This window comes from Sinohyriopsis cumingii, chromosome 3, assembly GCF_028554795.1.
Source record: "Sinohyriopsis cumingii isolate HCF-2022 chromosome 3, ASM2855479v2, whole genome shotgun sequence".
NCBI lineage: Eukaryota > Metazoa > Mollusca > Bivalvia > Unionida > Unionidae > Sinohyriopsis > Sinohyriopsis cumingii.
In genome coordinates this window covers 3,261,406-3,333,494 of record NC_142963.1, presented here as the reverse complement: position 1 = coordinate 3,333,494, position 72,089 = coordinate 3,261,406, and the positions used below count along the sequence as shown (strand labels likewise).

General features: G+C 36.3%; 3 protein-coding genes across 3 annotated transcripts; 2 read left to right on the top strand and 1 right to left on the bottom strand.

Annotated features, from left to right (window-relative positions):
- The first annotated feature begins 15,515 nt into the window (after positions 1-15,515).
- Positions 15,516-18,586, top strand: LOC149802359 (kelch-like protein 24). The gene is made up of 2 exons (XM_089951593.1): positions 15,516-15,650; positions 16,829-18,586. The coding sequence occupies exon 2, from the start codon at positions 16,840-16,842 to the stop codon at positions 18,565-18,567; it is 1,728 nt and encodes a 575-aa protein (XP_089807719.1). The 5' UTR covers positions 15,516-15,650; positions 16,829-16,839; the 3' UTR covers positions 18,568-18,586.
- A 12,435-nt stretch (positions 18,587-31,021) lies between these two features.
- Positions 31,022-55,359, bottom strand: LOC149802358 (U7 snRNA-associated Sm-like protein LSm11). The gene is made up of 4 exons (XM_089951592.1): positions 54,991-55,359; positions 47,201-47,346; positions 42,735-42,797; positions 31,022-33,430 (listed from the first exon to the last, which is right to left on the bottom strand). Exons 1-4 carry the CDS (start codon positions 55,352-55,354, stop codon positions 32,972-32,974), a joined length of 1,032 nt encoding a protein of 343 aa, XP_089807718.1. The 5' UTR covers positions 55,355-55,359; the 3' UTR covers positions 31,022-32,971.
- Positions 55,360-55,561: 202 nt separating this feature from the next.
- LOC149802357 (coiled-coil domain-containing protein 166-like) lies at positions 55,562-71,819 on the top strand. The gene is made up of 7 exons (XM_089951590.1): positions 55,562-55,741; positions 60,777-60,830; positions 62,087-62,141; positions 63,847-63,991; positions 66,438-66,517; positions 69,370-69,546; positions 70,853-71,819. Exons 1-7 carry the CDS (start codon positions 55,596-55,598, stop codon positions 71,129-71,131), a joined length of 936 nt encoding a protein of 311 aa, XP_089807716.1. The 5' UTR covers positions 55,562-55,595; the 3' UTR covers positions 71,132-71,819.
- Positions 71,820-72,089: the final 270 nt, after the last annotated feature.

Below are 72,089 nucleotides of genomic sequence, written 5' to 3'. Positions count from 1 at the left end.
CATTAAACCTAGAGGCTATGGTGCTGACCAAATGTTGACCACTAAAATAATAGCCTGGAGGAATGAACAAGTGATAGGTGGTGTACTTTTGTGTACGGGTTTTCTTGTCATATTTGACATTGCTATACATCCACTGTTGCATTTGCTCGTCATGAACTTCCACATCAAAAAAATTTTGATTGGGAAGGACATTGAGGACTTGGGTCGGGTGAATGATTTCTACTAAAGCCACTTCCCAATGGGCTTCGTGATCTAACTGGATGGCTTGAGGTAATTTGGCCGTGTAACAGCACAACGTGTTCTTGGGAAACACCTCCATGGAACTGTCACTGGGTAAAGTTAAGTAAAATTGGTTATGGTGACTCATAATTCCAGAGTTCTGTGGCTGTCCGAGGGGTTAGTGGACGTCAGAGGCGTGTCTCCGCCCAAAATGGGGTTCTGGTTGTGGTTGGAGTGGTGACTGGCACTGGCACTGGACACAAGGTTCCCGTGGTTCCCGTTCGAGGAGAATTTCAGGGAGGGATTAGGAAGCAGGTAACCGATGCAACTGCTCAATAAAATGGTCCACAATTGTTTATCTCCTTGTTGCAAACTCAAATTGGCGATGGCTGCCCCGATGACACAATACACCACGAAGATTTGGCAGAAAAAGACGATTTGCGTTTTAGGCACACGTTCTCCACACCACACCCACAAGGGTTGTTTTTGTAAATCTTGCACAGAAGAACTAGGTGAAGGAGGAGTGGTCGACGTAGCTGCGTCTGTGTGAAAAGGCATGATGGTCACTTCTTTTTATAGTCGATGACTTGCGAAGCGTCGATCCAAGAATCAAAACTGGGTGGATATCCTTTCCAACGTACTTTGACTTCTTTGACACGTCGTTTGCCCACTTTACGGGTTCTGCGTTCGAGAATGCTTTCGATGTCGTACACGTCGTCTTCTTTTTTGGTCACACGTCGTAACTCGGGCAAATAAAACGTTCCTTTCAGCACTTCTCCGTTCATGTCTTCCAATTTATAGACGGCAGGATGACGGCCATGCACTCGTCCAGTGACGCGAAACAATTCGGTCGTCCAGTTAGGTAAGTAACCTTTGTCGAAAGTGCGTTTGGTTTTGCCAATGCGCACCCAATCTCCTACGGTCAACTCTCCACTTTTCTTGGGGACAGCCCTCGTCGGGGACGTACCAAACAGACGCTCGAACACCAACACCTCGTTGTCGGGAGTCACGTCTTGCGGGGCACGTCCGATGCTTCGATGGTAAGATTGGTTGTACGCTTGCACCAGGTGCGGTAAGATGTCGATGTACTTCAGAGTGTGGTGATGCGTAAAATACTTCCAAATGCGTTCTTTCAAAGTGCGTTGAAAACGTTCCACGATGCTGGCTATGGTTTCGGGATTCTCGGTGGTAAAAAAATGAATGTCACGTTTCTTTAATTGTTTTTGGAAAGCTTGGTTCAGAAATTCGGTACCTTTGTCCGTTTGCCATCGAAGAGGGTGACGACCGCTTTGTTTCAACACCCGTTGCAGGGCTCGCACTAACTCGCTGCTGGATTTGGAAGTCAAGGGCACGACCCAGGCAAATTTGGAAAAGACGTCGATGACACAAAACAAATATTTGTAGCCACGATTGTAAACTGGCCAAATGAGAGACATCGGCTAAATCGGCTTGCCATTGATGATCGATGCCTTCCACTCGGGTGCGACTTCTGGCAAACTTGCGTCGAATGGGTTTGTGTAAAGTGTAGGTAGCTTGTTCTTGTAACCATCGTTGCACTTGAGGTAAACGGAGACTTTTCAGTCGCGTTTTGGCAGCACGATACAATTTTTGAACTCCTGCGTAACCTGCAGGATGCGAGGGATCGTAGTAAATGCTGGCTAGGACTTTTTCCACTTTTTTGTGTTGGTTGGTGTGTTAATAAGGCACCCACTCTTGGTAGAGGCTACTCTTTTTCTCTTGGGGTATTTTTTGGGATTGCAATGCTTTGCGTGTGCGACCGGCAATAGGTGTTGAAGAGGAGGAGGATGTCTAAGCGGGGGATATCGGTTCTTGTTTCACTTCTGTCTTCACTCCTGTCTTCACTTTCTTTTTCTCTTGTGAGGAAGAAGGGGTGGCCATCATCTTTTTAATCCATCCAATTCTGGAGGTAGGTGGTGTTGTTAACTTGCGTACTTTTTTGGGTGGAGTTTGAAACCCTTCTTCTTCTTCTCCTTTTTCTGTCTGGTCACTGGTACTGGTGGTACTGGTACTGGTGATGGTGCTGGACTTTTCATCAAGGTCTTAAAATCTTTCAGAGTGGGTAGAGCTGTTTCGTCTAAAGCTTTCTGGTGAAAGAGTTGCAGTCGTTGCAAGAGTTGACCGTACTTTTGCGATTTCTCTGTTTCGGACAAATCTTGGCAATCCATCAAGGACTGCAATTCGTGTTGTAACTGGGACATCTCGCTCAAATGGGGATTGGGAGGTAAATGCGGGGTGCGTTGTTCTTGCCAACGATGGTATTCCATCCATCGTTTGTAAGGCACTAAAGCTAGTTTTCGTCCTTCCATGGGGTTGTCAGGGGTCGATTCTGAGATCTTGGGACTTCCGAAGGCCTTTTTATCTTGCTCCCACCAGTCCTCCCAACATGGTTCCCAAGACTCCTTTCAATAAGGGGCCGAACAAGAGAGGCAAAATGCCTCCACGTTGGACCAACATCTTCTTCTTTTGACGAATGGGAATTTTCTTTTGAACCATTTGGCGAAGAACGTGACGATGTTTGCCTAAGCATTGTTTCTGGTGTTTGGACAAAGGGATCGTGCCTTTCAAAACGTTCAAACAACATTCGCACACGGTATCGATGACCTCTTTGGAAGCCGTTTGAATGAGTTTTTTTCGTAGGGGTGGAGAAGCTTTGGACAGGACAGATAACATGTCCCCATGTTTGACTAAACGAGGAGGCAGTCCTTTCCTTTTCTTTCCTTGGGGTTTTCTGGAGGGTGACATCTTCAGGAGCACCAAAACACTGATACCCCGACTTGGTCACAGGCCTTTTTTATACTGGAACGCGTCGCCACTGATTGTCTTTACGTCGTATCAACTTCATGACAGGCATGACACGTCGTGCAGGGGTACGTAACGGACTAAATCGAGTCAGTTCTTGCTTGGACAAATCCAGTAAACTTTGTAACATGCCCGATGTTTCTTGGACTTTGATTTTGGGAGAAGGTACTTTGTGAGCAGCAGCCACTGCCACTAAATTGGAGGGTCCTGCCACTGGGGAAGTTCTTTTGGGGGTCATCAACGGAGATGTTCTTGGTGTAATCAACGTCTCCAAGTACTCTTCAGTTCTGGGTGTCATTAACGGAGAAGTGGATGAACGTGAGGATGCCGGAGACGCAGTCACTGCCGTGGCAGATCGTGGTTTGCGAGTGTAAGGTTGCGTCCTGGCCGAAGTGCCTCTCTTGCGACTAGTTTTCTTCTGTGGACTTTTCTTTTTCTGGGGACTTTATCTCTGTTTCTTTTTCTGGGGGCTTCTTTTCTTTTTCCGGGGTGGTGGTGTCTGGTCAGAGGAGGGTCCTGCCACTGGAGAAGTTCTTCTCTTTGGGGACCTGGTCTTTTTCTTCTTCTTGGGACTTCGTTGGACTTTTTTCTTGGGGATAACTTTGGGGGCATTAGGATCCCATCTTAAGAGTGAGCGAATGATGACCCCTCCTAGAGTACCGCTCCCTCCAGGTTTCAAAATGATTTGTTTTTTGGTTTGAGTGTCGATGCGGGGATCGGCCAGTTGGACCAAAGCGACTTTGTTTCGATCGAAAAAGCGTTTGGTTTGATGAGGAATCTGAATGATTCCTTGGAGTAATTGACGTGCCGTCACCGTGAACCATCGTAAGACTTCTTTGAGACTAGCTTCTAAGACACGAGCTCGTGTTTGTGGATTTTTTTCTCGACTGATGCCATACAAGGCACGAATCAATTTGACGGAAAGATGCGACTGAAGGGACGTCATGTTCAAAATGTGTGTGAGACAGACGAAAAGGGTCTGAGGTTTTTATAGATTTTTTATGGGGAGTGAAATGAAGTCGAGGACGGAGACGTGTACAGGACAGGCCCTCCGTCTTGGCACCAGTGGTGAAACAAGTGGGTACGAAATCGCAAATCCTCGGGGGTCGTAGGTTTCAAACCGACGAGTAAATAGGCGTGTGGTGTTTGAGTGGCATCGTCGTACGCCTGAGTCAGCCAAGGCGTTCCTAACTGTTTGGCTAAGACTTGCACTTGCGATTTATCTCGAGGGCTTTTAAACAAGACCACGTACTGAGCATTGAGACTGATGGTGCGATGGGCTTTACTTTGTTGAAACAAATTTTGGGTGATGTAAACGACACTGGCATTACGGTGATGCCCTTTGCGCGTGAACCACAGTTTAATTTCTTCTTCGTCTTCTCCTAACATGTCGTCGAAAATGACCAAATGGGTTTGACGGGAGTCAGAGACGATACCGTCGTCTTCTTTAGGAATGCCTTCCACAAACACGATGGAATCGCCTTGACTTTCTCGCAAGAGGCTGTACGCCGATTGCCACTCTTTGTAACACCACTTTATCCGCTGAGGTGGCCGATCGATCAAATGATGTTTATGTTCGATCAAACGTTTGACGAATTCGGTTTTGCCTGAACCGCTAGGTCCAGCAATGAGCATGTTAAAGGGATGGCGAAGATACAAAGCCTCCCAACTGGCACGATCTAAGTGTTCGTCGATGACTTTGACAGTAGAGGAAGAGGGAGCAGAGACAGTAGAGGTAGCCATTGTGTGAGAAATGTCACTTGTGACACGAAAAACAAACAAGACAAGAGTTTATATACTTTTTCAGAACACGTTTATTGAATGTTTCAAATGTGAACACGAAAAACAAAAATACATAAAACCCAAATAGTGATGTACAGGAATAAAAAACACATCAAAACGATCAAAGTGGAATATAAACAAGTCTCTGTACAACATGTTTTAGGTAACCAAGATGTCTTAGGGACAGTGTGTAATGTTCTTACAGTCTCTACATGAGGTATTGTCACACAAGCGTCCTCCCGGAATGACCTTTCAGGCATGTCCATGACAGTCCTGTCCTGAAGCGAGTGGTTGTTCTCGGTGACGGGTTCTTCTGGCACCGTCACTAACACAGGTTGAAAAGTAACTTTTTTCCTTGAACAACTCTTGTACATACTGGGCCACTTCTTGGGTCCAAGCCTCAAAACCCCCCTTTTTCCAATCACGAACATCTGTCCAATGGGGGTGTAAGTCACAAGCTACACACACATCGTCATACACGTCTTGGGTAGCTAAAAGTTGACGAATCTTTTTTTCCTGTTGAGGTCGAGAAGTATCCAGATGAAAACGCAAGGCTTTGAGCAAAAGGAGTTTTTCGTGACCATTTAAGGCCATTGAGGTGGTAAGTACTGATCGTAAAGAGTCCACAAAGAATCGGCTGGTAAACGAAATCCCAGAAAACAAGTCACTAAGACACACACCACTTGTTGTCCCAAATTGAATGGATACAGTTCTTGTAATAATCGATGGTAATGATCCACGGTTTGAATATTGTCGTTCAGTTCCTTCCACGGAATCTGTTCAATCACTTGTGACATAAGCCGTGGCATGGAAGTCTAATTTTATAGTCTCTTTGATTCGGAAGCAATACAGCTCTCGGTAAATCCTTTCTCTCAACTCCTCAGGCAAGCCCAAAATGTTCTCTTGTAACGTATCCATAAGTATATACACTGTTTTTGGAATCGTTGGGTGGTGGCCAATAGCCTCGTTTAACTTTGTGCCTAATGTAATATCCACTCATAATCAGTCTTCTTGTACTTTGGAACAGAGCATAATTTAAAAACGGATGAATCACTTTGAGTTTGCGTTTCACTTGTATTTTGATCAGTTCTCGGTAAATGCGTTCTCTCAACTCCACAGGCAAAGCACGAATGTTCTCAAACAAAGTATCCATGAATAGGTCATACTAAATCCTCTTTGGTCTGACACAAGAAATGTACTGTTTGCACAAACATGGTTCTACTTCAGTGTCGAATTTAAATCGTTCAGTCACTAATCTACACATTACAATTCGTTCAGAAGTTTCCTCTTTCACCAAGTTGACATTGTGTTCAAGATGTTGGTAATTCGTTAACTCTTCCTCTGGAATTCGATGCAGTACATTTACAATGATGTAGGTAGAATCGTCCATACCAAACCAATCCTTTTTAAAACTAGAGGATCGTTGATCAATGTCTGTCCGATGGAACACTTTCAATTGAATCAGTCCTTGTATAGCCTTCAGGTACCAGTGGTTCAAACACCGGTGACGTAAGGGATGCAATTGTTCTTTACGTTTCACTTGTATTTTGACCAGCTCTCGGTAAATCCTTTCTCTCAACTCCACAGGCAAAGCACGAATGTTCTCTTGTAAAGTATTCATGAATAGGTCAGTCCGTACAATTCACAAAAGTAATCCACATAGTGAGTAATTTCTGACCACTGCCATTCAGGGTAACGTCCAAGAACGTCACTGAACTCTTTTGATGTAAACGGTCTAAAGCGATATAATAGGATGAATGCACCCTTGACCCAAAGAAATCTAACACACTGGTTGACTTTTTTCACTTTCCTCTTATGAATTTCTCGACACAAAAGTTCTACAGTGACCCATTGAGATTTCACTCTGGCAAACCCCTGCCAAACTTCCTTGTAAATCTTCTCTTGCAGTTCTTTAGGTAATGATTCAATATCGTTTTTGAAATGAAGTTTAAATACTGGTCTCGGTGATGTCCAACATTTGACTCCTAGCCAATCTGGTTTCTTCTTCGTCAACGACATGGTAAGTTACTTCAATGTTTCGGTCCCACTAAGGGTAAGTAATGACAATTCGGTGACCATCGAGCATGTTCAACGTAGGCCGAATCTTGCGGTTCCCAGTGGTGAAGTGACACACCGCAACTGAAGCACTTGACTTTATCTCCTTCGCCCAAGTAGAAAAATCCGGCTCTGGCTAATTCTTCGGGGGTCGGTCCTCCCAGATACTTAGGCCATTTTCCTTTGAACGATTGAAGACGATTTTCAAAGTCGCAGTATTCCGACAAACGCACAGGAAACGAATATTCGTCTTTCACAGGTTCGTTTCGATGAGGGCTGGGTGACATGAACAGGAGTTTGCTCAGGGCTGGATGACATCCGTAAGGGGGTAGACGTGAAGGTGAACATTGCCCTTTAAAACGAAACTCAGTAAAATGTCCAAGAGGACGAGCGGCATCACTTTCGCATCCCACAGGTTTGACACGCACAGCATCACTTTCCATGATAGGGGTAGGGACACTAAAGTTCCCATGATGCTTTACGCCATCGCTCAGGTCACAAGGTACAGCATCGTACCCATCGCAAGGCTCACAATCGCATTCCACTTCCGAAGTCTCACACTTGAATTGTGCCTTTCTAAACAACTTGTTTCGTGTTTCTCTGAAAGTATTCATCTTGTTCGCTCGGTCTTGGTAGTCACAATGAACTATCGATCTTGCCTAGGGTTCCTTTTTATATACAGACCAATACCGACGTGTCCATACGGTAAGGTGAAATGATTGGGAAGTCGCACTCGCTTCTGGTACACGATTTGATAGACTTTTTCCAAGGGCCGACTGACGATGTGGTGAGTGGGTAAACGTACATTCTTGTTCGGTTGATAGGTGGTCACTTTAAAGTTTCCATCCTCTTCCGATTGCAAGGCTTCTTTCAATACCCCAAAGTTGACCACTCGACTGGTACGATGATTCAGAGTCAGTCCTTTCACTTTGCACGTCGTGTGCACTTCTCCTTGTTTGTCACGGTATTCGTAGCCGTAATTTTTGGGACCGCCACTGACGAAACTTAGAATCTTGTCGTCGGGATGCTCGTCTGTCCAGGCTCCTAAACGGTCTCCTTCGATGTCAGGGTGATGTTGAATCGGGTGATGGATGTAAATGCAACTGTCCGTGTCAAAGTACAGGACGCGTTCCCCTAACAGTTCTAAAGCTTCGTACAATTTTAAGCGAGCATGGGCTGTCACGTAAGCCGCAATGATGACATTTCCAAAAGGGTCGTCTTGTACAAAGTCCAGATCTTCTTCGTAATTGAACAAGATCAAATCCTCTCGAGCGACGTCCACGTGTTTCATGTATTTGGTTTAGTCGTGAATCATCTGGAAGTAGCGGGAAGGTTCTGTCAAATATTCCGTCTTGGGTAAACACGGTCGTTGTGCCATTTTACCCCACAAGCAATTTAACATCACTTTGGCAAACGATCGCCTGCCTTCGTTTTTCTTGATGTGGTCTAAAGAGATGCCTTCTTGTTCATAGTATTTCTCTTTGAATTGTATTTGGTCTTCGGGAGTGTGACACCAGGAAGGATAGCCGCTGGCTTCTTGTTTCAGTTTCAAAAAGGCATCCACGTAGTCGGCGAAAATGCCTTTCTGAGTAGGGTCACCCTTGTGGTACTGTTGTGTCTTGGGAAAGTGGCAAATTTCGTACACTTCTAACAGTTGGTATCCCATGTCCAGAGCTTTGAACAATTCTACGCTGACCCAGGTTCCCGTCAAGGCACGTTCTTCCTGGGTGTGTTGGCAAGGCTGGTCCTGGTTGCACGTTTCGGCACAAGTACCGCACAAGGGAAACATCAGTTTGCCTTGACAATGGTGAGGTAAGACGGGATGGTACAAGTCCGTGGGAGGCAAAACTTTGCACTTGATCAAGCCTTCGTATTGTCGAATGTTTTTCAGGTCGATGTGTTCCGTTAACAATTGCGGGTGCCCTACAGGAAAGCGACAATATTTGCACACGTAGGGATACAGCGAACACACGTCCAAGTATTTGATTTCTTCTTCTCTCTCTTCGTCGGCTTGGTACAGCAAACAGGTGGCATTGGTCCTTCCTCCGTACAAACTATCCCTCGGGTTCAGCGGGTCCATGAACTGGTAACTTTCCACGAGGCGTTTAAACTCGGGATCGGTTTTCATACGGTGATCGTACTCGTGTTCCCACATTTCCACCACTTGGTATCCTTGCTGTTCCAACTTTAGGCGCCGCTGACAAGTGTCCTGGTACAAGTCTTCCATGGTCCGTTGCAAAAACTGATTTTTAGTGCCACGGTCAGGGTAACAGACGGGACATCCGTGAAATAAGCAACCGTTAAACTCGTACACGATCTTGGGGTTTTCTAAGTCCCAGCCATCGACCGAATACGTTCCGATGGTCTTTTCGCCCCCTCCGTTGCGGGCATGCTGAATCCATTTATCTTCCTTGTCGCACAAGTAATGTAACCAACGTAGGGCTTTGACCGAGTATTGACGCTTGACAAAGTGGGTCGTTTGAGGGCTAATGACAGCCACGGTGTTTTCAGGCATGAATCGTTGTCGGTACACTAAGGAACACGCTTTGGCAATGGTGCAAGCTTCTTTCAAAGGATCGACCCCTCCGTGTTCCATGAACAGTTCTCGAAATTTTCCACAGCAACGCCGTAAAATGTCCACGTCGGAACGACAATACTTTAGCATTTCTTCCTGAAAGTCGAAAGGGTCCGAGGCGTGAGCCTGGTACCAAGCGTAGAAAGCTTCTCGTTGTTCGGTACGCATGTTGTCAGGGTCGTAATAGTGAGCCTCAGGTAAATGGGGTAGAACGGCATGTTGATTGGCTTCCGTATTGAAAAAGTGAGGAAAGTACCCTTTAGCCATTTCTGTCATTCCAAACGTTTTAGACATTCGACTCAAAGGCATGGCCAAGTAACTCATCGAATCTTTAAACTGCACTTGTCCCACTTGCATGAAAATGATTTTGGCTCCGTTCAAAGTGACTTTAGGACGTTCGGTTCCATGTTCTGTATAGTACCTCAAAAGAAACTGTCCATCGTATCCGGAGAAATTGTGAGCCATCACCGTGGCATGACGATGACAATCTCCGTAATGTTCGATGTCCTCTTGGCTCCACGTCTTGTCGATGGGGTCTAAGACCCATCGAGCGAAATCGGCTAGCGTGTTCGGTCCCCGAAAGATTTTTTCACGCCCTCCAGGAATTTTGCTGCAGTGAGGGCAATAACTGAAGATAGGTTCTTGAATGCACTTCTCGCACGCTCGATGAGCCACGCAGAAATTAGGAATGTGAATGCCGGTCCCTTGCATGCATTCGAAATCGAAAAAGATGAAATTGCCTTTCTTCTTGTGACCATCCTCTTTCTCTGGTGGGGGTTGGTATTTTTGCACGTAGCATTGGTGTTCCAAGTCCACGATGTGGTGACAAATGTGACATTTTTTCTTTCCTGAACATACGTGTGCCTTGGCATTATTGGTAAGTATGCCTTGTCCACACGTAGGGCACAATCTCAGCAGTTGACAAGCACATTTCTTCTGTGAACCTTGTGTTTTCAAATGTTGTTGGTAACAGGTAGGGCTGACAAACGTGCGCAGACAAGTTGAACAAGGCACTGGTTCTTCGCTCAGACAGGGTTGAGAGGCCAAACATCCTGAGCATTTCGATCCACAATGTTTGTGTTGCTCTCGATTATTATAACCATAGTCACATTTCTCACAGTAATATCTGTATCCCAGGAATCCGGTGATACTGGTAATGGTATCGAAATGTTCATCGTGATGATAGACATGAATGTATTTTCCGTCCTTAAAATGTTGGCCTCGAAACAACAGAGGCCCGCGCATTTCTTGAGGGTGCACTTTCAAGGTGTAGCGTGGAGCTAGGGCATCTTGCAATTTTTGCATCTCAGGAATGCCACAGGGTGTTCCTTTGGACAGGCCAGCTTGTTGCAACAGGAGTTCTGCTTCGTTTCGTTGTTTGGTTCGGTTCGATTTTCGAATGTTCTCCCAGGTTCTTTTCCATTCTACCGTGTCGTTCTTGTTGGCATAGGTTCGTCCCACCACGATGGCTCGGACTAAACACATCTGGTCATGAGGGTTGTTAATTCGGACGAGACTTGTTTTGGTGTTGCGAAGGTCGTCCACCATTAACATCTTTTTGCGTCCTGTCCCTTGATGAAGAGAGACGTGGGCCATTTTCAGTGTGGCTTTATCATCGGTGATGTCAAACTGGTCATTAGATTGTTGTACGTGTTGAATCTTGTCCATGATTTTGGAAGGGGTTAGTTCTGCGGGTCTGCTAAACTCGATCCAAACAGGGGATTTCAAACCATCGTGATCTATGGATAGTGTCAAGCGATCGTCTTCTTTGGGTTGACATTGTCGCTTGAGTGCGGTGAGCAAAGAATCCCACATCTCGGTGATAAACCCTTCTGCTTTCTCCAATGGTACGTCGGCCTTGAAATCTTTAAACTTCACCGTGTAGGTGTAAGCCGTGGTTCTAAATTTTCTAGAGGAGCGCTTTTCCGTCTCTCGAATGGAATAGTATTTTTCAGGGTTGACTAAGGGTGACGAACTTGGTTTAGAGGTTTCAAATTCTGGTTCACTCATGTCCTCTTCAAAATCACTGGCATGAATTTGTGCCAAGATTTCAGCCCTGGTACGAGGCGATAGATCACATTTCTGCCTCTTACTTTCTTCTTCTTTCTTCTCGAATGAATGGGATCGTTTCATCTTGAGTGCAAAACGTCAAATGACTCAAGTGTAAACACCATAAACTAATTTATAGTCATGGCAAACCAGCGTATATAAAAGGGTGCGTGTCTTGTCCTTTCACTATTCATTTCACTCTCAAGCCGAGCACAACGATGGAAGAGACTAACCAAATCGAACGTTTCGTCAGAGCTTTGCGAGGGGTCATTAGAAAATTCTCTTCAGACCAGCCGACGGACTACTCTCCTTCCTTTCGAGATAAAAGTCAAGATACTTGCTATATCTGTCAGAAGAAAGGGCATTGGTCTTCAGAGTGTCCAGACCGTCAAAAAAGAAAAAAAACAGGGGCTAAAAAAGACAAAAGTAAAGATACCTGTTATTATTGTAAAGAAAAAGGACATTGGTCTCCAGATTGCCCAAAAAAGAAACAAGAGGAATCAGAAAAAAAGAGGAATTCTTCAGAAGAAGAGAGGGATTCTTCAGAGGAAGAGAGGGATTCTTCAGAGGAAGAAGAGGAAGAAAGAAGACAATTCTATTTACAAGAGGCAAAGAAACAGGAAAAGAAAAGAAGAAGGGAAGAAAATGAGGAGAAAGAAGAGGAAAAGACGGTGAAGAAATTCAAAAAACAGAGAGACTAAACAAGGAGAAAGAAGAAGTCAATGAACTTTTTATTAAAGTGTTGTGTTGTGAATTGTGAATTGGATTGTAAAAAATGGATAAAAGAATAAATTAATGATATAAGGTAAGTGTCTTTGAGTTTTGATTTTAAAATAAGAACGTAAACTCACGCACTCATACACAGAAACGTACTATAAGGGTAAAATGGGTGGGGTTTTTTTTTTTTAGTTATTGGCAAATTGAAGTTGTATTTCTTTTCGAGAAATGTGGGTGGCCCTGAAAAGGGCCTTTTTCTCTTTATGGTGTAGGGGTGAGTTTAAGCAATCAACTTTAACTGCCTTAAGCCTTTGCCACGGCCAAGGCCTACTTCTGGACTGCGTAATGATGATGATTGGGTTGAAATCACTAAGGGTGGTACGGTAGGCTTAGTCACAGGGTTGACGTGTTTAGCTCGGGAAGGTCGTATTCTCTTCGGTCGTGATAAAGAAGTCTGATACATTTGTTTCAGACTTCTTAACTCCGCTAAAATGTCCAACAGTACCGTGACCGTTTGATTTTCACCCTCTTGTTTCTTTGCTGCTACTTCTTCTTGCTGTTGTTGCTGTTGTTTTTTTCTTACCTCTTCTTCTTGCTGCTGTTGTTGTAGGAGAAAAGCTTGTTCCGCTTCCTTTTGTCGTTGTATAAATTTCTCCAATTCTTCTTTCTGTCTCTGTCTAAAATTCTCCACTTGCGGTAATGAAGAAGGTAACGCAGGTTCCGGAACAAATTCTTGCGAGGAGAGAAAATCCACAAAATCCCAATTCACCTCTTCTGAAAGTAAGTCCGGGTTCCCTTGGGCAGTCTCCCCTGTTGGTGCACCCCAATGGATCGTTTTTTGAATTTCCGTCATGTTGAATCACTGTCGCATAGATTGACTGCACACAAGCGCTAGCGAATCTATATAGACTACGTGACGTCACAGACTGCTCTCTTCGGATTGGATGCGGGCTGACTGAATTTTGTAACGCGTGTTCGGATTGGTGAATGAACTCAATCCGTTTCAATCCTACCTCTACCTATAAATAAGCGCAGTTCACTGCATTGATTCACCTGTATTCGTCGCTTCAAGATGTGGACCGATGTGCAATCTTCTACGCTTGTGTCTTCCATGATGTTTAGGACGGACATGCTCATGTATGTCCGATCCAAGTGGACCGTTGTCCACAGGACAAACACCAGCCTGTGGATACGTAGGATCTACGTTGAAAGACAAGGATGCCTCAAAAGAGTGCTAATTTACGGGCCAACAGTGAGACGCAGCCTACGGACAAGAAGAAGACCAATGCGGTGCCATTTATGTTAATGAATACATTAACATAAACCCAAAGGCCCTTTTCAGGGCCCCCATATTTCTCGAAAAGAGATAGCCTTTCAATTGCCTACCCCTTTTTTAAAAATTTTTTTTTTTTAAATTTTTTTTAAAAAAATTTAAAAAAAAAAAATCCCATATTCAATTCCCCTTGTCCCTAGACAAGCCCAAACTCTATTCCCATGTTAATTTCCCTTGTCCCTAGACAGACCCAAACTCTATGTTAAATTCCCATTGTCCCGAGAGTGGCCCAGGGTTTTTTTTAATGCTAAGTCCCATTGCCCTAGGTTGGCCCACTTTACTACTTACGTTGGATACGCATTTCTTTTACGATTTTTGTGTTTTCGCAGGAAGGCTTAATTCGCGAAAATATAAGTGAACCAATTAGAGGTTATTCGGCCTCTCTGCTGCTTCTCCAGTTGTAGAGCTGCCTTATGCCATACCTTGTATATGGTTTGATGTGGAGTCACCAGCTGTAGAGCTGCTTTATACATGCCTGCCATGCCTTATACATCGTATGATGTGGAGTCACAGAACTCTGTGGTTTCGTGTGACGTATACGTTGTGTTATGGTGATGTTGGATCCGAAGAGTGTACTGGTTTTCTCGATGCGAGGGACCAGGGCTTCGCGACCATCGGGTCTGTGATTGACGTGAGGGCTCTCGAGGGATCCTTCAACAGACTGAGAGGGGCGGACCATGCGTCGGTGCCTCTCTGGCCGTTGACTAGAGCGAGTGGAACCGGAGTTACATCTTGGACGTCAAATGGGCACCACGATAGTTATATATAGTGTTCCATGTTATTTCCACTATTGCTATCTCAGCAAATTTTCATTCTTATTGCAATATCGTTATGTGAACGATCGATAGGTTCATAATTTCATTAATTCCTATTGCAATATCGTTATATGAACGATCGATAGGTTCAAATTTTCATTCATTCCTATTGCAGTATCGTTATGTGAACGATCGATAGGTTCATAATTTCATTCATTCCTATTTCAATATCGGTTTACGATCGATAGGTTCAAAATTTCAACCATTCCTTTTTCAATATCGTTTTATGAACGATACATTCATAATTACACGGATTTCAATATCATTATATGAACGATACATTCAAATTTACATGCATTTAAATATCGTTGTATGAACGATACCTTCAAGATTTTGTTTTAATTGGGGTGTAGATCAAATAACTTTTATTTTGCTGATCGATGATAGGACTTAATTCACGTTTGTTTAAAATTCCATTTGTTAAATTCATGTTTGAGTTTTTTTTTTCTCGTCGAGTTAATTGTTGTTGATAGTTCCATGTTAGGAACTTTATAATTTTCCTATCTTTTTGTTTATAATGGTGTCAGATTTGTTAATATTTAAATTGCGTTTATAAATAAACCGCTTGTAAACGCAGTTGCTTTTGGTGTCTTCCCTAATCCAGTCCCAACCCGGCTTCATCTTGTGACAATCCCTACAAAGAAACTATATAGCATACAAACAGAATAGCATCACACACATATAGCACACATGGAATATAGGAGACCTCTAGCCAAGGTCAACTTGAACACCAGGGATGAGATTTCGAATACGGTGATAGAAACCGACTCGGAAGAACTACCCTATAGAAAACACTAGGGCTTGAAATAAATACCACGACAAAATTTATTTTAAATAAATTTTTGATCCGAATCCTTTTTCAAAAATACAAACAACATATCAGGAGGTAAACATATGCACATAAAACGCCTTTAATTTTTTGGTTTCATGGGGTGGGGGGCATCTGACTGGTCCCCCCCCCCCCCCATGAGATAGATGAAAGAGTGATAAAGTCAGAGGGATAGTGATTCATGTGGTTTGGAATGTAAAATTGTAAAGAACAATTGTGATGGAACAAAAATAATAAATTTCTGCATATAAATGTTTTAAAACTAGTTCCAGTAATTTACTCCATTCCTGTAATTTCTCTTACATTATAACATTATCGTGTCCATTACAGCCCATTACTCTCCATTACTGTCCATTACGGTACATTACTGTGTTTAGGGAGACCGTTTCGATGGACCCAGCAGCGTAGCAACAGAGAAACATAAGCTAAGCGACCATTTAAAGAAAAATCAGTCAGGTACGTATGTTATACATGTGGAAAGGTTTGGAATGTCTCATTTAAAGTGGTATTAGTTATTAGTGGACTGAATGCACATACAATAAAATTAGCACGGAATGATCAAGGGTCAGACTACGATCAGCATGAGTTAATTGTGTTACGGTATAGTTTAGACCAACAAGTAGTTATGCGCCTTTTTTCCCCGGACATAACTGATTGCGCATGCAGTAATGTCAGAAAAAAACAAGAGAGCTACTTGTTGGTCTAGAGTAGATATAGATGGTACCATTAAAGTTTGCCTCGTTTTATTGATAGAAAGATGTTGAAACATGTTTCTGGGACGCAGCATATTTTGATAGGGTTCTTTGTGCTTCGTTCGAGTGTCGAATTCATACAGACTAGATAAGGGTCTTTTTACGAAAATCTACACTTATTAGATTGACTACCACACGCTCAGATGTCGAAACCAGTGACTAATCACGGAGGCTCGTATCGTTAATTACAATTAAGCTGTCATACATGTACTATATAATACAGGTAAATTAAGCAACGATACGAGCCCCCGTGTGTCTAAATCACCGTACAAAATGTATTCAGCAGTGCGACACGTAATTGTATGCCAGTGATTGTCAAAAAATCCGCTGAACCAGTACAAAATTTGAATGTATATTGCCTTCTAGAAATGAAATATCATTTCAGTTGTAACTTTTTTTTGCAGTGTCATTTTTTATCTTAAAAATAAATAAGTATTTAATGAAACGTCATTTATACATTTCATGATTCTCACATTTACAGCACTAAAATGCCTTGCCAGTCTCAGTTCTCTTCTCCATTTTGTTTTTTCGTCCTTGCCATACATAATTAATCAAAACATTATTCCTTTCCAACAGAATTGTTCTGTTCTTAAAACATGTCAAATACACAGCAGTTATCTTTCATCAGTTTCAGTTTTCTTTGCCTTTTTTTTATGCAGACACAGACCCACCTCTCTTTTTGTCTCTCTCTCTCTCTCTCTCTCTCTCTCTTTGCGTCTGTTTTCAAAATTGGGGAAAATCCCTGATGCAGCAAATTTATGACGCTGAAGCATGATATATACATAATATAAGTATGTATATAAATGTTGAATGTAATGGACTAATTTTAAGGGATCAACATGAAAAAAATTTACTTTGAATTTTTTTCTTTTTATATGACAGAAATTATTACAATGGATGCAAGCTTCCAGATAAAGTACCTTGAAAGCCTGTCTCAGGGCATTGCTGAAGAACACCACAACAAGCGCTATGTTGATGTAATCATCTCTGTGGATGGGACAAAATTTGAGTGTCACAAACTCATTCTTGGTGCAATGTCACACTATTTTAGTGCTATGTTTTCAACACAAAGGCATGAAAGTAGGGATGAAGTTATTACCATTCAGAATGTCGACAAGGACACTTTTAAGACACTTCTAAAGTACATATATACTGGAAATGACCTTATTACAATGGAAAATGTTCAAAACATGATGCAAGCTGCTAATATGCTACAAGTTAAATGCTTACAGGAACACTGCGAGAACTTTTTAAACAAGAGTCTTTCATCAGAAAATTGCCTCAAGATATGGAAAATGACTTCAACCTTAGGGAGTTCAAAACTTGTCAGAAAAAGTTGGAACTTCATCCTGGAGAATTTTTCCATTATTATGGAGTTGGATCAGTTTGATTCTTTAGATGTCAGTGATATCATCTCCTTGATCAAGGATAATGATTTGAACACATCATCTGAAGAGCTTGTTTGTGATGCTGTCATCAGATGGATCCAAGCTAATTCCGAGGAAAGGAAAAGTCAGATTGATAATCTTCTTACTCATATAAGATTTCCATTCATCAACACAAAATACATTAATAAACTTAAAGGCATTGACATCTTGACCGACTCAAGGTATTTCCAAGAACTTGTGAAAGAGTTTCCTATCAGTATGAATGAAAAGGCCAGCAATTTGATAAATTCCAGAATCCTTCTGCCTCATCAATATCAGCATCGTCAAGAGCAAGTCCTATGCATTGTGGGGACACGGAGCCGTCATCCCAACCCTCAGCAGACGGAGCTGAAATGCTTTAGTTGCAGGAGGGATTCGGAATATGTTATGGCCAAACTGCCAGTTGAACCAGGTGCATGTTTTGCAGTATGTTGTACAAAGGAAGATGTGTACCTCTCTGGTGGATACCATGGACAGACCTTGTTTCTCCATTATAATGGCATAACCAATACATGGCAACAGTGTGAAGGTCTCAAGGAAGGGCGTTGGGGACATGACATGGTTCTGTTGAATGGAAATATATATAGTATAGGTGGCAGCTCCAGGTCCTCACAGACTTTATCGAGCATTGAATGCTACACACCACAAAACAATCATAATGAAATAGTTGGGAACCTTCTACTCCCTGTCTCATTCATGGCCTCGGCTGCGATCAAAAACAAGATTTTCATCTTTGGTGGGATGTTACAGGACAGAACATTTTCTCAAAATATCCAATGCTTTGACATTGAAAATGGAACCTGTAAAATTGTTGGTAGCATGCCAGAAATGACAACCTCAGCCAGTAGGGTGGTGGTTATTGACAACGCTGTGTATATCTTCTACCGTGGATCTAATATAATGATGTATACAGAAGAATCTGGGCTGATCAAAGTTGGAACCATGCCAGAGTTTGACCATTATGGTGTAGTGCATCATAAAAGTCTGATCTTAATTGTGGGTTGTCGGAATAACCAGTATTCATCACTTGCCTTTAATCCTGCATCTAGAGAGATAACTGAGTATACACAGACTTTCAAAGCGGCCATGTGTGGTTACCACTGTATGAACTTGGTTGTCAGTAAACAGCATATGAAGTCTGCAGAGTCAGATGACATATCGGACCAGGCAGAAGCAGGGATATTACAAGGCTGATTACATTTAAAAAAGCTTACTTGATTTTGTTCTGTTTACACCACCTTTTCTAGACAATGGTTGTTGATCCACTTTGTTTCACGTGGATGAAACAAAGTGGATCAGTGACCATTGACTAGTGAAGATCTTTCAACCCATGTATGACACATCCAACTGAAAGGTATTGGCTAAGATCTGATGTTGCTTACTGAGCTGGCAGATTAGTTTCTGTGGTGTTTACTTGTTTGCTTAAGAAAGCTTCATTTTGTAAAATCAACCTTTTCTGCACTGCTTGAAATTACTTGGGTACTTGATTAGGATGCCAGTGATATGACATCACCGTTTACCTTGGTGTATTATAGCACCTGAAACTCGTGGAGAGAATGGATTTGAAATGACATGGTGAATTTACTGTTCAGTGAAAGAAAACTATGAAGTTAGTTTAAAGTACGTTAACCTCTGGAAACACTTTTTATATGATGAGATTACTCTTTCATCTTTAACATGTACAAATTTAATGAAGTTTTAAATACTTAATTTAACTATAATTTACAGTTAGTGATAGGGCATTTTTTTAGGGCATTTTTCCATGATAATAAGAATGCATTATTATAGAGGGTAACTCAGTTAATACAAAACTATTCTCTCCGAGACCTTCTTTACAGTGTGTATACAATATATCCAGTATTTAACACCAGTTGAAGATAAATAATAGTTATTGTTTACTTGTGGTTGAAACATTTATTTTAAAAAGTAGAGGTATCATTTTAAATTCAGTGCCAAGCTATTCTAGACAAGAACCCTGACAATGTAAAACTCTTCTTAAACTGTTGCAATTTAAGCTTCGTTAGCAAGAGATTTCTAGCTTCCATGGAACATAGTGTATAGCTAGATTGTATCTGGCTAAACATATCTTGTAGATATTGTGCTACATTGTATCTGGCTAAACATGTCTTGTAGATATTGTGCTACTTGTATCTGGCTAAACATGTCTTGTAGATATTGAACTACATTGTATCTGGCTTAACATGTCTTGTAGATATTGAACTACATTGTATCTGGCTAAACATGTCTTGTAGGTATTGTGCTATATTGTATCTGGCTAAACATGTCTTGTAGGTATTGTGCTATATTGTATCTGGCTAAACATGTCTTGTAGATATTGAACTACATTGTATCTGGCTAAACATGTCTTGTAGATATTGAACTACATTGTATCTGGCTAAACATGTCTTGTTGATATTGTGCTGTATTGTATCTGGTTAAGCATGTCATGTAGGTATTGTGCTACAGTTCTGTTTAGAGTTTTATTGTGATCAGTTCTTATGTCTGTTTCCCTGCAACTGAAATGTTTAAACAGAGGTTCAGAAGGTTAATCATAAGATTTATCAACAAGTATACATGCTGCTCTTTTCTTATGTGTAAAATTCTGTCTAGGTCTTGTCTAGAACAGTCCCCTGATGTATTTAGACATTAATCTTAAGTTGTTGACTGTATACATTAAAATGTAGAATTCTGACAACATAATTAAGTTTTGATGAACTTTGCTATTGTAAAAGAAAATAATTTATACAAATCATTGATCTGAAACAAGAAATGCACCCCCACCCCACCAAAAACTGGCAGCAGCACGAATAACAAGAAGTTTATAACATTTTCAGTGGTTGTGTTCTTGAAATGAAGTCGATGATTCAGGTCTGTGTGAGCCAGTTTCTGAGCAGTGGCTATTAACATGCACTTGGTCTTATTCTGATTTAGAAGCATTTTGCTGCTTTGAAATTATAATAAAGAATTCATACACTCTTCATTTAACTTGGTTTGGATGGTATTTTAGGATGGAGTAGAAGAATGCAATGTAGAGTTGCCACATGTCCTCTATTTACACGACATATCCCCCTGCTCATTTTTTATCGAACAAATTTAGTTATGTTTATACAGAACCCTGTAGCAGTTATATCATTTTTATTTTGCTTCTGCATTTTTACTGTTACTAATTGTATATGCTCATGATGGATTAATATGTATATTCTACATATAACACATTAATACAATGTATACTACATATAACACACTAATACCATGTATACTATATATAACACATTAATAAAATGTTTACTATATATAACACACTAATACCATGTATACTATATATAACACACTAATACCATGTATACTATATATAACACATTAATACAATGTATACTATATATAACACATTAATACAATGTATACTATATATAACACATTAATACAATGTATACTATATATAACACATTAATACAATGTATACTATATATAACACATTAATACAATGTATACTATATATAACACATTAATACAATGTATACTATATATAACACATTAATACAATGTATACTATATATAACACATTAATACAATGTATACTATATATAACACACTAATACCATGTATACTATATATAACACATTAATACATGGTATACTATCTATAACACATTAATACAATGTATACTATATATAACACATTAATACAATGTATACTATATATAACACATTAATACAATGTATACTATATATAACACATTAATACAATGTATACTATATATAACACATTAATACAATGTATACTATATATAACACACTAATACCATGTATACTATATATAACACATTAATACATGGTATACTATCTATAACATTAATACATGGTATACTATCTATAACACATTAATACAATGTATACTATATATAACACATTAATACAATGTATACTATCTATAACACATTAATACAATGTATACTATATATAACACACTAATACCATGTATACTATATATAACACATTAATACAATGTATACTATATATAACACATTAATACAATGTATACTATATATAACACATTAATACATTGTATACTATCTATAACACATTAATACATGGTATAATATCTATAACACATTAATACATTGTATACTATCTATAACATTAATACATGGTATACTATCTATAACACATTAATACATGGTATACTATCTATAACACATTAATACATTGTATACTATCTATAACACATTAATACATGGTATACTATCTATAACACATTAATACATGGTATACTATCTATAACACATTAATACATTGTATACTATATATAACACATTAATACAATGTGAGTTGGTAATACTGATACAGATAGACCCACTCTCCAGTGTCCTAATTTTTGGAACATTTAAATATAGTAACCATAAGTAATGTGTTACCTGCAAATAGTTCTGAATTGGAGTTCTTAATTGTAAGTGGGAGGTCAATAATAATGGTTTCAAAACATAGTAATGAAGTCAGTAATGACCTTTTGTGGTACACCGGCCTTAGCAACAGCAGATTTAGTGCTTCCTGTACACACATGATGACTTCTGTGTTGAAGATGAGGTGACCTCAAATTTAAAGGATTGTAATTTTGAGATTGTCATATTATTATCTACTAAATAACATGCCTTTTTAATGTCAACATAAATGTGTCATATTTATTTTATTCATTTTATTTAAAGGACTGACCATTTAATTGGGGGAGGTGGAGGGATGGGATATGTTTGAATTTTCAGAATTCTATCAGTCATATTTGTTGAAGAAAAAATGTCATAAGATGGATAGATAAAAGGATCCTGGTTGGAAAAGAGAACCCCCTTTATCCCTCCATCTTCCCTCATCATAGTAAATGGTTGGAAAAGAAAAACCTTTATCCCTCCATCTTCCCTCATCATGGTAAATAGTTGGAAACGAAAAAAACCTTTATCACTTTATCTTCCCTCATCGTAGTAAATAGTTGGAAACAAAAAACCCTATTATCCCTCCATCTTCCCTCATCATAGTAAATGGTTGGAAAAGAAAACCTCCTTTATCCCTCCAGCTTCCCTCATCATAGTAAATTGTTGGCTTCTAGCCTTGTGTCAGTGACTTGTGGGGGAGCTAAGAACAGGAATGAAAATTCTTCAAATTGGATTGCTTATTGTGGAAAAGAATAATATCATTCAGGGATGAGTAAATAAGGTTAGCAACAAATATTTCAAAGACTTTAGACAGTGTTTAATAAGATTGAGATTAACCATAGTTTACTCCACAATGAGTTTTAATTTTTGCACATTTAAAAATGTCAGTAGTTTATTCATTGGTCTTAGTACATGTACTTAGTTAATTACTGGTGTAAGACGTGTTACAGACTTGACTTGGCAATGACTGGTGCCGAAAGTTTCAACAAGTTTATTTGATATGTTTCTGTTTATTATTTAAATATAAGTGATAAAAGAGCTGCCAGATAGCTTGATATTAAAGTGTTTCCGCAAAATTAAAATGTTCTTATTCTTCACAAAGCTTTTTTTGAAAGTTTACTATGGTAGCCATGTCAAAATGAGATTTGTCAAGGAAAATGGGCATTAATTGCAGGCATTTCATTTCCATCGTGTTCTGTTGTCCATATTTTAACATTTGTATTAGATGCCTTGTCATTTGTGAAATTATTGGTATGTAAAGGTTCCATAAATACATGTACAAATAAAAGGGAAATGAACACAAGATGACAGTACATAAAACAAGAACATAATGTACATAAATTGAGTAGACAGTAGTATAACTTATGGGGCAATGGTAGGTAATGTACTGTACAAAGATAAATACAACATGCAACACTAAGATACTTTATATGTAAAACATACTTATGACAAGATACAAACAGACAAGAAGATTTCAAAACCTTATTCCATGTGAAGCATATCACATAAAACATTTATTCAGAACAGCAAAATGGGGTAAGAATATGACCCTTCAGTACACCATCATCTCCTGCAATATTTATCAAAATTTCTACACATGTACAGAGCTTACAAAAATTTCAACAACTGCATTTAATTGAGATTAGAAACTCTACCTTTCTCCATATCTATCCATTAGGTTTACTAAACGGTTGACAGCTACTGTACCTCACTCATATTGCAACTCTTTTTATTTGCTACTCAAATTGATGTTCCCTTGTTTGTATGACATCTCTTTCTTGGATATGTATGATAATTTCAGTAAAAGATCCCGGGGATCATCCCGAAATTGTTTGCAAACCCTATGTATAGCTACTTGATGAAAACGTGATAATGCAACTGTACGACTTCTCTAGACATAATGCATGGGATGCTTTTGTATATCTACAATGACTGGGAAAGTATGTAATAGCTTACAAGCTTGAAATGGTGTTTCTTTAAAATGTTACTAATGAAAGGTTCTGTAAAAATGCATGTTGTTCATTGTGAAAACAGTTTAAAGTAATTTTGTCAGGTTAGCAATAACTTCATTTCTTCCTTTCATGTCTAAGTCATTGATGAAAGTTGCTGAAGAATATAACTGAAGACAAACTCAATTTATGACAGAAATAGATTTCAGGTTTCTGTCAGTGACCTTGACCTGTTTAAGCCAAAAGGCATTAGATCCTTTTTTAACACAAGAGCAAACTATTTATAAGTTTTTGAAAAAAGAATGTAGAACATAGGTTATCACGTAGAAACCATAGTTTGTCATTTCTGGGTTGCTATTTGCTAGACTTTGACCTTTTGACCCCCCCCCCCAACATAAGTACTTCCTTGATATAAAGTAAACCATCCACCATCTTTTCTTCAGGATTAAAGTCTGTAATTCAGGTCATCTTTGTTTCTGACATGGTGACTTTAATCACCCTCAAGTCTTACCTTTCTTTCCCAAGTGAAATCCTCTCATTCAGTTTGGTTAGTGAATACACTGCTTACAACTAGAATTATCTTGTATTTAGCTCCAGTGATCATAGACAGGGCAGTGTAAGGAATGGTCTTTTGTCCTTTATCTGTCTGTTAACATAAGTTTGTTATCAATGCTCCTCTTAAAGTACGTACAGGATTGCCATGAAAGGTTACACACATATTCAACTGTTGGCCTAGTTGGTACTAGATGAAAATGGTGCTGCTTGGACAATCAATATGACCATCTTCAAAATCTTATCACGAATGTTCCTGACTGGATGGCCATGGGCATTTCATAAAAAGACTTTTTATTAAATCTACATAAGAACCTAAATGAAAATGGTGCCAATCTGATGTACAATATAGCCACCACAGCAAATATCTTGAAAACATTGTTATTGCTTCTCATCTTGAACAAAAAAATGTCATACTGACATGGAATTTTCAGCAGAAGACTTTTTATGGTGTCCAGTTGGTCCTAAATGAACAGTTGATTTGCCATGCAATATGGTCACCACAGTGGCCATACTGACAATCTTGTTATTGTTACTCCTACAGAACTGATTGCTGTATCGCATAAAATTGTTGCTAAAACACTTCTATTGATTGGTCCTAAATTAAAATGATGCCAGTCTGATTTCTAGTATTGCCACTACAGCAGACATACTGAAGATCTTAATGCTACTCCTCTTGAATGAAAAGACACAATAACTCGGGGTTTTCAGCAGAAGACTTCTTAACAATGCCCGATTGGTCTTGAAAATCTTCAGAATGGATAGTCTTTCACCAGATTACCTCAAATGATGTCTACTTGGTCCTAAATGAAACTGCTGACAATCTGACACCCAATATGGCCACCACAGCAGCTAATTTGAAAATGTTGTTATTACTGAAGAATATCAGAAATAATTTAAACAGCAGTTAAAAGGAATAAATGCTCTTGTCTTTAATTCTTTGAAATTCTTTTCAGTCAGTAGAGTGCCAGTCCCTTTGAAGGACTTTTGTTGTAATATCTGATTTCTTCCACTGAAAGTTGGTACGATTCATTTAAACCTAAAAGCAAGTCTCTCATGCAGCTTAGTGAGGCTATAACTTGACTTATCATACGGAAATGAAATGGACATGTACATGGTGGTCAGCCAGGATCATGAGATACACTGTACTCAGCATTTAAAAAAAAAACAAACAGTCACCATTTGATATGTTAAAGATCTGACATAGTTACTCTGTTTCAAAAGTCAAGTCCACTTAATGGCAAAAATCTTGGATTAAAACGAAATACAGCAGGTACCATCTTTTAATGGAATTTATTTTCAAATATCCACTAAACCTGTATTGAGTAGACACCTAGGGACTGACCCATTGTGATTCAGTGTCCACTAATTAAAGTTTACTGCAGTCTGATATAACAATGCTTCAGTGGGCCTGATCAGATTTTGCCGAGAAGCTTTTTAGAAGTAATTTAATTTCGTTTTTTATTTTTAGTAACACCAACCATGTTTCACTGCTTACTGACATCATTTGTACCAGAAGTAAAAGGTATTATCAGTCAAGCTGCTTTCTTTTAAATTTGGTCAAATTCTGTTCAGCTATGTCTGTCTGACATGTCATTTCAAGGGTTTTCTATTTCAAGTCTTTTATCATGGTCATTCCTAATGGCAGATAAGCATAAGGTAATCATGTTTTCGTCTTTCCATCAGTCAAATTGTTACGATGTAACTGAAAGGCTTTTCTAGATCTAGCAACAGTATCCACATTTGCTGGTGGATCAACTTAATTGGCCAAAAAAATGGAAGTCCTTCATGCTAAGGTGATTATAAACAAATTTGGTTGATTGTTTAGTTTTTAAAAGCATTTTGACCACATTAATGGCCATATGTAGTCAATAATAAACACTAAAACAGCCAACCTGACCATGGTGGATACTGAACCCATGACCCGTGGATTATAATTCCAATTCTCTATGAACTGAGTCACTGTTGCCAATAAGTTCAACAATACTTTGGAATAAGGCCTTTGAAAGTTGTTCTGCTTTTAGTATGAGTACCATGTCTGATGGCAGATTATCATTTGTGCAATTTTTTTTAGGTCTTTCAGTAAAGATTTTGATCAAATTTCATGAAATTCATTTTAGCATGGTTTGAAGTTCACAATTTTTTAAATATATTTTATGGCATATCTGAGTCTATGCAGATTGTACCTGGATCCAACTTACAGGGGGTCCCAGAGTGACTGAATGGACTATGCAGTTTGTAGCTGGATCCAACTTACAGGGGGTCCCAGAGTGACTTAATGGACTATGCAGTTTGTAGCTGGATCCAACTTACAGGGGGTCCAAGAGTGACTGAATGGTCTATGCAATTTGTAGTTGGATCCAACTTAAGGTGGTCCCAGAGTGACTGAATTGACTATGCAGTTTGTAGCTGGATCCAACTTACAGGGGGTCCCAGAGTGACTGAATGGACTATGCAGTTTGTAGCTGGATCCAACTTAAGGGGGTCCCATAGTGACTGAATGGACTATGCAGTTTGTAGCTGGATCCAACTTACAAAGGGTTCCAGAGTGACTGAATGGTCTAAAGCAGTCACCATTCCAAATCACTGTCATCTCACCTCAGTTTGCATGGATGTGAGATATACAAACATTTGACTAATATCAATTTATATTTGTCAATGTTATCATCCTAACAAGCCATTACAAATTAATTAGGACCAACTGCAAGTTGTTAAAAGTTCTTAAGTGAAAATTACATCTTGATATGACCGTCCATTTAGGAGGATAAGTATTTAAAAATTGTCATGATTGCTAACCATGATGGACAGTCTAGACCATAGATGATGTCATACTATGTTGATGTTGGACTTACTTCATCTAGCATAATTACTGTTTTTGTGAAAATTCATGTCAATTCAACCCTCTATTCAGATGGAGTAGCAAAAAAAAAATGATGACTGCTATGGCAGTCATTTTGGGGGTCTGATCAGCACCCTTTTGATTTGGCAGTCATTTTGGGGGTCTGATCAGCACCCTTTTAATTTGGGATCACTTACACTATATACTGCAAGTGTTTTAGTGGAACCCACATATAAATACAGATATCCCCTCCAAAGGAGGAGGGATAAGATTTTTTAGATGCTTGCCCCTGCAGCCATTGGAGGTTAGAAATAGTGCCATATCCTTTATGGAACCAAAACATATTGTCTGAAGTGTTTGAATGAAAACCACATTTTAATGTATTCAGGAGAAACCGATCTTTGGAGTAAAGTTTCTTTGATAATAATTATCTGATCATATCCTTCATTTGTTTTAGAAACAAATATGCTAAACATTGTGAACCGAGGTGGAAGCTTGACATGAGTGATCTCCCCATGGATGGAGGGATTGTTGTCAAATCCAGTTGAGTTACTAATAACAACATGCATACTCTACCAGGTTTAAATTTTTTAACTGAACTGCTGGGAGTTGTACCCATGTTATGCTTGGGTATTAATGAAGAAACACAATTTTACCCCAAAATTGTTTCTTCTTCAAATATATTTACTGTTCATAATAAATTAGGAGAAGAGGTACAGTCCATTAAACCAGACAAGAGCCAATCTCAGGTCCCTCAGTGTATGGGCTCCAGTTAGCACAGATGTCTGAATACAGATTGTATGGAAAATTGTCTTTCCTGCTAATACAGAGGAAGCTGACTGGCTGCTACTTTATGAAGCTGCTGCATGATCTGGGAAGGTAGCATGATGATTCTGCTTGGACAAAATGAGCCTTATAGGTTGAAAGGTGTCTGTGGTAAAACCTAGATAAAGTTGATTCTGCCCTACAACCCCATCTTTATAATGATGTTACAATTTAATGCTATACTAGTGGCAAAATGTCCTAACGTTATGAGCTGAATTGCTCTTTATATACAGTGCAAAGAAACCATTGTTACCAGGATGACAAAGCTTAAGCATTTTCTTTCTGCAGATTTTATCAACTGACAAAGCATATTCCTCCTTTTGTGGCTAGAATAACTAGCATGCAGGCTTTATATGAAGTGAATCAGGGTGGTTCTAGGCATAGGTTCAAAAAGTTCTGTTTTCAGCCATAAAATAATCCACCGTACATCCATACAATGAAATGTGGATCATGGAATGATAGCCTTTTTACAGGGATGGAGACTCAAGTTCCTCTTAAAACCAAAGACAAAGTTAGCAATTGATAATATCGAGGCTTTTAATAGTGATTGATAGTACTGAGGCTTTTAAAAGTGATATTTCTACTCCCACCACTAGGAGAAAACTCCATTATCCCTGTGTGCTTTCGAAGTGGTGTTCTTATTGCTAGCGCCAGTCATCCACCACTTGTTTTGAGAATTGTTTTCCCACGAGGGCTTGCTTACCGGTAGTATGAGTCCGGTATGCAGGTTCAAAAACACCTGCATTTACTTTTGCCTCAGCAAGTGCTGCTAAGTTAATAGATCATTTATCCGTGATTTTTTCCAATTGTGGGATGCAACCAGATGGCACTCTGATTTCTTTCTGCAAGACTTTGGGGTTCTGAAGTGCTGGAAAGTTAAACGTGTGTATCTTTGTGCTCCACCTAAATTGAAAAGAAATACAAGAGTGGTTGACCCCAACAGGTGCAGATTTATCTCAATACAATGGGGTAAACAAACCATTCAGTTTGAATTAGTTGGTTTTGTTGGAATAGTGAGTTCACCAGAACAATAATTCTGCTGGGATGTGGTGGAGCTGGATGTGGGTTGTCACTGATGACACAACCTGAGAAAATTTTAAATCAGGAGACAAATCTGTGATTTGGTTCTTCCTTGATTTCTGATGTAATGTACTACTGTAATAATGTTGAAGCGGATGAGAACACCCTTTCCACTGAGCATTACCTGCCATGATTAAATTGCATTCACTATGAACTTCATCTTAAGAAGACTGATGTGTACTGAATGCCACTGAGTTTTGGCACTAAGAACAGTCAAGAGTTAAATTCAGTGAGTTTACTTTTTGAACAACTTCTATGGGACTTTTTTTGAGGACCCAGATTGTCTTTCTCTTGCTTGGCACATTTGGCCTTGTGTGTGTGAATTAGGTTTTTAACATAGTTTTTTTTTAAAAAATCTGTCATATTGCTACAATGCCTGTAGTGTGGCAGTTTATAGTGATGTCTAGTACTGGTTCAACCAAAGACCTAAAAACACAGTATTCTCTAAGGAAGTTATTGTTGTAGGTTTAATGCCATTTTTCAGCACAAGATAGGCTATAAATGATGGCCAGGATAATTGGTGGAGTAAGAACTCTGGAAAACCCCGGAAAGAACCACCGACCCACGAGAAAATACTGGCAGGCTTTCTCACATACCCATGTTAGCTGAGCCTGAGACTCAAACCCACGCAGATAGAGGTGAGATGGCAGTGATCCAGAACGGTGAGTGCTTTAGTCCACTCGGGGCCCCCTCTAAGGAAGTCTTTCAGTATTTAGAAACAAGGTGTGTGCAGTCATGCTCAGAAGTTGAATAATCTCAAGGTCATATCTGCTGTAACAAAATACTGTGTGTGGGGAGGAGGTGTTTCATACTTAATTCTGTATCAGAAACTTGATTAAGACTCCTGCTGTTTTTAAATTTTGTCTGTTTGGCATCCACATTTGTGTGGTCTGAACTAACCTTGGTAAAATTATGAAAGAAATGGCATGTATGTTCATGTTTGTCTGTCAAACTATTACCTGTTTACTAGCTATCATACTAATACCTGCTTCAAAAGTATTACATGTATTTCATTATCTTTCTTTCTACTGGCTAAGTAATGTAGAATAGGTACAATGTAGAATATGTACAATGTGGAAAAGGTATAATGTAGAATAGGTACAAGGTAGAATAGGTATAATGAAGTATAGGTACAATGTACAATAGGTACAATGTGGAATAGGTATAATGTAGAATATGTACAATGTGGAAAAGGTATAATGTAGAATAGGTACAATATGGAATAGGTAAAATGTAGAATATGTGCAATGTGGAATAGGCATAATGTAAAATAGGTACAGATTAGAATAGGTATAATGCAACCTCCTGCCTGTCATAAATGGCAGCAACCTTTTAGACCTGTAATATCTTTACATTCAGGTCTTTGGCTCTTTTTAACAGAGCAGTCATTTAAAAAAAATTTGATTAAAATTTTTCAAGATCTGCACATGTTTTGCCTGTGTATCTGTTTTGTATGCCATATTTGGAATACCTAAACATCATATCAGTACTATATAGCCAGGATTGTGCTGACCACGATGTAACATTTAAAGTTTCCTTCTTCATTTGCAGATATGGGAAATTTATATTACCATATATACCTGCTTATAAGTTGACTCCATCTCCAAACTGCAAGACCCAAAGCTGGGTCTGTGATGTTTTTTAGGAGTATTCAGTAGGACAAACATTACAGAATCTGATCTGCAGGTGCATTATGATATGGCAGATCAGGATATTTGTTGTTTGCAAGTGCATACAGTACCTACTGTGATAGGCTTGATGTATTCTTAAGGAATCAACCAATGTTTTCATCAGGATGGGATGAATCTCAAGTGTTTTAAGACGACTGTGAAAGTATTCAGTTTTACCTCATAGAACCCTTTTACAAATAATTTGCTCCAATCATCACTTCATTGGTTTGTGATACATTCAGGTACTCGACATGTCTTCGTTCTACTACAGGGGACAGCTAGGATAAACAATAAAGTGTAACTAACAACACAGTGCTTCTATCACAGTTTTAATCTTTAAGAATATTCATGCAGGCAATGACTGCCAATCATTTAATTAGGACTCATACTGGTTTTATTACATTTAATTACTGTAAATTACACAAATTTTGATGAGCACAAAATGTTAACAATTTTAACAAGGAAACTATTTGCAAGAACATGTTTTTACTAAAACATACTTTATTTGGTTTTATCAGTTATTTTCCAAAATAAACAATTCCACATATTGATCTGAAAAGCAAAAATTAAATGATGCTAAAATATTATGGTACTGTACACAGGATTTCTTTTCCGAAGAACATAAAGTTTCAGTTTGAAACTACAACATATTTTCACTTCTTGTCTGAAAAAGAACACAACTAAAGTAAGAAAAGTCAAAATTTTAAATTTTTGTATATATAAAAAAATCAGGAAAAACCCATTTCTTTAAATCAGGAAACTTAAATGCAATACTTTCCATCAATAGTTCTTTGGAACAATAATTTAATCCTAGAACCTGATGGTGTTTTACTCATAAAACTTGAAACATGTTAATGAATACATTTAATATTGCAATAAATAATACAATATAGTCATACAAGTGAACTGTTATAAGTGACAGTGTCTCTTAATGAGGAAGGTTCTGTATGCTCATACATAACCATTTATGTGTGATAATAATATACATTTATGATATACCTAATAATTTTTACCCAAGAATGAGCCATAATTTTAGTCAAATCCCTTGTTGGAAAACAATACTGTCCTTTTCTGACCCCATTTTACAATACTCTCATATGAGGCTGGAACCACTTTTTCCTCATGGTTTCTTGGTTATAAATGAACAAGCATTTAACACACAACGGAAATGAGCAACATTCTCTTTGACTCAAAAATCAACAGACTTATTTCTTACCCAATGTTCAAGTCATCCATAAACTTGGTGAAGGTGCCACGCTCAATAACAGTCATATTTGTGACCTTGACCTTTCGGGCTCAACAATAAACAGTTATTTCTTACCCAATATTTAAGTCATCCATAACCTTTGGTGCTGGTACATGGATAATTGTGCAAAACTAATTTTTCTCCTTTCAGTCACAATGACCTTGATCTTTAATCTTTTGATCCAAAGATTGATGATGTCCTCTTTACCCAATAGTGCAAGCCATCCAAAGAGTTTGGTCCATACCTGTAATGAAGAACTAATGTTACTGAATATAAACCTTTCTTCTTCTTTCAGTCATAGTGAAACTGACATATGACCTTTGAACCCCAAAATCAATAGCCTTCTTCCCTACCCCAATACAAGCCATCAACAAAGTTTGCTTTAGATGTAATATAGTCCTAATGCTACTGAGACACCTTTTTTCTCTCTGAGTGCACTAATGCTATTAAGACACCTTTTTTTTCTTCTCTGAGTTAAATCAACCTTAACCTCTGACCTTTTGACTCTAACATCAAAAGATTTCTTCTTTATCCCAAGTGCAAGCCATCCAAAAAGTTAAGTAATCTTGGATGGTGTAAAACTTGTGTTATCAAGAAAAACAAAATTGGTAACTGATAGATGGACCTGACAAACATCATTACATACCCCACTGTATGGTGGACATACACAAATGATCCAAGAACACTGTACTCTCTAATAAAATAGTACATAAAGCCATCACCTATCACGAGCAAATACTGTTTGGTTAAATATATAGCCTTGATAGAGAGCATGATTAGCCTGAAACATTAGGAAACTGTTCCATATCCGTGCCATTACTAATTTATTTATGTGACAACATTTATACACACACACACACATCCCTAACCAAACATAACAGAAATGTGTTCACAGAACACAATTAGCCTACCATCCATTGATGGCACTGTAAAACTTGCACAACAATGAAGGTAAGATGGATAGACATGACTAAAATGAATGACTCTTCAACATTCATGGTGGGACACAAAAATGTGTCAGCTAGCAATTGAAACAGAAACTACATTTTCTCCCCGAATAAGCAACTGATTCACATGCCTCCTAATAATATCAAATTTGGCATAACTCCTCGACTCCGCCAACTGTTTATAACTCTCCATCCTCAAACATCGTGCTGGCAACACATTTCCTTCAGTTTCAGATGTGCTAGCACTTTCTTTTGGAATAGACTTTATTTCATTCTTAGTCACATCTTGAGACTGAGAAGCACCCTGTGATTTGCTGTGCTTAACCTTTTCACTTCGACCACAATCTGTCCTGTCAGCATTAGCATCCTTAGGATTATTCTGCAATGTACTGACACTTGTGTCAGTGAATCTGGATAGTAATTCTTCCATTACTACTTCTTGTTTTTCTGCCCATTGATGTGATGAAGACATGTCGGTCTTGTCAGTAAAACTTTTGTCAGGGTTATCCGTTTCAACTCCCCCACTTTCCTGCGAGTAGATGGAAAATTAATCTTTTAAATAATCAGAAATAACAATGTCTGCACACTTCAGCTGGTTTAGACAGGCCATAAATGTTCTACAATATAGCATACAGATTATGTATGTTTACAGACTGGAGTGTTTGGACTGTTGGGCTATTGCAGGCAGTATGAACAATATTATTTATTATAATATAAATCTATTTTTAAATGATAAACTGTATTTAAATTGTTGTTTTTTTAAATTAAAATTTATATAAAAAAATCTAAAGAAAAAACAAATCTAGACTTAATTTTCAAACTGATTAGAACACAAAAGCAGAAGATGTGACATGATTCTACATACTGACATGTCATGAAAGAGCTGCACTGACATCACGTTACATGTCAACAAATGTTTTGGGCCTTATGTGTGATTAACACTCAGGTCAACTACCATATATATTCGATTATAAGACGAGTCCAACTGCAAACTGCACAGACCCAGATCTGCTGTCACATAATGAACTGGCCAATTTGGTTCTGTGCACTTTGTTAGGGGTAATCTGTAGAACAAACAACAGAGACCATAATCTGCAGGTGGATTATGCTATGGCAGATCATGATCTTTTTTGTTTGCACTTTGACTTGACTTATAAGCAAGTACATGGTACTTATGGCCATCATAAGTTTGAAAATTTTCATTGCTAAAAATGTAATACTAGTGCTATTGCAATAAAATGACATCAGGGTGGAAATGAGAATGTACTGATATACAGACAAATAGCAACATTTCCACTGGTTTTTCAGAATTCTAACATGAAGGTGGAAATGAGAATGTACTGGTGATATACAGCCCAATAGCAACAATATTTCCACTTCAAATAGTAAATTTGCATTTTGATTGTGCTTATTCTTCAACAACGAATATTCTCATAAAACTTAACATTTTCATGCAAAAAAGAGAAAACCAACTTATACAAAGTTACTATTATAATTTTTGTGCCAACTGAGCAGTGACTAGACAGACCTTAATGTTCATGTTCGGCTCAAATACTAAACTTTCATGGTAAGACCAGAATATTTCATATCCAATGCATGATCTATCCAAAAGCAAACTGTACCTTATTTTTTTAAAATAAAAATTACCTTGTAGGTGTCCAGCAAAGTGTGATCTCTCCATTACATGTGAGGCAATACAAATAAAATGAAAATTGTTTCATGTTCAAACCTACAACTGCATGCAATATGTCCTTAAATAAGCTTCTTCTGAAAAAATTATGTTAATCATTTCTGGTAATTATTTTGAGCCAGTATGCAACCTACATTTCTTTTAAATAGAGTATTGAATATATCATCACACATGGGCTGGTTCTGATGCCCATAATATAATTAGCTGTACATCAAATTTACTTTCATAATAAATAAATATTTTCAATGGCATTTATTCTCTTAATCTGCAAATGCATAGTTGTCTGGCAATTACCAATATGAAGATAATTAGTAATTTGATTAAATTTGGTAGCCCTTAGCAATAATAAACTCATTAAGTCTTCCACAAAAGAAAAAATATCATTCCAGAAACTTCTTCAAATATACAAAAAAAATTGTTCCTACACTGCAGATGTATGTAGTGCATATCCAAAGGTAAGATGCACATTGCAAAGGGACTCTATGGAAGCCAATCTTGGACCATTTCATTGCATTCTAGTTCATACCAATTATTTGAAATATTTGCATTTTTTGAAAAAATTATTCATATCATTGAATATGCTTACATAAAACTATAACATTATCCTTTCTTCCTATAGAGAAATGTCTAGCAAATGTCTATTCAAGAGAATGGTGAAAGGCCAATTATACATCCACCCCATTTTAACAGTGCTCTTTGTAGGAACAAGTGGGATATAGCTGGCTTTGAAGATTACTGACTAGCGGGTTTCAATGACTCAGTGATCAAGGTGCAGTCTTGTACCAAACGTTACTGTGCAGAAACCACCATTTTCTTACTGGACTTACAGTGACCATGACCTCTAGATTCCAGAATCAATAGGTTGCTTTATTACCCTAAGTGCAAGCCATTTACAAAGTCTGGTAAATGAACATACTCTAAATAAAAGTTGTTTAGCAAACCTCCACTTTTCTTTGAGAGACAAGTACCATGACCTTTGACCTTTTGACCCCCAAATCAACATGGTTCTTCCTTGCCCCAAGTGCAAGATATTCACAATGTTTGGTGGAGGTAATGGGAAAAGTTAATGAACAGACGTTGTCATAGCATAATGCATGATACAAAGACATATGAGGTGAGTGCATACAGTGATTACCATAGAAAAAGAAAATAAATCTTGGAACATCTCCTTCACAGACTTCAACCTACACAGTCTTTAAACAACCAAGCTTTTGGTGCTAATAAAATCTCAGTATATAATTTTGTCAATTATCAATGGAAGATGTTCCCTCAATCAATTGTATTGCTGTATCCAAGGTGGAAAGAGATCTAATAAAATCAGACAAACATTCGAGAAAATGTATGAAAACTAAGGAACAATCAGCAAAATTTTTCATATATTATTAAGTGCTCAGTTACAAAAAGCAAGCTACCAAACTCAACAGATGAAGATCATGTGGCCTCTTTTGTTGGTCTGGCTTTTTAAACAAATATTTACAAAGTGTGAAAAATAGGAAAACTGCAATATTTTTATATAGACTTTAGTCAAAAACTAAACTTTGTCTTCCCTAACTTTTATCAAATGTAATCGTCAAGTTCGCTTTTGAAAGTCAAAAATTGTTAGTTATATATTTATGTGCTAGAACTTATGACAATATTTTGAGACAAGTGTTATTAAAACCACTGCCAAGAAATGCATCATACAACATTTCATTTAACTATTGTAGGTTTCTAAAATCCACTGCAACTACAAATGGTGCTGTACATAAAAGTGTATTGAAACCTAAACAACAGGCAACTTATCCTTAATTACTACGATATATATGCCATGAGACTATCATCATATAGACTATGATTACCGTAGTACATGTCAATACATTCACAAACATCTATTTATAGATCCTATATAATAGTACACTCTTAACAGACTTGGGTCACATAGGCAAAATCTAACAAAGGATATTCTGCACAATTTACAGCCATGAAAAAAAATTACAAAAATGAAATAAAATAATGTACCAGGAGTTACAACCATATCATAACTAAATGTAATGAACCAGCATTAAGAAAGAATATGTCCCAGTTACCCAGATTTGTCATTGCCTTCCTGAATCCCATAAGCTGTTCCTGATGTTGATATGTTATCCAAATTCTCCTTCCAACACATGTTAAACAGAAACCTGATAATGGTAACTGTTATTCTGCTATTTCCTGCCTATACTACCTTATATTCTGAATGTTTTTCCCCACACTACAGGTCATATGTAACCCCCAATTCATATTAAGTTTGCTCTACAAACTTCCTATTAAATAAGCTACAATACAGACATATATCCAAAAGTATTGTTATATGTATTAAAAATTCTTATATATAATATCAACTTTTATCTGAACCAAATAAAGCCTTGTTCCTTGGAAGTACTATGTACATGCATCTTAGATTACCTAGTTAACATAATGCATATATATATATATATATATAAAAATATATATATATATATATATATATATATATATATATATATATATATATATATATATATATATATATATATATATAATGACTAGATGGAGCTGGACAGGACAAAAATTTTTTTGCACCAATACAACAATGACATTGTGTTAATTTTGTTCATCTTTAATTTTGTCCATGATTTTCTTTCTGCTTTGTTTAGTTGAGTATCACCATATACACATGTCTGTAGATCCCCATGTAAGCAAGGTATACCTTACATGACTGTAGATTCTCATGTAAGCAAGGTAAACCTTACATGACTGTAGATTTCCATGTAAGCAAGGTAAACCTTACATGACTGTAGATTCCCATGTAAGCAAGGTAAACCTTACATGACTGTAGATTCCCATGTAAGCAAGGTAAACCTTACATGACTAGATTCCCATGTAAGCAAGGTATACCTTACATGACTAGATTCTCATGTAAGCAAGGTATACCTTACATGACTAGATTCTCATGTAAGCAAGGTATACCTTACATGACTAGATTCTCATGTAAGCAAGGTATACCTTACATGACTAGATTCTCATGTAAGCAAGGTCAACCTTACATGACTGTAGATTCTCATGTAAGCAAGGTCAACCGTACAGGACTGAGACAATATGTCCTGAATATTCCTAAACTTATAGCAATTAGAAAGAACAAGGACCTTTTCAAACAATTGTTTCTTGTCTGGTTAAAGGAATACTTCATGTGTCACATCTGCTTCCTTACACCATACCTTTAGTTTTGTAAAACTTAAGAATTCTCAGATTATCACTGTATAACAATCTACTCCATCCTATTTGACTATCCTACCATGAACTTAGTGAAAATAAACTCTTCCCCAGAACATGTACACACAATTTTAATTAATACTTGTCCTTTCACGCTGTTTAATACTTCTTTATCTGTTTCCCATTCCCTGGGTCAGAAATTGTTTCATATTCAGTTAATTCAACTAGTGACAAGTACTGCGTGTTCAAAGGCCTAACTGACAATTATTCTGTAAGAGTAAAAACCAAGCAATACAAACCTAAACCAACCTTGTAAAGGAATTAAACTCAAAACCCCAAAGGTCCTAAAATAGTGCTACCATTTTTAACAATTTTGACAAGAAAAACTGGCTCATGGCTTGCATTGAGTTAACCTCACAAATATAAGAACGAAGACTTAGAAAGCCAAATGAAGACTTAGAAAGCCAAATGAAGACTTAGAAAGCCAAATGAAGACTCATGTGGGTCTCTTTGTTATTAATATTTGTTTTTTTGTGTTTGTTCATGTAATTCAGTGGTATTTCATTCCTGTACTGATTATGTGGTTTGTCCTTGCATTTTCTTCTTTGCCTTCAGAGTTTTAGTTATACAATACTCAATAATTCTGAAATGTCTTGGACACAAACATCTCTATTCTTACATAATAAATATTTCTCAATTTTGTTATTTTACCTTCAGGTCAGAATTGGATAGATTAAATCTTAGGTCCTTAGCTATACTAATATATTTCTGATCATTGTTCTGGACCCAAAGCTTACTGTGATGTTTGATGCTGGGATGGTTCCAGTTGTCAAGTTGTCTATTTCAGAAACAGAGTGCTTATCTAAATCCCTAATAACACTTCAGGGATCCCTTTCATCTAAATCCCTAATAACACTTCAGGGATCCCTTTCATCTAAATCCCTAATAACACTTCAGGGATCCCTTTCATCTAAATCTCTAATAACACTTCAGGGATCCCTTTCATCTAAATCCCATATAACACTTCAGGGATCTCTTATCTGCATAACTGTAGAGAATAACTGTTTTACGTTAGTTGAACCACCAGTGTTCAATTTGTCAGACAGGTCATTAAGCAGAGACTCTGGACTAATTTCTATCACTAATGCTATTGGTTGATTATGCTTCAGTTTACCCTAGTATTTGATAGGTATTAATAATACCTTCCAATTCAGCTAGGCACCTAGCCCCTAAATTACTGACCTTTGCTGGAAGTCTGGCCAAGATACTATTTTAACTGTTGTTACAGACCTTGCTAATAGTTATACTGCGCATTAGCCTTTCCAGACTTGACTTCATTTTTAATTGTGACATTCCCACCACTGCCATACCACCCTGCAACTGTGTGAAGTTATTTGCATAATCTAACTCTGCCTTTTGGTTTTGTACAAAATCTTGCCTAATATGTCTGAAAAACTGAGGTTTTCAATTACTTAAATTTGCTGTATCAAGTCACAGTGACCTACCAATATAGGCAGCATCACCTGTCCTTTAGTGATGATACTCCTTCCACCTTTTCTCTGCAAATTTACCAAATCTGAAATTTCCATGGAATACTTATTAGATAACCATGAATATCTGAAACGCATGACACCGTCAGTGCACTATTTCTATTAAGGTCTGAAACACCTGTCTACCTATTCTAATATTTATCATGCTTCTGACTAAGTTACTACTGTATACAGTATTTCCTTTACTTTTATGCCTTACGTTTTCCTCAACCTTAGCAAAATTTGGCTGCCTATACACTGGGGATCAGTGTACCATGCCATGGGATAGACTCATGTCCCTATCTTGATTTTACTTTTGGTTGTGTGTATGGCATGGACCAACATGCAGCCTTGATGTGCCTGAATTTGTTGCACTTAAAGCACCTTGCATTCTGGAACCTACATTCTTATGCTTTATGGCAGTACTCACCATATCGTTTTAGCTTCGAAGTTCAAGATCTCTCCTAACTTTTTCAAATTTATCATCTCCACTCCTTGGTCCATATTTCACCATATCCTCCAGTGATTTGGCCTCCATGACCAAAATGAATTAATGAAAACCTGGCTCAAGTCTATTTATTGTAAGATCAGGGATTTCCGATTTTGAGATTCCCAGGTACATCCCCATCAATTTTAATTTCTCCAGACAACTGAGAATAAAAATGTCACTTCCCTGCACAACCTAATATAGGTCTCTCCATCAAGCTTTCCTCACAGGCAGGCTTCTCAATGATTATTTAGATGCATGTTGCAGATTCAAGTTGAAAACTGGATGATGTGGAAGCAGAACCAGATATGTGGATGGACAATTCCCTGACTAATTCTAAGATGAAACCCGGATCCAAATAAAACACGGATGAACCAATTATCCAGATTTTTCGGCAACAATCATTTTTTCGTAGTTTTTGCTGATATGCCGAAAATATGTATTTTATGGATAATTTTCATAAGACTTATGGCAAAATCGTAAGAGTTGGCAGGTCTGATATGGGTTTAAGGTTCAAACAAAGATAAAAAGAAACAAAAATTTGATATTTGTAAAATAAATGTCATTTCCCTAAAACATCCTATATTTGATTTTACCATAGTTATTTTTAAATACTTTATTTGCGATTTATTTTGGTCCAATTTTGGGGAAGACAAAAATCCCCCAAGTCAAATTTCTAGTCAACTTGGCCTGGGCAAACTAACTTTTATAAGACTTGCAAAGCTCTAGGTGTACATCGAACCAAAACGTCTGGAACTGTAGTCTTGACCTTGGTTTTGGGTTTGATGGTATTTGAGATGTTACATCAATTTCAAATGTCTTACAACATTTTGTTTACATAAATTTCAAATACGTGTCATACATGTCTGAGAATTGGCTTTAATCAATAACCCAAATGTCAACAGCTGTCATACTGGGATCCTGGTCTTGCCATAGGATCTATTCCTATCCCAAGGGACTTAGGCTGAGTCAAAATAAAACAAGCAGCTGATACTGGCTCCAGGATCAATCTCTAACCTTCAGGGACTTAACCCTAAGCTGTAACTAGGAAACTATAGATACCTATCATACAACTATATATACTATTACCCAGCATAAAAAAGACAAATTTACATACAACTGGATTTGACCACATTATCCTTACCCCTAAGTCACCTGGATAGTAGCTTTGAAACTAATACATATAAACCCTTCACCTACAGACTGGGCCTGACAAGAGAAAATTCACATTCCCTTGAGGCACCTACCCAGGAGGTTCATACTTCTTGACAGAGGTCAAAATGGGAAAGCATGGGAATACTATTTTAGAAACACAGAATTACAGTTTGATATGGGTCAATGATCACATGTGCCAATCATCATAAATACAAGACTAACAACTTACAAGTTGCAAAACAACAATTCAATCCTCTGCCCAACTCCTGTGGGAACTGATCCCAATTATATCACTTATTCACAACTAATGACTAGCCAAAATTGTATCATTAGGTTACATGTCTATATCATGAATAACATAGTAGGTTTTACATGACATACTCAAACTTAAAATTACATCATGGTTGATACAATACTATTCAGTCCCCAACCTAACAATCTCTGCCTTCAGAGCATGAATAACATTTTGAAAACCATTGTGTAGGTCTACAGACCACCTCAAATTATGACCCAAGGTTTCAAGTTTCTACAAAGCAAAGATGTGTGATGTTCAAAACAAGCAAATTACCAGTTTCTTTAGTATTCAACTGTAGAAAAAGTATCCCCATCCCGATGTCCCCAGCACCAGTGGAAAAGAGTACAATCTAGATCTGTTGTGGACATTTATAACCAACAATAATCATATCTCAAGGTTTAAAGTCTCTAACTTGAATGGCTTAGGAGGATATTTCAAATGCACGCATATCCAAATGAACACAATCACATAATTTCCAACTTTTTTTCCTGACGTATGGGGAAACAAAAAACCAAATGGTTTGCATAGCAATATCAGAATAAAATGGGGAAAACAAAAAGTTTAGAGAATGACCAAATGCTTTTAGTTTCAAAACTGTACTTCTGCATATGTAATTGTCTTTGTTGAGATCTGAGCACAGTTATGCTACTGATATAATTTTGTTAGATACTGTTAAGCTGTCCACTTCTCAATTTCACACCTCTGTTCCATCAACCACTTGTTCTGGGTCACTACTGCAAGAATGACCTGGACCTTTCGTCAAAGTATGTGGTCCTGAACTAAACTTTACGTGTAGAAACCATTATTTTCTTATTCGACTTACCATGACCATGATCTCTGACCTTTGGATGCCAGAGTCTAAAGTTTTATTTATTTCCCTAAGTGCAAGCCACCCACATTCTTTGGTCAAGAAACTTACTATAGATCAAAAGTTTTACTGAAAAGCTAATTTTTCTGTCACAGACCCTGAATTTATGATTGTCAAATCAACATACTTTTTCAATATCCCAAACGCAAGTCATCACAAAGTTTGGTCTATGTCTATGATGTAGAACTAATGTCATTGTGTGGATATCACACTTCTTCTTTCAGTCACAGCGATCCTGACCTTTGAACTTCTGACCCCAAAAGCAATAGGCTTGATGCAGAACTAATGTTAAAGAGAGAAATCATTTTCTACATAGTGTCAGTGATCTAAGAAAACACAAAATCTTAAAAATACAAAGTAAATAGCTGAATCTGAAAGCTCAGTCACATGGATGTTCAATACGCTCTAGACCAGAATACTATACATTACTAAATTCTTGAGTCTAACCTTGTCTATGCTAGATACCACTATTTGTTTTGCCATGCAAGACTACAATTCCATTGTATATACACCTTTCTACACCATCTTGTTAACCGTGTAAAATCTTTTGTATTGCTCTGAAGAATTTGTATTGCTTCGTCTTTTGTCTTTAAATTTACCTGTGAGGTTTTTTTTGGCACTGTGACAGCCTTGAGGTAGTTTTCATCAACATCCAAAAGAGCCTAAAAATATAAAACCATAGGAAAGAAGATAGAAACATTTGCCTCAAAAGATGGTATCAGAGAAATTATTTATCAAACAAAAATCATTTTATTCTTTAATGTTTATAGTTTATCAATTTTGGCAGTAGTTTATCTTTTATTTATACTCAATTTACAAACTTACCCATATTAAATATGACAAAGACAATAGTACTAAAATCTTGATATCTGGAATCATATATGTGCCTATTAATTCTAAACAGGAGATTAAAAAAAAACCTTTATGAAAGAACAGATGTGGCTTGAATAAAGAGGTACAGGTACAAGGCTTCTTCAGTTCAGATCCATATTGACTCATCATATACTCATAAGTGGTTGTCTGCCAACAATTTCACTGTACTACACTCACCGATAAGTGGTTGTCTGCCAACAATTTCAGTGTACTACAGTCAATGATAAGTGGTTGTCTGCCAACAATTTCAGTGTACTACGCTCACTGATAAATGGTTGTCTGCCAACAATTTCATTGTACTACACTCGCTGATAAGTGGTTGGATGCCAACAATTGCTTTAACTTCACCATACTACACTCACTAGGCAAAAAGCTGAAGGCAGATAATTTATAAATAGAAATATTAAGGTGACAAGCATAGACCAGAATATCATCCAATAAAGAAACTTAATTTTTTTTCTAGTAATGTATAATGTCACAAAAACTTAACCTATCATAATAACCTTGGGAGAACTATGACTACCTAACAAAACTTTGTGAGCTAAAATACATAACAAATTCATCTGACTACCTAACAAAACCTTGTGAGCTAAAATACATAACAAATTCATTTGACTACCTAACAACCTTGTGAGCTAAAATACATAAAAAATTCATTTGACTACCTAACAAAACCTTGTGACCTAAAATACATAACAAATTCATTTGACATGGAATTATTTCTTGATATGGACAGTAAATAACCAAATAAATCCAGGAAGAAAGGGTCAGAAATGTTATATCTTCCTGTAACTGTCTCAGGGGTAAAAACAATCAAGATCTCCCTCGACACAAAGCTTCTGTCCTTCTAAGACACCACTTCAATGCACACAATGAGTCTTATAGGTGGCCTTGAGTGGAAGTGTCCAGAGTAGACAATGATTTCATTATCAAGTTCTGTTCTTGTGATGAAAGAGGGAACCATCACGAGTGAAACTGATCCATCTTGTCAGAACTGCATGTAATTTGGGATCCCTTATAGGGCATTTATTTCACTGATAATGATCCTGCCTGCCATCGATAATGTAATGAGGAAGCATGTCTTGTATGAAAGGTGAGTCAATGACGCCCTTGAAAGCAGTTCAAATTGTGTTTTGTTCAACCAGGTTAGTATCCATGATAAGATCTACTTTGTACAATGTTTTTGGCAGTGTATAATCAAAGTTGGACAGGTCAGATAAGTCGTTTTGTCGGATATCCTCTCTTCGATAATAATGAAAGGTGTCAGCAATCATGGAGCAGTAACCTTTGATTGTACGTGGTACTTTTTCTTGTTGAAGAGTTAGTTATTTCGGGTACATGATGAGGTACGTGTTCATGTGTGCACTGCTGTGTGAAAATTTTCCATTTGTCTTTGCATGCTTTCAGACGACCTCCTTGCTTGAGTGATTCTCTCCATGACTGGTTATGAGAACTGTTTATTTCTGTGTAATATTATCTAGATGTGCAGGTTCAGTAGTTCTGGGTTGGGATGAAACCACTGTCAACATGATTGTTTGAGTAGATGAGGGAAATTCTGTTTTCCACAGAATTTCCATTGTGATATTGATGAGGTCATTTATCCATGACTTGTCCCATCTGAGTGGTGCAGTGAGGATAAGGCGACACTTTGATTCTCTTGCTATTGTATCACTTTTGCAATCAGAGGTGCTGGTATGCATTCAGGCCATTCCAATCAATGGATAGACTGCCAGGCTTTGGGATTCTGGACTGGTAAGATAATGGTTGAGAGTTTGGTATTCCACTTTGTCACAAACAGGAGCACCAATCGTTAGTCTCACTGGGTAAATATCTGAGTGAAAACAGGGATTGAGAGACCATTCCATCTGTATAAGTTGATTGCTCCAGGACAAAAGAATCTGATATTATGTTCAGACATCTAGTATTACGGTGAACTTGGCCATGGATTTGTTGTTGTTGACACCACTTTAGAAAGTCCCACAGCAGTATGCAAAGGTCTAGGGACTTGGTTTCACCTTGCCATTTGAGATAAATCACCACTGTAGAGTTGTCAGACAGAATGAGGGCTCCCTTTCTAGGTAAAATTTCCTGCCATCAGTGAAAGGCTTTCATAATGGCCTTCATCTCTAGTATATTGATATGTAGAAGCCGGTCCTGAGGAGACCACACTCCACTGGCTTCCCGAAAAGACAGTAGTAGGTGATCCCCCTCTCACCCTTATGTACTTGCATCTGTACAGACTGTGATCTCTGACAGTTGTACTTGCAGAGGTATATGCGCTGTGAGCCAAGTTAGGTTGCTCCAAGTCTGTTGATGGCACCCCATATTTGTGCAAATGACAAGTAATGGTCACATATTAAGCCGACCTAGGATGATGAGGTTTGCTGCTGTGTTGATCAAGCCTAAAAAGCAAAAGATCTCCCGTGCAGACAGTTTCCCTCAACAGTAACAAAGCCACCATGGTCCTGATTTTCAATGCACATTCCTGAGGTAGATGTTCTCTGTTTACCCAAGTGTTGAATTCCATACCTAGATGAACAAACTGTTGAGATGGTACTAGGTCAGATTTATCCTTGTTGACAAGGAAATGCAGATTTGCAAGCAAAGTAACAAGGGTTATCATGTCATGTTCTAATATATAACTCACCTTATATTTTTGCAGGATGTCATTCAAGTAACTTGACACTGGTACTTTAGAAATGGTCCGGACATGAGTCATAACATGGTTCAACAGACAAGTGAAGACTCAGGGACTAATGCTGAGTCCAAATGGAAGCGCTTGGAATTGATAAATGATGATAAGCAAATCACAGGAACCTCCTGGAAGCCTTGTGAACAGGACATGATGATATAAAGCTTTAAAGTCCACAATGATTACAAAGTTTCCCTCTTGAACAGCATTCAATTTCAAAATGTACCATGGTGTTTCCATAGAGAACCAAGGAGAGTGAATGAATTCATCGAGGGTACTTAAATCGATGACAGGGTGTAGAGTGCCGCTTGCCTCTGGGAGCAAGAAGAGTTTGGAATAAAATCCTAAAGGATTTATATTTTAAACAATTTATACCAACCTTTAGTCATTTATTTCTTGCTGCAAGGTGGTGGCATTGAATGGGTATGTGGCTCTGGGCAAAGAAGGTGTGTTGAAAGCAATACAGAGTCCTTTGGAAACAACTTTTTGGGTCCTTTGGTCATTGTGGCAAACCTTGTCCCATTCAGCCGCGATGAATTTGAAGCCATCCTCCTTCTCGGATATGTGGTATAGGCAGTGTGGAGATCATGTCATTATTGGACAGATGGAGGCAGTCATGTAGAGAAGCTTTGGCATAAGCGATCACTACCTCTATCTTTTATCCACTTTGGTTCACAAGAACTGCGGTTTTCAGCAGGAGGAACTCTGATAGGACAGATTGTCGGAGGTTTGTGTTCAAATCATGTCCACTGGTTCCTTTGGTTGATTTCCAGAAATGCCCCTGTATCAATGCTGCAGTTGTGGGGCAGGAAAATCTGGGGCAGGAAAATTTGTCTCCTTAGTGGCTTTTTTGCATACTTCGTTGATCTGGCCATTAGAAAGTTAAAACCAAATTAAAAGTTAAAACTCAAACACCAATTTCACAAATTTCACTTGACAAGGCTTACTTAATTGGTATTTATTTCTTAAAGTATTGCCATCAATTGGCATTACTAACATTTTAAATGATTAATATTTCATTGCATAGTTCTATTTACAGTGAACTAAAAAAGAAATTATAGAAAATTTAACAAAACATATGACTTCTCATTAAAAGTTGCAAATTTCATGATGTAGATTCAAACTTCTGGGAACTAACTGCTGTTTCTGATGACAAATTAGAAATATACAAGGGTTGACCAATTCTGGAGGTATATTTTTAATGAAAATAAGTGAAGTGAACAAATGTACATTTCAGACCTTAACTGGTGATGTTACTGCTAGAAAAGTGGCTGATATATCTCAGTTTTCCCACTAACTTGGGCCTGACAAGAAATCTTTATTTACATTCTCTTTGCAAATATTGATGAGATAGAAATTTGAAATTTTAAAAAGAATCCTGCAATTTTCAGACATAACAATTTAAATCTAAAACACATATTTATAGCAAAGACAAAAGCTACAGTTTAAGGATGACTAATCCACTTACAGTGGCATTTTTCTCGGACCATGCCATCTTACCATATTAAAGTGTTTGTCAAATGCAATGAGATATCCCTTGCAATACCCACGAACTGACACTGCACCTCTAACCACAACTAGAATCTGCAGTTTGTCTTTGACACAGTGGAAAAGAAGGCTAAGAGGACCTTTGGACACTCCATGCTCTGGAAAAAAAAATCATACTTTGTCAGAATTACAACTGGACACTCCATGCTCTGGAAAAAAAATCCTACTTTATGTCAGAAATACAACTGGACTCTCCATGCGTTTTATTGGGGACATTTATAAGTCATTTATCACTGCTTAGCTTAAATGTGAAACAACTGCATAGTATTTCTAGATATTTTTTAACCAGCACTGCATAATAAAGTCAGTTGGAGCAAGAGACAGCTTATTATTATTCATGCCAACAAGTGAATGCTAATTAAGCAACCAGTAAAGGTACTGTTATTTATTCATAGGTAAGGTGCTTCATTTTTTGTGTACAAACTTTATAGCTTCTTATGCAATTGAGCAGATGATCACCATAATGTGTCATAATGTGGAAGGAATTAAAGATGGGTCCCAAAAGGGAGTTGAGTATTAATTTAATAATTTACTATAAATTTCAAGAATTTCAAAATAAAAATGCAGCATGTCATAAGCAATATCAAGGTTTTTTCTTCTTCAGGCAAATCCAATAATACTTGTTTGGGGGGATAGGCCTAACAGACAATTCACTTACAATACAAGAGGGGTCTGATCTAGATTTACAGAGGCAGAAGTTGTCTCGCTATTGGATTTTTTAAAAACACAACTCTGTTTAGTAAAGGCAATATGGCAAATTTAAAGAATAAAACCAATAAAAACTGACATAAAATAAAACCAATACAAATGACAGAAATTAGTAGATCTGTCTAGTTTGGCAAAGAAAACAGAATGCAAAAGAGACAGAGATTCATGGAATCAATCACAGAATAAGACATTCCCATGGGCCAAAAAATGAGAAAACAAAGCAACATTATTAGCTTTATGCATATGGTGTCACAACAGTCGTGCAATTGCAACCTAAGGAAAACTGCACTTGTAAAGTCAAACATAATCACATCATGTTATAGGGCTGTGGATGTTTAAAATAAAAAAAAAACTATAATGAAATTGATGAGTGTGATGGACGAAGGTCCAGCACTTAAGGATTTAGATTTAAAACTTGTAGTCAAATTTTTTAAAGTTGGTTGAAGAAAACAGTGAATTTAATATTGTGCATTGCTTAAAGATGAAAAAAAAAAACGAATATGATTATTTCTTTCTTCTTGCAGCATCTTGGACAATTTATTGATCAGAAATGGAATTTAGTTATAATAGATTAATACAGAAAAGAAAGTGTAGTCTCTCCCTTGATTCCTTCTAGCTGTACACAAAGTTAAAAATTGGCAAGATAAAGCATCGAAAATTGTTATAGTTATAACAACACAAATGAACACAATTATCAGTTATCAACTGTCTTAATATTTAATTCATTTATTATAATACTATTTCAGAATGAATGAGCATTAGCAATCTGGTGACATACATATTTGTGACAAAACAATACCCTTACTATCTTCTAATGACTGTAAGTCTTGGGACACAAAAACATAAATATTTCTTCATGTCCCAAGATTTATGAGCATTTAAAATTATAGCATTCTCGGTGTCCCAACACTTATTGATATAAAAAAAAAAAGTTATAAACTACTATGATTGTATAATTCAAATCCAAAGGATGTACTTCATTTAATGCAACTCAAAATCTTCAATGTACATGTGGTGATGTAAACATGCTATAGCTCAATGTGAGCGTTAAACCAATCAAATGTAATTACTGGTACATCGATACAATATTCTAATGCATTAATGCTTAAACAAAGAAAAATAAACTGAAGACAAAATGGATAGGTTACTGTTGTAAATGCTTGCAGCATCCCGCTAATGCTCAACTCGTCATCGATCAAATTATGCCCATTTGAATTGGGTAGAACTAATAAAGAAACATATGAAAATTAAATATATTTTTGACTTTTCAAACAAATTATATAAATTTATAACATTCACGTCATAATTCATGATGATAGTCCCTTAACAACCACGGTCATTTAAAACAAAAAAAATACATTGATGGATTAGTAGAAAAAAATGTTGATGGTGTACCTAGACTTAAAGTATATGAAAAAATTGTTTAAATTTTGTGTCCCAAGATTTATACGTCATACAAAATTACTTTTGAAAGTAATTTAGGGTGTCCCAAGACTTATAGTATCAGAAGACTTACAGTCATTAAGGTAATGGGTAAATTGTCATCAGTGTATAGGATTTACACATGGAGAACAATGGAAATTTTGATTAAATGAAGTCAAAACCAGTTTGAAATACACTTGTATATTGACAACTTACATTAGTAATACTTTTGTATCATAAAATCCATAACGCATGGGGTAAATGTACACATTACATACACTTGAGGAAACAATAAATCTGGGTACAGGTAACATGTTTGAAAATTACTGTATTAGCCATATTCCATTGGGAAATACATACATTAATATAAACACATCTATACATAAAAACAGTAGTTCTCATTGTATATACTAAATTCCATGGTCAACCAAGCATGGAATTCTCACCAGCATGTGGATGTTTAGCTGTTGTTTAAATGTACACATTACATACACTTGAGGAAACAATAAATCTGGGTACAGGTAACATGTTTGAAAATTACTGTATTAGCCATATTCCATTGGGAAATACATACATTAATATAAACACATCTATACATAAAAACAGTAGTTCTCATTGTATATACTAAATTCCATGGTCAACCAAGCATGGAATTCTCACCAGCATGTGGATGTTTAGCTGTTGTTTACATGATACATGTACTTAAATTGGCCTAGATTTTTGACGACTGAGACATCAAATGTCTACCTTCTTAATGGGGATACCAAAGCAAAAGTGGCTACTCATACAGAAATAAAAACCTGTCACCAAGTTTTGAATTAATTATGCACAAGAAAACTTGAACTTCTGTAAAGCACTCATAAATTTCAGAATGCACAGAGCAATGCATATAATTAAGATTATCTCAAGCATAACCCATATTTCAAACTAAATTAGAATTTAATTTTAAAAAATTATTTATTAAAATTAAATGCTTTTAGCAAAACGGGCAGGATGGGAGATAGCAACAGTTCTGTATTTTATGTAAGTTTGTTCTGTTTTAGCCTTGAGAGTTGTTCTTTCAAGAGATTGTAAATTTAATTTGCACTTTATGCTGTAGTTGGTAGCCATTGCAAGCATAAACAAAGTTATATTTTTCCTGCCAAAGAAAAACTAAACTCGCAAAACACAATAAATATTTTCCAATCACCGACAAATTTGGAAATTTCAACAATCAATCAGATTTCATTGTTTTTATACAAGTTTGGTGCTGACTTCTTTTCACGAAGGATGCATTGTTTTTCATAAATGATTGCTACTGACTTTTGATGAAGAGTGCATGTGTTACTGAAGTCGCTGTAAAAAATGACTTTCAAGGACTTAGACATCTGCCCATTTATTAATGCAACACCAGCATTAAAGCCTGGCTGAAGCATCAAATAGAGCAAAGTATGACTGGGAAATGACATCTTGTTGACACAAACTATAAGAAAATAAAGAATTTGTTCAATCTGGGACCAAGGGTTTCTGTCGATTGTACAGTTACATTTTTATATTGACATCGACATAAGTATGATAAATTTGGTAGTAATAATAGACCATGGAACCAGGACTTAGTATTTTCATCAATACAGCCAGCTGTGAACATAAGTGATGTAGATATAAATAAGTGATGTCGATATAAATGGGTATTTCTTTATCAGATTAATGATAATGTGATCAATAATGATGTAACTCAGAAAAACAAACTATGGATAAGTTTCTTGTTTGGGGTATCTAGTTACATACATGCCAACCCATGGTGAGGAAAAAGTGCAATCAAAGTGGACAGAAAGAATAATCTGAGCAGAAAAAAAGTAATCCACATATAGCATAATACAATTCAATGAGCATATGTACAAAATGATTTATTTACCCATCTGGTCTTTTAATATCAATTACTGCTTCAAGTTTTCTTATATAGCACTTTGAGGTTTAAAAAGCAACAGACTCTCATACTGCATTTCAAAATACTTTGTACCAGCTGAGACCATGAATGTTTTGCACACCAGTAGAGCATTAAGTGCTGGGTTAGAGCCTGGATCTGAATTCAGTTTTATTTTTGTTAACAATACTGAACAGTCTCTCACAGTCAGCATTAGAATGGTAATGAACCAATATTCCTTTCATAACCTGACAAAGAAGAGGAAATTTATATCTTCAAGATATTGGGTCTTTTAGCTGGGAAATAAGGTGCCATAGCACATCATCTCTGTCCACATGAAGTACGTTGTCAGTAGAATGACAACTTCATACTTCAGGAGTTCTTCTAATTTATCAGCAGCCTTTCCTGCAGCAAGGTGTATCATATGACAGGGCCAACCTAATATGTACACTGATGGAGACATTTTTCAAAATATAGAATACAACTCCTTTATGAATTCCAGTCATCACTGATGCATTATCTGCTGAAAACCCAAAACAGTTCTGCCAAATTATGTATATTCAAAGCATTATTAAGCACACAAAAAATGTTTTCTCTAGTGGAATCTACTTTTAATTCTGGTAATGAAAGAAGAGCACTTTGGCTTGCCCTTTTCATTGTCAAAGTCTCTTACACAGACTGAGTACAACTTTTTGTCATCATAATCACTACTCCTGTCTGCTGCAATATAAAAGGCCCAATTTTCATGGCTTTTACAATTTTAAGTGAATTATCTTCTGCTAAACACCTAACAATATTAGATGATTTTGTTCTTGCACATGCATATTTTCTGCAATTTTGGAATCAGGAAACATCTGTTTGAACAAAGGACCAACGTAGTCTTCTACCGCTATGGATGATTGGTGTTGAATTTGGTATATAATGCCTCTGTATTTATAAAATTCTTGACCACAATTTAGTTCTGCTGTAAAAAGAAGTTACCTTAGTACAGGAGTAAGTAAAACGAGCTAATTCAAGGTTTCTTAGTTTTACCAACATGACCAATATTAAAATCCTTTCTGCACAGCCTGCAATAGGCATGAAGCTGAACTAGAATGGAACGCTGTATTGTGTAATTCATATATTCATCTTTGAATCAGTTTTTTGCTTTTTTCAATCCATCTATGAAATTATTTGAAAAACATTTTTGCTCAAACACACACATCGACTAGAATATATCTGACTTGACTTTTAGCACCAAATACCTACAGACTGTTTATGTACCAGATATGAATTAGAACAAAGAATATACAAGCGAAGATTAAAAATTAGAAAACCAGTCTGTTCTTCTGTTCTTTCCTAACTAAGCCATACAGCTGCTATAAATAGAAACCGAGGTCAAAATTTTTGAAGTAGAAACCAGCATGTTTCTTGGAAGTAGGGCAGCTGTTATAAATAGAACACAATAATGTTAGGAAAGTGCATGTAAGTCTACATACAAGCATACTCTTGTCGTAGTTACGCAGAAGCTGTCTTTTCTAGAACATGGTCTGTTGGATTAATGTGATGTTAATAAAAATGAGAAAACAAATTATAATTTTTTTGGGGAGGGGGATATACAGAAAATGCATAATCCAAATACATTTACACGGAAGGTGTAATGAAAAATGCATAACGATTACGCCAAAAGCCTAATGGTTGGCATGTATGTAGCTGTCAGAAAGTTGATAGATGAGAAGACTGTCAACAACAAAAGAAAACTGTTTGATCAGGGATGGTCCTGACTTTTAAAAAGCTGTCGCCAAAAAAATCGCCAACCTCAATATTTTGTCGCCAATTTTCAAAAAGTGTCGCCAAAAAAAGTAGTGTACAGTTTTCCAAGTGTTAATTTAGTCTATTAATGTAACAGGCAATGAAAATTACAAAAGATGGATTAGTTAATACTTTAATTACAACAAGCATTAACAAAATGTTACAAAGTGTTACATGAGGATCCGTCGCGATTTTAGGGCTGCCCACTTGTTGAATGCAGTTTCAAAGTCTAATTTTTCACATCTGTACATGCTGATTCTCATTAATTCTCGAGAGATGAGATGCAGAGCTTATTTCTGATGTCAGTTTTTATGAGGTTCATCTTACTGAATCCACGTTCACAGTCCTCAGTGCTGACAGGTGACACTAGTAGTCTCTCAGCAGACCCCCCCCCTTTTATGGTTAGCTTCACAAAGCTTGTAGCGAATTTCTTCCTAAATCCCAAGAATGATCACTGAATGCTGTATAAATTTTCACAACAAGAAAAATATGATCTCCATTCCCACGAATGAAACTTACACGAGTCAACACCTGGCAATATTGGACCGTATATATAAGCATAAATTCACACCCAATTTAGGGATTCTTTCACTCCTGTATTTTGAGAAATAAATAATTATTATTAATTATGCAAAACTGTTCTTTTTTTTGCTATTTCTTGTTGCGGAGTTTAAGTCTCTGCAGCCGTAACACGGGACTGATGGCAAAAAGAAAAGATCAATGAGTAAAATGCTGCACTGGCGACAGATGTAATTGTGATTGAGATTTTTTCCATTTGCTTTGTATTTATACACAGTAGTCAGTACTTCAAAGGTTATCAGTTTTCTATGAAGGTTCAGCAAAACTATTGTATTGGTATATGTATAAAAAAAAAACAGAAGGATTAGCTATTCAATTAATTGTATCTGTTCTATTCGCGTCTTCAGAAGTCGGTCAGTTGTAGGTATAGTGCTGTAGCATGATTGACTGTATCGCAGCATACAGTACTCAGCCCAGATGTCAGCAGAAGCAGATTATGATGTAACAATGCACTGTAAAGATGGGGTTGTCAATAAGAACAAAGGATCGTTTGTGTAACAGATTGATTCCAATGCATTGCTTAATCAAGTTTGTGGCTTCCTTTCGTTCTGCCTTTTAATTTATCCAGTCCAAATCCATGATTGTATGTACAAATTAAATAACCAAAAAGTATGTCGCCAAAAAAATCGCCAGATGGGATATTTTTGTCGCCAATAAGAAAAAAAAATCGCAATTTGCGACATTGGCGAAGCCCAGGACGATCCCTGTTGATCATCTTTATTTGCTGGTCAAAAATAAATTAAAATAAGTCTGCATAAGCATGACTGATTTTGATTTACAACTCTTGTATACAGTAAGGAACATGTATTGACTAATTTTCAAAATAGAAATATTGGGGACAGTTGCAGTAACTTGCCAAGCAAATGGAAAAATCTGTGTGTGTGTTAAAGCTGGTTGCCTGGGACAACATTGGATTTTCACTATTTTGTACCCCTGACTATAGAGAATATTTTGTTAGCACACTGACACCTTTTCAACCAATGATCAGCTGACTACCCGTTAGAAGATTTGCGACTGTCAAAACAAGTTACTAAAAGATTGTCATCAAAGTAAGTAATTCCTCAGCAGCGTACCAAGTTGTGCACAAGACTTAAAAATGAGATAATTCATTTTTACTTTCATTGTTAACTATAAGTTATAAACACCTGTAACTTTACTGCAGCATGATTAAATCAATATTGTTCTCTAATTGTATTTATTCAGGTTTTTCAACGCAAGGTAACTGTTAATTATCATTATATTCGTGTACAGTGTGTACAAATTGTCATAAATTAGCACGATAACACCATTTATAAAAAAAAGTTCCATTACTGCAACACTATTTGATTTTGCATCTTACTTTCCATTAATGTAAATACATTTGATCTCCGCATTTTCTTCCTTCTAGTCTCATCCTTCGGTCCCTCTGCATTCCGACTCTTGATTACCGCCTCTCTGGCCTGAGCGGCAGCTTTATGAGCAACTAGACCTGTATACTGGGGTTTGCTTGGCCTTTTTTGTCTTTGGCTCTCCGAGTCTTTCCCTTGCATAAAACTTTCATATTGTGCTATATTATTGTATAGTTTAGCTCGTGGACAAGGTATTTTTGGGTATGCTGCGTAAAGGGATTTCAAAGGATTAAATTTGGGCGATGTAAGGTCTAGTTCCTCACTAGAACTTGTTGAAGAATTAGAAGACGTAGATTTTTCTCTGGGCGCAGCCATCTTGAAATTTCCCGCTTTGAGGTATGAGGTAAATAGCATTTACTGTATCGAACAAAGATAAGGTTGATGTAATTCTGTTCGATTTATATGTTTCGAATTTTCACTAATCATCAACACAAAGGCAATACTATATTTAATACCAAACGGGGTAAAAAGTAGGACAGTAAATACGAAACAAACTTGTGAATCAGTAAGTATATGTATCCACAGCAACAACAGACGCCATTTCCTTAACTTCAAAATGCCCAAGCAAGGAAAGAAAGGGAAAAAAGGAAAGAAGGGGAAGAAAAGTGGAAAGGGAAAGGGGGGTGACGATGGACCTCCTGAAGGACAGGAAAAGCCAGCTACTCCTGAGCCAACAGAAAAAGAAATTTTATTACAGCAGGAGTATGTATAAGTAATCTTCACAATACACCGCTGTCGGGCTTTTCTGCGCATCTTAGGTTTCCGTCACCAATATTGGAGCAAAACGCATACCGAATTCGACCAATTTGCGAAAATAAATTACTACAATGCTTACCATTTGAAAAGCGGCAATTGTCACCAGAACACTCTGGTCCAAATAATACTAATTTTGGACACCAGGGATACTTACCTTGTGTTTTCAAGACTCGCGAAATGTCGGTCTGTTTTGCGCATGGCTTTGAAAAGATGTAATGTTAATGCATCGGGCTATGGAAATGAAACACATGACTCTGGATTTTTTCTGTCAGCATTTCAGCCAAGGAACTAGGTCGGTTTATAGCTGTTTTTACAAAATTCAACATACTAATTAATAGCAAGAGATGTTAAGTAACAAAACCGAGCTATAGTACAAGTTACATAGCTCATGTACACAGTTCAAGCTACTTTATACACTACAGATGTCATTTTGGAGAATCTGATTACGCATACCTTTAAATGGTGTTTATTCACTTTATTGTCCATCCAAATTCCATTGAAGATTATTGTATAAAATCCTTGAAAGTACTTAACAACAAATTCAGTAATAATGTACTTTGACATTTTTAGGCATAGTCAAGCAAGTGGCTTGGTCGTGCTATGACATAAGAGGGAACACACCTGCAGTAGGGAAAAAGTTGTACTACAAACCATAAACAGAGTCATGACAATGTTGTCATTTATAAACAAGCCTGGAGAAACACTGGCAGGCAAAAATTGGCACACAAGTCCAATAAATTGGAGGCAATTATGTAACTTCTTGTATATCTTCTGTATGGTATGTCATATCTTTTATTTCAATTGGTACATAATACCTATTTTTCACAAACAAGTATATGCTTTCATACTCTTAAAAGACTAGAAAGACGGCTGGCAATTCCGATCTATTTTAGTTAAATTTTACATCATGCTAAATTATCATTTTGAAGAAATGTAATAAAAGAGGTCACAGAAATGCTTAATCACGTGAATTTGGAGGCCAATTTTTTATCTGGGATGCAGAAAATCACTTAGGCAGGAGTCTTCTGTATGCATGTAATAGGTGGGTGGCAAAATTCAAAGACTTGCCAGTCCTGATTCAGCCACCTGCTTAGTGGAAAAATATGTTGATCAATTAGCTGTGTTGATATTTACAACGACAGAATTCGACCGCTCCAGTGGCCTAGTGGTTAAAGTGTCCGCCTCGGATTCTGGAGGTTGTTGGTTTGATTACCGGCTGAGTCATACCAAAGGCTTTTAAAAATGGAACTAACAGCTGCCTTGCTTGGTGTTTGGCTTTAAGAGGTTGTAATGTTTATAATGTCTCATTTTTGGAAAAAAATTTACTAAAGTATTTAGAAATAGACTATAAGCCTGGGAATTTCTTGAGAAGTGGCAAGTTGACATGTGGGATAACAGACGATAAAGTAGGTGTCAGACAACTTCTTGCAAAATTAGAAATGTAGATTAAGATGCAGTATTGTTTTTTGGTAAAGATTTCTATCTTTAAAATAATGTATTTATTTTTAAGATTCTAAAGATAAATATTAAATAGGTTTTTTCTGGGTTACAAGTTCAAGAAGGTCACTGAGTGGGTCATCATGTGGACATTTAGAAATAAAATGTGGGATATTGTTATACACTTTATGAATATCACTTTCCTTAATTAAAGGGCAATCATTCTGTCTTGATACAAATTGGATTTAAGACCAAAAAACCAACACATGATCCAATGTTTACAGAAATGACGTATCTTTGTGCAAAATAACCTGGTGCACAGAATAGGCCAATACGGTTGTATATCATAGAGTTATCATTTATAGACATAAAGTACACATCAGCATAGTTACATACCACCTATACTGATCTTAAAAAAACAAACATGAGTTGTTGTTTAGAAGAAATAGTGCCAAGATTTTGCAGCTTATTTTATTTGTCAAAAGAACATTAATTCCTATGTAAATAATTATAAATTATCATAAAATCAGCTGTTGTTTGGTGTCATTTATCAAACTTCATAAGTTCTGGTGTTTTTAAAACTGCTCACTTCTATGTAGGCATTATTGGAATGCAGATTATTAAGATTAAGTAAGATTTATTTACTTCCAAAATTTAAGACCTTTACAATGTGCACAACTACACACCTCCAAAATGAAGATTTGACAACGGAAGTCCTCCAGGTAGCATCTGCAATTTGACACCTTGCAAAAATCAGAGTAAGACACTTTCTTAAATAGTTGTGTTTAGTTTAAAATTACTTCCAAGAGATATATTAGATTGACATCAGTAAGTTATGAAAATTAACAAAGTACATGTATTGGGGCCTTGTGTTTGGAACTAATTTGATGCTTTTAACATGTAGATGTGACCTTAGAGTTGGTCAGCAGAGATATAATTTTCAAAATTGCAATAAGAATCACCAGATAGCAGAGTCGAATAGGAATTGTCTTGGTTTGAGAGAAGACCTTTAAAACTGAGGGAAAAAAGATAAAAAGGGGTCTGATGATAAATACATTTAAATAATAAGGTATTATGTTCATGATAACAACCAAGAAATTAACAACTTGAGTGTGACATGTATCATCATAACAAATGTGCAGACAAGTTCGATTTTTAAAACTAAATTATTTTTAATGGTCAAGATGATTGCTGTAAATTATTTCCTCATCACTTGTTTAACTTACCAGGTATTAACATTGAGGACATGGGAATAAGATTAAGGAAAATCAATGGTGTTTACCATAAGAAATGTATATTTTCTGTAAATTCTTTAAGGGCAATTAGTATGAAATGAAGAAAGGATAATTGAGTGAAATTGTTTGAAAGTAAAAGTAATTGCCTCAAGAAAATATGTAGAATAGCATCAGATTGAGCATTGTCTTTGTGATTTGTTAATACCATCACCTCAATATCCAAACATTAAAAAAAAAACTTTTCTCTCAGTGAGGATAATTTGTGCACCAATGAAAAGTATCCTTTTCCTTGTCCAGATCATTAATCCCCCTATTGTCAAGACTGTCTGGTAAACAAGATGTTGCACTGTATCTTTGGCTTGCCAACAAAGAACACTTTCATGATAATGTGTCAGTGTTTTTTTTTTTTTACAAATTAATAGTTCTGGTTGTTTTATGCTGGTGCTTATTTTATTTTTATTTTTAAATGCTGTCAGCTTGTTCATTATTTACATGCACTGCCATTGGTATTAAGCATGAACAGTAGCAGCCCTAAATTTCATTTTTTATAAGTCTTGACAAGTTCACCAGACATGGTAGACTTTGCATGCAGTGTTACTGTTAATGTCATTTGTAACAAACTGTACTGACATTTGTAACATTCATATACTCAACAATGTTATTTGACCAACTAGGCAGATAATCGCTTATAGATATTTGTGTGGTTACCTTGACCAATAGTCTAGGAGATGATGATATTTGACTAGTTAGCCAATAGAATAGCTGTAAACTATGTTACCACTTCCCACTGGAAGAATAGCAACATGCTATTGTAAAGCTAGCTGGAAAAATATCTGTATGATATCTGCATGACACTGTTACAACATCAGTTTCATGCATCTGACTTCATTTGTAACCAATTTTTCTGTTTGCTGATCATTGCTCAGTTCCATTTTTGTCTCATTAAGTCTTCTTTCTAAATAATATTCTGGCATTTAGCCTGAGGAAAACCATCACTTTTTTATACTCTTGATAATTACCAGAAGATATTACAAAGCCTGTCCTCTGTGACCTCTCCACATCTTAACCTTCTCAAATTATGTGTGGAAAAGAAAACTAAAAACTACTAAATACAAGTGCAAGAAAAATATAAATTACTTGGTTCAGATATGTCACAGTATTTAAAGTCAGTCGTGGAAATTTAGAGCATTATTGTTTTTTAATTTATATCATTACTAGTGCTTTTTTAGGATGCATATGGTTGGCCAGATCAGTACAGCTGTACCTCAGCTGCTGCTACCATTTCTGATAGCAAATCAGTCAAATGGCCCATAGCTATGTTGCCAGCTAAATGGTCAAATAGTTCACATTTATTTTGCCAGCTAGCCAGTCATTTAAATAATCACTTTCACTGACCAGATGTTGCACCCATGAGATTGAGTTGTCAGTAACTGCTATTATCAGTTAAGGACATGAAAACCTGGACCGTTTCAGCAACCCCATCCCTTAATGCAGTTCTACATTCACTCTACTAATTTGTCAAAGATACCCTGACTCCCAGAGCTCTTTACCCCACTTTAAAATTCACTTTATAGGTTTGTGTCAAGTTGATCAATGCACATGTCATAAACCTGGATCTCTGTTCATAGAGGTCCTTTTGCTTGATAAACAAATATAGGATTTTACAAAAGATTGAAGTTAGTTGATTTATTTCATAAATTGTATTTGAAATGAGGACAAATATAAGATTATATTTATCACATGATAAACAAAACCTTTATGTGGTGAACTACAGAATGGTTTGATGAAATTATACCATAATACATTTGGATGCCTAGTGTTCATTACACCTTTGCCAGACATAATTTTATGCGTTACATGATTTATTGTTATTAACATATATGTGTTATATACAGAAGAATTACGATGTGTGTATATTAACATGAATAGCATGGTAGTCATGTGATAAATACCAATCATAATCAGGGCCATAAATCTTGTTTTGACAGATATTATTCTAATTTTCTCTCTCGAAGAACTGATGTACTCATAATCCTCTGTCACTGGATGCCCAGTGTTTCTAATTAAGAGTAGACTTTTTGTCAAAGTATAAAGTACTTTAGTGATTTGATAACCAAGTGTTTTTTTTTTGTGAGCTAAGTGTCTTTCTGAAGGACACACTGAGGCAACAGCTGTCCTGGACTTGCCTGGATGGGTATTGAATCCAGGATTACGAGTTCAATGCTCTACCAAGTGGGCTACCATGATGTTAAGTAAGAATCATTTAAAGATCCAAAGAACAATTTGTCTATTTATTGTTTCTTTTATAGGTTAACTGAAGTTACACAGAAACTTGAAGATGCTAAAAGAAGAGTTGATGAACTGTATCCTTGCAACATAAATTGATTTTACTTGAATGAAAGTCATGCCAATAATCATTTACTGTTTTCTGTAATACCTCATTTATGATTCTTTTTATATTTTTTCTTAGAAACTATATGAGGATTAGCTGTTATACTTAACATATTGTACAAAGTAAGCCATGTTGTAATTTGGATTAGATTATCCTTTATACATGTCAGCCATAAGGTAAGGTGCATTATGTTTTGATGTCATCCATCCAACTGTTGCCAATTTTATTTCTTTAACTTGAGTTCTTGACCATCTGCATATACCAATACTTGTGGATGACTTGCACATGTAATATGGATTGATTTCATGGAATGAAATGTCAAGGGCCCAGGTTACTATCACTGAAAGAAAAAAAGTTTTTTCTGAACAATAATAACAGTTGTACAGCAAATACCAGGACCAGACTTTTTGATGGTTTGCACTTGTCTGTTATTATCTCCTAATTTGACACTTGCAGGGAGCTTCAGTGTATTGTATTATTGTGTTACACAAAACTAACATTTTTTTAAAGTTTTTAAGTTCAAATTTATGCTCTCAACATTCAGTCACTTGGTAAATTTTAAAGCTGAAGGGTTTGAGGTTAAAAGGTGATGTTTAAGGATGCAACATTTAACAAAGTTTCCAAACATGTACAAAGTTGACAATAACTGAAACAATGCTGATTAATCAAACAATTAAAAAGCCAACTTTTGCCCCCATGTGCCAGTTAGACTTATTGAACAGCTGACTGCTGTGATAATGTGCATACTGTAACTCAATAATTTGTGATTGCTTCATTTGCTGTCTGTCCTTGACTTCTTATTATGACAGGATTCAGGATGCAAAATACCTTTATTGAATATATCTGACAATTTAGGTGAAACTAAATTATAAATCCAAAAGAGAATACAACCAGATGTACTGTTTGGACATGGGGTACTTTTGTTGGATCTATAGAGACTAAGAAACTGATGGCTAGATTTATATGCTACAGCTACACTGTTTTGATCATTACGAGCTAACAGAATAAGGTTTTACAAAAGTACAACTGTGTCACAGCTGATATTGAGGTTACATATAATTACTCTTTATCCCACAAACTCTTTTGCATTACAATCTGATTTCATGTCACAATTGCTTTTAGATTTATGGCATGTGTCATTTACATGATTATTTGGCATTATTTAGTTTGATGTATTAGCCTTTCATTGCATGATAAATGTCACAATACTTTCTTAACTGAACTCAGACGTAAAGAGAATGACTGGCTTCAGCAGGAGGCAAATAAAGTGAGAGCTGAAAGTGTAAGTGAAATTTTTTATTAATCGCTATTTCATCTGTTCCTCAAAATTATAAAGTAGTAAGTTTTAGATGCTTTTGTTCATTCACATTTGCAGCGATTTGTTGCAATTTTATAAATGAAAAATAATACAGTTTGCATTAATAGATTTTTAGAATTGAAAATTATGTAGTTATTGCTCAATCAGTACAGACCTAGAAGGGGTTAATGGACTAGTAGGGGTTGATTGTAAGTTGAGTTTCAGTTAAGATAACATATTTTTCAGTGAACAACAAGAACTTGAGTATTCTAAGTAAAATGAAATTTTGTCAAAATCCATTTTGCATGTAGAGAAAATCTCTGATCTGTGCCTGAAAGTGTTGCAGCAGAAAAAGATGAATATGTTGATGAGAAGTCTGGAGAGTCATTGCAAAAAGAAATGCATTTGGTACAGGAATACTGTGATAAGGGATCTCAGGGACATATAGTGATCATTTTTTATACAGGGGTATGATTTTGAGAAGTGGTCATTTGTGTTTAAAATCAATAATTTTTCAGTTTTTCAATGTCAATTTAAGCCAGAAAAAGGGGATCAACTGCCCCCCCCCCCCCCCCTTCCCACTAGATTGATTGGTCTCTTCCCATTCCTACCAGATCTACTACCAGAAAAAATTGCATGGTTAAATGTGTAAACATATTCACTTCATAGAGACTACACACTTGTAGCTGGTAGATGTATTAAAGATGAAAAATACTCTAAACTGCATGAAACTGTCTGCAATACATGTTTCTGACTCAACTTTAAACTTCTGTAAATATTGAAACAACTGAATACTGGAACTACCATTCATGAAAACATGAATATTAGGGAGGGTGGTATGCAGAGGTGGACAATTCTCAGAACTGATTATATTTACTGCTCATTACATTGTAGAAAACCATCCTAAACATGATACAAATACAAGTATTAAAGGTACTTGCTTATAAGTCAGGTTCAACTGTAAATGGTATAGATCCAGATCTACTATTGCACATTGTACTGGCAGATCTGAGTTTATGCAGTTGTTAGAAGTAACAGTAGAACAAACAATATGGACCCTCATCTGCTGGCACATTATGTGACGGCTGATCAGGGTTTATGTTGTTTGTGGTGTGACTTGACATATATGCAAGTATATACAATAAGTGCAGTGGAATAAATGATGAAATATAGGGGATGGCAGTGAAATAGATACATAACTCAATGAGCAAACAAATTCCTGACAAGTTTAAACTTTGATAAATACTTGTATCAAAATGCTGATGACAGTATGCAAATAACACATGAAGTATTAGTTGACATACCATATTTGTCTGATGATGAGTCACTTCTGGATGATTTTCCCTGGTCCTTCTGCCTGTACAAAGGTTTGGCAAATATTTAGATCAATATCTTGTTTGAGTATAAACCTACACTCTGCGTTCTGAAAAATTAATTAGACTGGCATCCAGGGATTATCATAGGAAACTGACTTATGCAGATATCTCTCTTGACTAAGGACTGCCTTACCTTGGCTGTCACAAAACCTTATCCACACCAAACCAAGAATATTACATTCCTGCTAAGAATATAAATGTGAAAAGCCTCATTTGCTTGCAGCTTTTAGGATAAAACTGCTTTTATAACATACTTTGGATGTAAACATACATAAAAGATATTATCAATCGAATTTGAACTCTATTTATTTCAGCATGAATACATGAGCTACATGGAGAAAAAGACAACACAGCGACAAACAACCATCATCACTCTCAGTGATCACAATAAACAGGAGATTAGAAATATTCAGTTGCAGAAAGAAGTTATGGAGGAAGAATTTGATGAAAAGGAGAAGAGTATGTACTAAAACTATTTTTATTAAGGAAATACTTGAACTCATTCGGCCCCAGAGGTTTTTGTCGTTTTTACCTGAAATGTGCATAGGAAAGACATTTGGGCGGCTATTTCTGAATACATCATAATACATTGGCTTTCAACTGATTTTCCATGAGACTAATGCCTAGTTGTATTAGAAACATCATTTTCCATTGGTTATTTTGCTTGTGCATGAGCAGAAGGGTAAAAGTTGGAGTTCTTTTTTTAATTTTTTAATTTGTTTTTATTTTTTTGCTTAATGGACCCATCATTTTCGTATGGAGACTGCAATTTATTCCAAATGCCCACCTTATCCTAGTTTTTGCAAAGTTCTCCTGTGTGCAGTTAAGACCGGTATGCCTTAGATGTAAGGCCAAACGGTCTAAAACCCAGACACAAAATCGCATTCCAATCTCGTGCGAATTTTGGGTGTAAAAAAAAACAGGTAAAAAAAATTAGGTTTTTCTCTCTGTATTTTGTAGTGCAACTAGAACTTCCAGATTATTTGATATCATTTTAGAGCTATATCTGTCTGCTTTTTTTTAATACCACCCACATTGGTGTATCTTAAATGACCTTGATGCTGCAGAGCTTGGAAGTAGGGTACATCCTAATCATGCCTACAGATGGGATCAGGGCCAAATCGATTAAGTTATGTTTATTGTGTAGCAATTTTCATGGATTGAATGGTTAATATTCAAGACAAAAAGTCAGCGGAACATACAAATCATCAATACCGTAGATGTTACTTCTATAACAGGCAAATACAGGCATTAGCATACCAGTACTAATACAAAAATTGATTCTATGATAAATCAGTGAAACAAGATACCCACAAAAATAAATTTATTCCAAGTAAATAGGTTTGCATGACATCTTGTTCTGTTTGTTGTAGCTCATATTACCATTGCATAATAACTACCCTTGGCTAATGGAAGACACTTTTCTCTTCAAGGCAGAAGGCTGCTTAAATAATTTACTTCCAGAAGTAGCTTATAAAGAGTTAGAAAATTCCATTGTCTGGGAGCTTGGAACAACTTAAAATTAACCTTGCCTGCTCTGCTGTTGCATGATCCAAAAACCTTGCAAAGTCAAGAGAAAAAGAAAAATGGGTTACCGTGACCTACTTTTGCTTGTGGTGAGTAGTAAGCACCAAGATTAGTACACCCATTATGTTTTATGATGAGAGATGATGTGAGACTGAGCTAAATGCAATAAATTAAAGTAAGTATAAAAAGTAGGTCAGTGTAACCTACCTGCATCCATGTTGAATAGTAACCTCCAAACTTTATGACTGTGCATATAACAATGTCTGGAACACTGAGCTGAGTGCAAAAGCCTAATGTTGATACATACAGTGATGATAACATCAGAAAAGTGATCTGTGTGTTTCATGTACCACATATACTCATTTCTAACTACAAACCACACAGAACCAGTCTGTCATCACATAATGTGCCAGCAGATCTGGGTCTGTGCAGTTTGTTAGGAGTAATCAGCAGAGCAAACAAGATCAACCCTGCTCAGCAGGTGCATTATGTTACTGCAGATCTGCATCTTTGTTGTTTGCAGTTTGCCTCAATTTATAAGTGAGTAAATACTGTATGCTTTGTGGGCAAGACAGAGATTATTCACCTAGAAGGTCACGGTTTTCTCAGAGATTGCTTTTAATACTTAGTAACAACATTTCAGGATGGGGTACATGTATTAATAAGAAAAAATTAGGTCGGTAGTGTAAATTGATTTATTTTTGTTCTTTTGCAAACATTTACCATGCAACTAACCCCTAACTTATGCAGTAGTTGCAATCCCAAGAGTAGTTGTATAACTCAATGTTTTTGGGTTTCACTACCTTGAATTTTCTTTGAAAAATACATAATTCAGTCAATTTTAATACCATTTATTTTAACTGTTTATGAATCTAAATTTTTTGTTTGAGACAATTTCATTATGTTGTAGTTTTCACCAAAACAATTACATAAAAATAATTAATATTAAATCACATTAACACAAAATTCATATGAGTCAAATAGCCAGCACCATACCTGTATGTACTTGCCTGTAAGTTTACTACAACTGCAAACTACACAGACATAGATGTGCCAGAAGATCTGGATCTATACAGTGTAATCAGTACAAAAACAAGTAGACCCTCATCTGTTGGTGCATTATGCAATGGCAGATCTAGGTCTGTGTTTTTTGCAGTTGGATTCAGTTTATAGGTGAGTATATGTAGTACTTTTGTTTTTGGTACATAAATTTGTGGATATGGAACAATATACTATTATTTCCACAGAATGATCTTTCTTCATTGGGTTTTTAAATTCCTGGATTGTTGTACACTATGAAAAATAGCGAATATTAAGTATCAAAGATATATTCAATCAAATCCATGTACTCTTTACTATCTTTTGTTTCTATTTTCAGCTCTGAAGACCATGCTTCTGGAGAAACAAAATCTTCTCACCAAAACAAAGCAAGAATTGAATGAGCTTGGAGAATACCAGGTAAGAGATACTGTTACAACTTTATTGTCTTAAACTAAGTAAACATGAAAAAGCAAAGACAAGTTTTTATAAATTATTTCCTAAAGTACAGAGTAAGAATTACCTAAAGTATGTTGAATGGAATCCTAAGCAGTCCTAAATGTTCTATCAAATCCAAAAGTATCGAGTAATCTGAATGGGTTCCAGTGGTATTGCAAATTATGCCCTATAGTGTACTGATGTATGAACAGTACAGAAGAATCACTATATAATCCTAAAACGTCTTTAATTGAATTCACAGTAATTCTGTAACAGCTATTGAATATCCAATAAGTTTCCAAATTCATAGTAATTCCATGACAGCTATTAAATATCCAAACATCTTTAAGTGAATTAACAGTATTTCCATGACACCCATTATTCCAGTTAATCTGAATATTTTGAGCATTGTAATTCCAACTAATGAATAAATAAAATAAATGAATCCTGTTAATGAATAACTTCCAAGACAGGTGTTTGCTACTAAGAATGCCTAATCCTATATAATTCTCTTATATACATCTCTAAAACATAATAAAAAATGGCACATATTCTTAATCTCAACTATAAACAATACCATATGTTTTTACACTAACTAATGAGAATTAGGTCAGGCTGATCTTTCAGAAACACCCATGACCTTTCATTCACATCATATGTTGTTTACTTAGTAGATTTATTAGTACTACTCAACCTTGAAACGTATGAGTGGCTCTACATACTTTTACAAGAATGACCTCTTCTTTAAAGAGCAATCTTTAACATATTTAAGATCACAGAGAAAATTAAGACTTAAAATATTATTAACTAAATGACCCATACTAACTATAATCATGACTGATAATACATATTGTATCGATATAGATAGCAATACTTTATTTATTGAAGGATAAGCACATACTTTATAATGACCTAACATTCCAATTGTTTTAACAAAAGTTTGGCAAATATAAATTATATCTTTGTCTGATGAGCCATCCCCTAATTTTTGACAAATTTTTAGATTGGCTTCCTGGTTTAATCATGGGAGAAATACTATAAATAATTTTTTTCAGAGCTGTTATCATTACTTTTGCTAAAACCAGAGCAATTAATGATGAGTGCATCACAAATGGCCCAGCTCACTAAAATTTGCCCCAATGGTCATTTAACAGGTGAATTTGTGGTGGGAAACCAAAGTTGGGAAAAGTCAAACATTCATGTGCCACATCTCCAAATGAGGATGTGGAATGCTTGAAATCCACACTCTTCAGGTACTCATTAATATAAGCAATATCCTGTGTAAAGAAATGAAGTTAATCAACAAGGCTATAACTCTGTCCAAAATGGAGTAAACACCATACAAGACAATTCTGGGTCTATGGAAAGAAGTTTTGCATCAAATATTTATCAGAACATGTTGAATGGTTCTTGAGTAATGTTGATATAAAGTTCACTGACTCTATCCAAGATGGACGTAGCAAGATAAAACCATAAAAGGCACATTTAGGTCTCTGAAACAATGCTCATACCAAACTGCATCAGAGTATGTTGAATGGTTTTGAGATGTCTTGATTACAAGCAAGATAGAAGGTGAATATTTTAACTTAATTACTAAGGGCCATAACTCTATGCAGAATGGAGTTGATGAAATAAAACTCAGTAAAGGCACATCTAGGTCTATGAGAAAATGTTCATGTCAGATTGCATCAGAATGTTGAATGGTTCTTTGAGTGTTACCGGTTAGAAGCAACATCACATGGGAATATTTTTAAAAAATTATCAAGTGCAATAACTACCCCCACCCCCACCAAAATGGAAATGACTATAGAAGAAGTCACAGAAGGCACATATAGGCCATTGAGACAGTATCCACATCAAACTGCATCAGAGTATTTTGAACGGTTCCTGAACTATGCTGGTTACAATGATCTGATGTAGTGGAAATTTAAAATCTATAGAAATATGGCAGTGAAAAGATGAAACATTCAAAATCACACCTGTGTGTGATAGTCAATTCATCTATTGCATTGCATCTAATAATGTGCAAAGATTGCTGAATTTTGGTGTTAAGACACAGACAAATGGACAGACAGAAAATGTGTTCCTAATTAAACTTTATTGAGACAATCAACATTTCGAATGATGTGTTGTAGTATCAGACAAATATTTTTATTCATTTATTATAGAAACAACTTGTTTTCAGTAAAGGCACTTTGGAAAAAGATTAAATTATGGTGCATGATGCAAGTTTAGAAACGTAGAAAGGTACATGTAAGCAAGTAATACAGATGTGTATGAATTCTACAATTCTGGTTGTTCCCATTACTATGGGTATGTAACTCAGTTAATACAAGTTGTTGATATGGGTTGTAAATATGGCAATTTAAATATAATATTGATTGTTGATTGTTAGGATATTGTCAAAAAATATCATGATGTCTAAGATGATTAAACAGGTAAATGACTTTTAAAATTGTCTTTTGATTAGCACACACAAGGCCCTTGATTCTGATGTTGTTTTCGTTTTATAATTTAAAGTGTATGAATGTTGGTTTAAAGAAGACGTACAAATGAAAGTAGAAATTAATATATGATTTGGAGAGAATATTTTTGCTATAAATTGTTGTTCGCACAGATTAAAATTATATGTCCCTTACATAAATATCAAAGCTTTCACCATCTTTGAATGAGGATTGAGATAAAAAAAACCTTGATATGTGGAATCCAAGGTGAAGGATATGAAACACAAAATGGTTGATGGGTTAATATGCCAGTTTGTTTTAGGATTATGTTTTTACAAAAAATAAAATAAAATGTCATAACTAAGGCAGTGTTTCTTGTGTGTTCCCCAGAAACTTCAAACTGAGCAGCTGAATAATATCAAAGAACTGGAAAAGGAGGTGATGAATCTGAGATCCAAGCATGCAGAGACAATCCAACAACTGAAAGCCAAGTTTTTACGAGAGAAGCGGGAGTACCAGCAGGACTCGGAGAATAGGATTCATGTGCTGGAGAAGAAAGCAAACAAGGTAGGAGGGCATGATGCAACAACTACTTTGTTTTAGTTCTGCTTGTGCAAGTCTTCAGTTGATCATATTTGCATATGATTTCCACTACTCAAGTAAGGTTCATTAGATTCTGTTTTTTGTTTTCCACATTTTTGTTGGTTATAGTAATAATATCATTAAGAATCATGTTGAAAATATTTTCCAATATGTGCAGGCAGTTTGGAACTTGTTACATCTGCTATGTGCCAGCAGTTTTGAAGGCATTATGTCTATTATGTGCCAGCAGTTTGGAAGGCATTATGTATATTATGTGCCAGCAGTTGGAAGGCATTAGGTCTAGTATGTGCCAGCAGTTTGGAAGGTATTATGTCTATTATGTGCCAGCAGTTTGGAAGGTGTTATGTCTATTATGTGCCAGCAGTTTGGAAGGTGTTATGTCTATTATGTGCCAGCAGTTTGGAAGGCATTATGTCTATTATGTGCCAGCAGTTTGGAAGGCATTATGTCTATTATGTGCCAGCAATTTGGAAGGTGTTATGTCTATTATATGAGAATCTTAATATCAGATATAAAGTTCTCCTGGCATTATCATTTGGCAGAAACATCAATTCTGTTTGGACACATACTGTAAATCACAAATATTTTGTCCAGCAAGAAACTTTTCTCGCTGAAGAAAGATTTTAAAAACTTGTATGGGTCATCCTTGGTGAATCAATATATTCTCTTATTCTTCTTATTGTATTCCTCTTTTGTTCTTTTTTAAAATATCAATTCTGTCAGCCTAAAAATGTAGAATAGTGCGTACTCTAGTCTTGATTGCACACGTGGTGTTATGTTGACATATTGCCAGTCAAGGTATTGTTGCATTTATGTAATGCATGGCTTTAGTTGTATGTGTTTTATGTTTGTTTGCATTATAGTTGTTTTATGTGCTGCTGTATTACATGTTATGTGACTTATCTAGATTTGTTATAATGATACTGTTTGTGTTATATTTTGATTCAACCAAATACAATTATTATTATTATTATTATTATTATTATTATTACTATTATTATTATTATTATTATGTTAGAGTTTTCAAGGACTCAGAAAATATTTTTTAAAATATTTACAGGAAGCCATATGATGTAGCACTGAATATTTCCAATCCAAAATAATTAATGAAATTCTTTATGATTTTGAATTTGCTAGATTTACTAGATTTGATGCAGTTAATTTTATTGACATTTTTTAAATGTTTAATATTTTTTAAAGATTTTAAAGAAATATTAATAAACAGACATTTTAAACTAATTGTATCAAAACTTTGTTTTTTCTTCTGTAGGAGGCCATTATGTGTTTGACAGACCACACAAATAAAATAAAACTTGAAAATAGGCAACTGAGAAAGGAACTTTTGGAATTAATTCGTAAAACAAGGGCACTTCAGGGACACAAGCTTGAGCTAGAGGAACAACGAAAACAGTTGCTTCGAGAGCAACAATATTCTGAAGATTTGAAGAAACTTCGAACAACACGACAGCATAAAGTCTTCAAAACATTTGGACTTTTAGATGATGGAGATAATAATGAAAATGAAAACACTTTGTTTGAAAGTGGATGAGGTTACAAGATTTTATCAAAAGAACAACTAGTGAAAACAGCCCTTGCATTTCTCTCATTGTAATGCTAACAAAACTTTGCTTCTTAGTGTTATTTACAGCGAATATAAGAACTGTCATCTAATTTTATACTTCCAAAGAAAGTTTTTGTACTACAAAATAATAATGCTGAACTGTGTGAATGAAATTAAAACTTCTTGTATTCTCTTCTTTTATTGAGAAAGCTGATGATAAGATTGAATCCCCACAACATATCATTGATTCAAGGTTGAAATGGTTTTTGAAGCAGTCATTGTACGTTATATGACACAGTATTTAAAGATAAGCAATGAAGACTCCCTGCTTGCCAAAGGTGCTTGCCTTATTAAAGGTAAATCATGCATTAAGCTTGTACAATACTTGATTGTTTTACATCCAGAAATTATGCAAACCATACGAAATTGCTTTCCATGGTGGTTGACTTATCAAAAGACTACTTAAACTGTTAACATTCAGGAATTATATAAATCATTTACTTTGGAAAATAAACCAGCCTAGTTTACAAATCTCCTTAATCTGATTGTGTATTGACTTTTTGTTTATAACAGTAAGATATTAATTTAAAAGATGTGCTTTGTGTAGACCATGTTACAGCATGTCATCATATAACTTGCCTAATTAACTTCATATTTAATAAAGCTTAATTTTCAACTTATGCATTTGTTTTTTGTATATGATTCATTTCTGCAAACAACTTTGAAATGGTAAAAGAAATTTGTTTCTACTTTCGAAACAATTCTTTTACCATTTTTAAGTTGATGTTGTTAAACCTATTATAGGGGCCCCGAGTGGCCGAGTGGTCTAAAGCGCTGTCCGTTACGGATCACTGCCATCTCACCTCTGTCTGCGTGGGTTCGAGTCTCGGGTTCGGCCAATGTGGGTATGTGAGAAAGCTTGCCAGTAGCTTCTCGTGGGTCGGTG

Bases quoted from the DNA above. Each gene is read 5' to 3' on its own strand.
- LOC149802357 (XM_089951590.1), top strand. From the start codon at position 55,596: ATGCCCAAGCAAGGAAAGAAAGGGAAAAAAGGAAAGAAGGGGAAGAAA. The intron at 55,742-60,776 runs GTATGTATAAGT...TTTCTTTTATAG, and splicing joins GAAATTTTATTACAGCAGGA to GTTAACTGAAGTTACACAGA. The intron at 69,547-70,852 runs GTAGGAGGGCAT...TTTCTTCTGTAG, and splicing joins TGGAGAAGAAAGCAAACAAG to GAGGCCATTATGTGTTTGAC.
- LOC149802359 (XM_089951593.1), top strand. From the start codon at position 16,840: ATGGATGCAAGCTTCCAGATAAAGTACCTTGAAAGCCTGTCTCAGGGC.
- LOC149802358 (XM_089951592.1), bottom strand. From the start codon at position 55,354: ATGGCTGCGCCCAGAGAAAAATCTACGTCTTCTAATTCTTCAACAAGT. The intron at 47,347-54,990 runs GTAAGATGCAAA...TTTTTTTTCCAG, and splicing joins TGTATTTACATTAATGGAAA to AGCATGGAGTGTCCAAAGGT. The intron at 33,431-42,734 runs GTAAATTTAAAG...ATCTACTCGCAG, and splicing joins TGCCAAAAAAAACCTCACAG to GAAAGTGGGGGAGTTGAAAC.